Source organism: Ornithodoros turicata, chromosome 7 (assembly GCF_037126465.1).
Source record: "Ornithodoros turicata isolate Travis chromosome 7, ASM3712646v1, whole genome shotgun sequence".
In the NCBI taxonomy this organism is placed as follows: Eukaryota; Metazoa; Arthropoda; class Arachnida; order Ixodida; family Argasidae; genus Ornithodoros; species Ornithodoros turicata.
The window spans coordinates 26,031,050-26,083,312 of record NC_088207.1 but is presented as its reverse complement, the minus strand read 5'-3'; the positions used below and the strand labels follow the sequence as shown (position 1 = coordinate 26,083,312).

Below are 52,263 nucleotides of genomic sequence, written 5' to 3'. Positions count from 1 at the left end.
AGCCCCCACGTATCCGATTATGCGCCACATTATAGAGACCCCACAGTCAATTCACGGACTACATTCTCCACTCGCGGAGATATATGTCTCTTAGTGTCCCCATTTCGAGAGCAAAGGGGATGGCTAAACACAAGGTCCTTCTACAGGTTCCAATTGCCATGACAACGGCGACGTACCCGCAGACCGACGTCATGCGTGACGTTGTTGTTGTTGCTCCTCGAGCGGGATGACGTTGCATGAGAATGAAGCGCAGGTTTCGTCGTCTGCTATACGGCACGCTTCGACAAATTCCTCGAATTGGCTGTCCTGAATGAAACTATGACGGTTGTATGTGTACAGTACTCGTGAAGATAGCTTTGACTAAGTTTCAGAATCGACCCGGCTGGGAGACTAGCTTGAAGCGCCGTGTAGATGCAACTCTGATTGATCAGCTTTGTCTACATGGTACATCTGTGTCGTTGTCATATACGTGTAAAATAAAGGGCACAAATTATAAACAGTAGATCTATTTAGCTTCCATTTGGACGCCCTTCAAAGTTATCTTGTTGTGTCACCGAACAAGCAATATTCGTAGCTAACATGTGTTTAGCTTCAGCCATGTCTGAAACCCATGGCCATCAACTGAAGCGAAAGACCGTGCTCACGCGAGCGCTTGTGCAGGGCCATCGCTATTGTTCCCTCAGCGAAAACAACAATGGAATAGCTCCGTAGCCCGCGGCCGCTTTCGGGTTCGCCGAAGCCTGAATGGTGACTGCAAGACAACCGAAGGGGCCGTCCTGAGCTTCCTCGTTTCAAAACCAGCACAATGCGCGCCGGTCGTTCGGCCCCGGCCCTGCGAGGGTCGCGGGGTCCTTCGCCTCGAGGGATGTCTCCTGGGAGGGGCGGTACGCCCGGCACCCCTGGAGGTCCACCTGGGGGTCCACCTGGTGCTCCGGGTGAACCTCCAGGACCTCCTCCGCCTCCAACGGAAAAAGACATTCAGCGACAAAAGCTAAGGGACCTCATGGATCGCAAGGTAGTTGTGTGGGACCGCATGTTTGATACTGAAAAAGACGAGGATCGGAGGAAAAACTTAGACAGATTCAAGAAGCTTAGTGAAGAAGAAATGGCCCTGGCGACAAGAAACCTGTCCAAGTCTAAGTTGAAGGAATTCATAGACCTTAAGATTCATTACTTCGACCAACTCGCTAATGCCAGAAATGAAGAGAAAAGGGTGGAAGGCCTCAGGCGATTCAAGAAGGTTGGCGATGACGAGTTCTTTCTGGCCAGATCTGTAGGACCTGAGGACACCCTCGACGAAGTAGTCAAAAAACGTAACGAACAGGACAAGGAAGACGCCGCTAAAGCTGAGATCGAAAAGGCCAGGAGAGACCTGGAGGAGCAGAGGACTAAGCACCAGCTTGAGATGGAGAAATTGCAACAAAAACAAAAAGAGGAGATGGAAAAGCACCAATTGCAGCAACAGCTCCAATTGCAACAGCAAGTGCAGCAACTGCAGCAGATGCAGATAATGCAACAGCAGATGATGCCAGATTTCTCCGACCCAACACTGGGCATGGACTTAGCGGGATTTGGAATTGACCCGCAATCTGAGTGGGCAGCTAACCTTGCACTTGGCTTTCCGGCTCCCGTAAACCCCCAGGATATATATGCGCAGTCCGTGGACCCGCTCTTGCAGGCACAACAGATCGCTGCACAAGCTGCTGCACAGGCCACTGCACAAGCACTTGGTGCACAGTCAGCTAGTGCACAGCTACCTGGGACACAAGAACAGCCAAAGGCGGAAAAGCAGTACGCGACGGGTTCACTTCCACCCCTCTTTTACCCTACTCCACGTCTTCATGAGCCTGGTCTACTGCACCCTCGTCCCCGTCCAGCTACACCACGCTTCAAAGGTGCTCCCCAGGCTACGGGCCCCTCATCCGTTGACATCGAGCAAAAGATGCGTTTGCTATCGCAACTCGAAGCAACCAGACAAGCACTGCAGAATCAGCCAATACCATCTAGGTCCAGTGTGGCTAACGAAATCAAGGACCATTTGAGAAAACTGAACAACCTCAAGATGAGATTGATTGATGAAATCATGGGCGAGGGTCAAGTAAGGAGAGCCTCGTTTGAGCTCGTAGCAAAAGACACTAGAGACCGTGGAAGGCGGAGCCCAATAAGGACAGAAAAAAACACAAAGGACAGGAAGATCATTGTTGAGTTTGTTGGCCCTGGCATGGATCCTACAGTGGCAGAAGTTGGAGCTGCAGGTGGCGAGGGTCCAAAGGACGATAAGTATAAACGTCAATCTCCGATCGCAGCTTTCATGGAGGACGGTGGCGGGAGGATGTCTCCTGGCCACTGTAGGGCACATCAGAGATGTATCGCTATGGATATCGTATCTCCGATGGAGTGTCCTGCATCTGCTCCAAAATCTCCTCCAACGTCACAGGAGGTTCCTATGATGCCACCGCCACCATATCCGCCATATGCTTTCCTGCCTCCGGATCCGTATGGTCAATATCCCCCTCCCCCTCCGGCCTTTTCGCCATTTATGCCGGATCCATACAGATTCGCTATGATGGGGGATCCATATGCTCCATTTCTACAAATGCCTCCAATGTCATCCGAAATGTCGAAACCAGAAGTTATCTGGGAAAGGCCAGAACAAAGAGCATACGTGGAAAAGTCTACAATGATCGATCCACCTGAAGCTATGCGGTACCTCGAAGGAGCTGTTGCTAACGACGAACAAGAAGTCGTAAAAGAAGTTTACAAGCGATACGTACTAGAGGAACCGATGCCCAGATCAAGACCACCACCTTCATCTAGGCCTCCCAGGAGTGCTCTGGGCAAAGCAACCTATGCGCCGACGACGGTGGTTAATCAGGGAACGTCTTACGGGGACCCAAGAGTTCAAGCTATGCACGAAATTGGCGTGTCTGCTGTGGTGGAGGATGAAGGATATGTAATGGCGCAACCCAACGTCATCGAAGACAGGAAAGGTCCCATAGTCTCCAAGACAACGATTATTTTCAACCGTGAACAGCCGCCTACACCACCCGCAACCGAAATAGTGATAGCCCCTCCGCCGCCGCCACCACCAGCCCCTCCTCCTCCAGCACAACCAGCACCTCCAGCTCAACCGCCCCCACCACCGCAACCGGCACCACCACCACCACCACCACCGCAGCCGCAACACGTTATTGTCAATATACCTGCTCCATCAAGGCCACCGTCACCTCCGCCGAGCCCTAGGCTACAAGAAGGCGCAACGGTAGCCCTTCGAAGCAGCATGGAGCGACTGGTTAATTCCATCGATGATATGTTCGACTCTCTAAGCAGTCGCAACACACGAACCAGGAGGGCCAAGTCCAGGATGCGCAGACGACGGTCGTTTGACCGTAGTTACAGCGATGAAGACGATGATTTGGACGACTATGATTCACGGCCTCCGCGTCGACGTCGGAGTCCCAGGCGTCGACGAGAGATGGGTGGAGACCTTGACGATGCGTCTTGGGAAGACGATGGCTACGACTACGATACAACTTACTACAGAACTCGGGACCGCGGAGAGAGTCGGCCAAGGAGACGCCGTAGCAAAGACAAAAGCAGAGATCTGCTTCAGAAAGAACTATTGAAGGAATTTCGAGAGAGAAGCAAGGAGCGGGAACGAGAAAGAAGCAAGGAACGCGAGAAAAGCAAGGAGAGAAAGTCGCCAGATGAACTGCCGTCGCTCTGGGGTTGGCTTTGCAGGAGTCTTTGTAACCTTACACAGGGGCCCAAAGACAAAATCACGAGTCGCTCCGATCCTCGTGACGTTAGGGTCCTGCAAATGGGACACCGAATAAGGACACTCATCCAGAACGTTATCAGAGTTTCCCAAGAGGTGATCGAAGCCCGCAGGGCCATTCAGCAGAGTGGACTGAAAGGGGATGGCTACGTGAAGAATATATTCGCAGCAGAAAGCAAACTGTGGGAATTGATCGATCTTGAAGCGCAGCTTGCTAACGAGCTCGCAGCGTACCGTATGTCAGATTTCGCTACTGATGACCAGTATTTTCAGGGTCTTGCACAGGCTGAAGACAAGATTCGTAGACTCATCGGCGTAGAGACTCAACTTGCCCGGGAGATCGGAAACTGGAGAAGGGCCAACGTAAAAGGCGTCCAGCCCTCACGCTCGACAATTTATACGACATTGTCACGACTGCCCTCGGTCACATTCCGGGGTCCACCAAGCACTTCCCGCTACCCTTCGTCACCGCCTTCGTCCTACACCTCTACGTCTTCAAGCTACACAGGATCTACAACGTCAGGAGTGAGCGGAACAACATCAGGGACGACAACGTCGACGTCACCCACTAGTGCATCGCTTGCCTCACCTGGCCAGACCCCGAGTGGGTCGACATCACCCACGTCATCGTCGCCTACGACAACGGGCACGTCTGCGACGGGCACGGCAAGCACGGGGAAGAAGTCGAAAAAGTCCAAAAAATCGAAAGGCTCCAAGAAGAAAAAGAAGAAGAAGAAAAAGAAAAAGAAAAGGAGAAGCAAGAGCAAGTCGAAGAAAAAGAGGAGAAAGAAGAAGAAGAGGAGGAGGAGAAGTAGGTCAAAGAAGAAGAGGAGGAGGAGGAAGAAGAGGCGATCGCGGTCCAAAAAGAAACGGAGGAAGAAGCGTAGGAGAAAGAGGAAGAAGTCGTGATGCTGAGGATCTTTTCCAGAGAGATACCAAGCTTTCGTGGCACAGAAGGTCCAGCATTGTTTTTAGCGGTTACAAGGCTCTGGTCCTGTAGGATATGTTTTCTGTACGTACTAACGTTCCATGTGAGACGGAAGAAATCAGGGTATGTCATACAGAATAAATTCAATCTTGTCGAGCCCAACAATACAAGCTCCGTTTGCATGGCTTGGTCCACCCATGGGCTCAAGACCTAACTGGACTTCGGGGTCGCCATATGGGGGGGTCTACCTGCGGGGTATAGGGAGTGAAGAAATTTTGGGGTCACTGTTCCATCCCCAAAATGTACCTGCAACTACAGTCGCGTTCCTCACTTGGCCACAATGTGGTGCTAATGCGTACCTTGAATTTGGCACGCACTCGTGGAGCCTTTGACAAGAAAGCATGGTTGCTTTCTAAGCGTATTGCCGTACTTCATGCCCGAGGGGGCGAGGGATGGAGTGTAGTGGAACTGTACCGGACCGGTCACACATATCTGAAACCACATGATAAACATCGAAAAAGATCCACGTGGTACAGACAATGCGGGGAATTTGAAACCGATACGCCTCTCAGTTTCGGCACCACTGCAGGTGGAGCAAATCTGCTGTTCCCAAGGCTGGAGGTTAGTCGTCATGGTAATTAGTTTCGCTAGCCGGAAGACAGACAATCAACTGATATATATATATATACTAGTGCATCGCTTGCACTATCTATATATAGTGCAAACAACGTTGCGGCGGAAGCTCCGCCTTCGTCAAGACGGCGGCGGCGTCTGACGAAGGCGGAGCTTCCGCCGCATAAAAAAAAAAAAAATAATAGATGGAGAATCATAAAAGCTCGCAATATGCCTGTGACCACCACAATCAAACAGTTCCCAAAGAAAAACAATTGCATTTCTCGTATTGCCAACTCTAGGATGAGAAAAGCGTAAGCATTTCTTTCCTGAGGAAGAACAGATACTACAGATAGGTTGTCTCGCAAGCTTCCACAAACTCGAGAGTCCTGTTCGTGTGCGAGTCAAAATGAAGGGTGAGTTGCTTAAGTTTAATTCGACGCGTACACAAAGAACACTGAAATGAGGAATTGCTGGTCGTATTAGCTCAGGACGAAGAAAACGTCTCTGTTTCTTACTGCTTTTGGTTCGGGACAATCTCTTGGCCAAACGAAAGTCGAACTTATGCAGTGCTACACCATCCCGTGTATCCCTCTCCCCAAGGGAACATACCGAGATTGGACCAAGCTTGGCAAGAGTTTGGCTGGCAAACCTAGCCGTGCTTGGCAAGTGCTTGGCCAGCGAGCTCGTTCTTGGTACAGGTCTGTCCCCTGGCCGACGTCTTGCCAAACCTCGTTCCGCCTATCACTATGCAACATTGCGCCAACGTTGGCTTGCCGAAAGATTCGTTGGCCAACTGTCATCCGACTTTTTGACAACCGTCAAAGCGTCTTTTTTATTTTTTCTTTTTATTATTTTATTATTTATATTATATTATATTTATTTATTTCGAGTAGAAGCTCCATTGTTTTCGGGTTTGTTTGCAATGCAGGGCCGATATTGGCCCGTCTATACTATGCAAAACTGTCAATAGCACTCTCGCAAGTCGCCGCACAACGTCGTTCGCCGACAACTGTGAGCAACATCACACTGACGTTGGTCAAAGGTGCAGTGGCCGACTAAATCGCATGCCGACCAAAAACTGACCACTGGCCGATGGTTCGCAATAGGAACTTTCCACTTGGGATAGAGAACAGGATGTGGTTTGAATCTCGCGATATGTATTGCTATTACCGAAAAAAGAGCGGCTGTTCGTTCTTTTCGGTGAATCTCTTCACGACGACCACACCAGATGCTGGCCAGACGATGCATGCCAAGGCTTTAACGACACCTCAACAAGGTGTCAGGGCGTGCTGTGGGGCCAGCGTTCGTTGACCAACATGCTCAATTAGTGACATTGTCCCATGCTTGTTCCAATCATTCTTGGCAAATGAAGTCGTCTGCCGACCGACTGCCGATGGCCGGCCGATCATCGGTAGTCGGCAAATTTCCATTGGGCTGTACTATATCACTGTCCGTCGCGTTACGTCGCACATACGTCAGCATGTACATATTCAGCGTTTTCGTCGGTCATAAGTGAAAAGCGTGGATACATCTAACCCTGGACAAGCTCCCTTGGAGGATAAAAGCCAGAAAATGTGAGCAAGAATAAGATTTCGCCAGGACGTCTGCCCGAAATAATAACGACGAATTATTTTCGTCCAGACGAAAAAGAAGAAGAAATCCTAAGGACCATTTCCTTGTTGGCTATGCCCCACTGTGGAAGAAGACGTGTAGCATATAGCTAAATGTATAGCTCGTGCGTGATTTGTTCATGTTCTCGTGGTCGTTTTACGTGTGGAACAGCTTCCATCGTGACTGAGAGGCCTGACTGACTTCGACCTGACAAGGCACGTATTTTTCATGGACGTATCTGTTTGTTGTATACACACGCTACATACGCACGGGGTCACAGCAAGTACGGTAGCATGAATATGATTTCTTCGGATGAAACCTAATATACACTAGCTTAATATCTTAATATCGACCTTATATCAAACCTAATAAAAACTCTGTTGTAGTTTCGTATCAGGACCACTGGCTTTTTTCAAATAATAAAAACAAATCAAACGCCTTTACGTGAAAGAGGAGCTAATTAGTAACGAAATTAAACAAATGACCCTCGTATATTGCGTGAAACGTATAAAAGTTAAATTTTATCGCCGGTCTCTTGAAGGCGATCCCCCATCTTTACTGAGGGCCTTCTGATCTAACCTGAGGCACAGTCTCTGCGCCCGCACCGCCCAGACCCCCCCCCCAGACCCCCCAAATTTGTAGAACCTAACCTAGACTAACCTCACTAAAGTGAGGTGATTTAGCCCAATTTTACAACCCTACCTCTTGCAAGATGGCAAGTTTCGAACCCGTTCGGCTTGTGTGTTATAGGTCCGTGTTTCTCCTGATGCGCTAAAGGTGAATCAGATGGGGTTGTTGAAATGCGTATAAAAAGACTTCTAGTCCACGGAATTTTATAACTTACATTTTTAGATTCCGTATATGACCTTCTTCCACCTCTATGCAATATTTACCTTCCTAACCCTTTCACTAATTTTTAAAAACGAGTGGTCCCGATACGGAACTACATCCGTTTCTTTGCTTTGGTATGTGCGTAGAACGCAACATTATCCCCCTCAAACGAAGCTCACTGCTTACATATCATTGGTACGTCCTCTAAGAAAAAAGGGTGTGAAAAGGTCCTAGATCAACATAGCGTCTGATAAAGGGCGTAAGAGGGTGCTAAAAGCAATTATCATATATCCAAATTGCTACAAAAGGGCGTACACCCCCCTTGCTCACCGAATCAGAAATCGTAACTCTATCATTCGTGGCAAAGAGTGAGGTAGCAGGTTGAACTTTTCAACCTTTTAGGCACAACATATGCGACAAATATTACCTACTGAAAGGTATAACTGCTCCATCCTTTCTTCTGAGAGTGTACGCGGACATCTCATGGAATCCCCACAAACTTCCAGATATAAACCTGCTAGAGAATGTACAGAAAAAAGCTTTAAGATTTATCTCTAACTCGTATGCCAGACTCGTCAGTGACGGCGCTGTACAAAACCTCTGGAATTTATCCCCATTGGCTCTTCGGAGAAAACTCAAGCGACTGAAGTTCTTGCATAACATTGTTTACGATAAGAGAGGGTTAAAGTTCGACGATTATTCGGCGTATACCGGGTGTTTCAGTTAAATCCCCGGGCTAAATAATTCACGAACCGGTGCACCAATCGAATAACTTTCTTTTTTACAAGTATCTGTCCAATACCGCCTACAAGATGCGCACCGCGTGAATGAGCGGGAGGCGCTCATTATTTAAATAAAAACTCAAATGAGTTTCGTGAAAAAAGCTAACTTCTAAAGCAGGGCGCCGTCGGCATTAAAATGGGTACTACCCCTTCTGTGACCTTCAGCAGATACCTTTTAGAGAAAAATCTGCAACCGAAGCGGGTCATTTGTTGCAGTAATTAATTGGTTTCGGTTTACATATTATATTCGCGGCTGGTCGCGGTGAAGCGCAAAAGGACGCTCTTCCACTCCCTTATTCACCAATGAATTACGTCCTTTTACGCTTCGCCGCAACCAGCCACGACAAAAATACGTAAACCGAAACCAATTAATTACTGCAAGAAATGACCCGCTTCGGTGGCAGATTTTTCTCTAAAAGGTGTCCACTGAAGGTCCCAAAAGGGGTAGTACCCATTTTAATGCCGACGGTGCCCTGCTTTAGAAGTTAGCTTTTTTCACGAAACTCATTTGAATTTTTATTTAAATAATGAGCGCCTCCCGCTCATTCACGCGGTGCGCATCTTGTAGGCAGTATTGGAGAGATACTTGTAAAAAAGAAAGTTATTCGATTGGTGCACCGGTTAGCGAATTATTTAGCCCGGGGATTTAACTGAAGCACCCGGTATATGTAACTCCAGTCGCTTGACAAGACAAACACGGCAAGCTCATGTGAACCTCGTTCGAGGAAATCGTTCTTGTATTTCTCATTATTCCCTCGCCCAGTGCGCGAGTGAAATGATTTGAAAGATGTCACAGAAATTTCTTGTGCATCCTCATTGTCATTGGCTATCGAACGTTATCTTAGTATTGCTGTTGAGTGAATTTATATGTCCCGTTTTCGTTCTGCCCCGAATTGTATTCCTGCTGAGTGAACTCATGTGTCGTGTTATCATTCTGCTATTGGTATATTTTTAAGCCCTTTTTCATTACTAGTACTTTTAAGTTGACTAGTACTTATTCTGCTGTTATAGGCAGATTTTATCCCCAAATGCTGTTTAACTAAATAATTCTAAAAAACACTACAGAGAGTATAACTCAGAAGGGTAGGTCCAGTTAACCAGTAAGCAAATGCGAACTAAATTTGTTGTTGTTGTTGAAGTTCCTCAGGACGAGAGCCGTCGATATTTCGAACACAGTCTGTTCTTCAGGGAAGAATAACAGCATGAACAGTTCTTCTGTTGACTGTTCTGGTGACTTCTCTTGTATGAACTTTTCTTCTTCCCAAAAGAACAGTCTCTGTTTTAATATCAGCGGCTTTCGTCCTGAGGCACTTCCCTTCACGCGTAGACAGTAGCTGTACCAAAAGCACGCATTTCTTTGTGTATTGTAGTGTAGGTGGGATCTATTAACGTCTGTCCCGTTAACGAAAAGTGATAGACGTGGAAGCGATTAGGTGAGATTTACGCCCTGAATTGTACAAGTATCACCCCATTTTTTACAACCCGAAAAGTGAAGAACAGTTAGCCATTATATGGTTCATAGTAATTTGTTGCCCTGTTCTACACGAAGTGCTTCGATCTTTTATATCCACACTTAATCATTTGATGGCGTTATTAGTGTTTGTTGAATGTGCTTTAACATCTTGCATCTACAGGGTGGGAAATGAGTAACGCCCCAGCATGTCAAACAGAAGCAAGCTTGTCGCCACCTCAAAAACTGTAAGCTTCCATCGTCATAAGACCCCCATGGTGGTCGCGTTGCTTTTCTCGTTCGTAATTACGTAAGAAGCTTATTTCCTTACAGTTGTAGCGCCGATGAAGTCGTCAGGGAGCCCAACGAAGGCGACTCCTACCCTGATGACCCCGCGGAACCATCTGAGGAAGTTGTAGCAAAAGATGGCACAACTGTCAACGATGCCAGAGAAATGTTAAATGAGCGCCGGCTACCAGAGAACAATGACGAGGTGGATCGCAAGGACTCGGAAATTCAAAAACTTCGAAACGAGGTCGCTGTATTGACGGAACAACTTGAACGGATGAAGCGTCATTACGCGGAGCCGTTGCATCAGAAAACGTTGGAATTAGCGGCGCTACGAAGAGAACAAGGGACTCAAAGCGAGGAAGTATACAGGCTCACTCAAACAGTCTTTATAAAGCACGAAACTATTGAGAACCTCAGGAAAGAATTGCACCAGGCGCACGAGCAGCACTCTGCCGCTGAACGGTCTCTAAAAGCGTCCTACGATGATCTGTCAGACGAATACAACAAGATGAGCATCTTGCTTGCTGACTATGAAGCGAGGGAGCTCGAACTTCATGGCCGTTTGGAGTACGAAATGACGCTACGCATTTCAGCGGAAGAAAACTTTGAAAGGCTGCGTGCAGGAACCAGGAAGGAAGTTAGACCAAAGGAATCGGGGACAGAACTCCAGGTGCGACGTCTAGATGATGCGATAGGCGACGTCGATTCAGATGTGCCGAAAATGTGCGAAAATAATGCGACAGCAAAGAAATGCTCTGCAGGCCACGATGTGGTACAGCGACGCAGAGACTCTGAGGAAACGCTGCAGCGAGCCCGGTGTTTGAGCCCAGAAAATCCTTTACTGCAAGACGATAAGGTAAGGGTACCGCTAAGGTAACTCATGTAGGAAAGGGACATCTTCCGTGCTTTGCTATAGAGTGCTGACAGCAATACAGTATAGCTATGGACCTCTTCGTGCGCACTACAGGAAGGAGGAACAACAGAACATTGTAATGTCTGTGCTTGTGTTTCTTGTCCTCTGTGTCGCCCAAGCTCACTTTTTCTTCGATGGATTTCAATGTCTTTCTCCTACGTGCGTTTTCATGAAGTTTACCGCTCATCATGTGCATGCGCTAATGACATCGCTGATGTTGTTACACTTCGCTAGATGACACGCCAAAGACCAACCATTACGCAGAATACCATCGTCAATCACTATTGGTGTCAAACACAGGCGTACGTCTCCAGTTTTCAACAAATCAGGGGAGAGAAAGTTGTCATTCGTAATCATGGTTGGTTGCAGTGTTTGTATACAGTTGCAGTTGGGTTGTTGTGTTTATGGTTGCGTTGTCGAACAGTTTACCCGCGATAGACGATATGTAAAACCCAGCGCCCTCTTATAGGGCGCACGGAAACCTCCGGAAACCCGCCATGTCTGAGGCTCCCTCCCTGACCCGAGTCATACACACAACTCACATGCAGCTGTTCTATGGTGTGTCTTGCCTCACAAATGTGCTTCACATGAATGTGAATGTTATTCACATTGTGAGACGAGGTGTTCAAAAGGGAATGCAAGCAAGGTAGGTCTCCGGGAGTGCTACGAGATGGCCCTAGGTTTTGCGTACGGTCTATTTCAAGAATATAATGGGTGTCAGGGGCGGAGGGGGTGAACGAGACCCACAGCTAAGCTCCATATATATTTTGCAGGCACGTGCAACCGTGAGCATGGAAGACTATTTTCCGCTGACCATTCAGGATACGGCAAATCGCACGGAGACGTCAGCTGATTCGAACAAAGAAGTTTCAGACGAATATAATGAACTCAACAATTCTATGCTTAGTAGCGGGAGGCGGTACGACGAAAAGGGACTTCCGTTCACGGCGTTCACTCCGGCATGTAGCTCTGGGCACGACCCCACGGAGGAGGCAGGAGCTCCAGAAGTCCAGGAAGGGAACGAAGATATGCAAGACATGCTCTCCAAGAGCAGTGAAGAAAGCGTTTTCGCGGTGGCTCCCGTGGAAGCTAACAATGTTTTTCTGTCTTCGGCAGTGGAGGACCTGAATTACAGGTGCGCAGCCGCTGAACAAAAGCTGCAAGATTTCAAGCTGTATCACATGCAAGTAGTCGGAAATCTCTTGGAAGAGAAGTATACGATTGAAAAGTCTCATAACCAAGCCCTGGCTGAGACTGTAGATCTCCAGCTGACTTTAGAATCAGCAAATGCGCAACATGCTGTAGATCTTGCTGAGAAGCAAGCTAACGTTCAATACGTTGCCGAGGAACTTGCAGAAGCTCGTGATGAGCTGCGAAATCTGTCGAAAAACGCATTACGTCTTAATAGGGAACTGACTGCGAAGCAAGCCGAGCTAGAGGAAGCTCGGAAAGACCTTGCTGCTTGGAACGAGTCTTCTCCTGTGATCCTTCTTCACTACTATCTGATCAAGAGCAAACTGGAGTCCTTGTGTGCACAGCTCAAAGTATGGAAAGCATCCGCAGCTTCACAGTTAGAGGAAGAAGTTGCGCAGACGAAAGCTGTGACGACAAAGCTGGAAGCTGCGCAGGAAGAGATCGACCGAATGACAAAAGAACGAGGCGACGTATCTGCAAAGATTCAGGCGCTCCAGATGCAGGTACACTCATGGAGGGCGAGGCTGACGTCAGTAGCTGTATTAGAGCAAGCATGTATAGCGCACATTATTTGACACATTTCAGGTGGCAGAGCTTACGGGTAGACTTGCTGCCGCTGAAGAGCAGAAAGAATACTTGGAGCATGAGGTCAATAGGGCGATACGTTCCAATCAAAGCAACGAACAGGAACGGGTGCTTCTGGAAAGTGAACTGTCGATTCTCCGAAAGCGTTTACGGGAGCAGGAGCGGAATAGTGCCAATGAGCTCCACACCGACGTAAGGGTACGTTTTGTCGTAAGGGGCAATACACAGGAGTACGCTGAATATTCACGAACCCCGATAACAAGTGATTGACAAAAGCACGTTTAAAAACTCAGTTGCCGATACCCTCTGCAAAAACATTGGCACCAAAAAGCGCTCTTGGTTTCTTGGTGGAGCTATTTGAGAACCGTCTCTCCGGTAATTTCCCAGAAGCTCTCCGAGAAGCTCTCTAAAGCGGGCCCAAATAGCTTGTGCACTCCTGCTCCTCGAGTGTTGAGGGCACGCGAGTAGGTGCATCATGTGGGCTTGCTCCTTGGCTTTCTTCATTCCATGTGAAACTTTTCACTTGCAAGACCGCATACACTAATGCACATCGAATACACACATCGTCCTTCCACCAGGAACTGGAAGCACAGGTAGCAAGTCTGAAGTTAGACTTGGAACAATCCCAGGCAGAAGCGACAGAAGCGTGGACGCACCTCGAGGACTCTTATGAACAACTCCGTCAGTCGAGGGCATTCATCGCTTGGCTACACGCACGCATGCGTCGGTACAAGAACCGACTCGCAGAACCGTAAGTCTGGGGCGCGTTCCTGGAAGCGCGTGAGCACCGTAGCATCGTTCGCAGTCCGTGCTTTTGCAATCAGCGGCATTACGATGCTACGGTGCTCACGCGCTTCCAGGAACGCGCCCCTGGTGTCCATGTTTAAATATATTGAAAAGTCGCAGCCACATAGGGACACCAGTGGATGGAGTGTCATCCGGGGGTTGTATATTGCATTTCCCTATCCTGCGAGAAGACTTATACTGGTCAGACGGGAAGGTGTGCCAACATCAAGTTAAGAGACAGATGTGCGAGATGTAGAGCGTGCTGAAAACACAAATGACACTGACGTTTATTCTGGACTGCCAAATCCTTCGCCACAAAGGTACTTCCGATGGAACAGGTTGACGGATTTCATGCCCACATTGCTGTCCGCGTGTTCAATGATCTGACAAAGAAATCTGCCAGGATATGTGCAAGTGTGCATGAAAACTCAAGTTCGTAGTCCCGTCTGTTCTGTATGTGGTTTTTGGCGAATTCGCGTAGTCATCTTCTGGCAGCTTTCTTTGCCACATTCTGGGCAATTGCGTTCCGTTGGTCAAAACTTGGCAAACGCGCGTGTTCTCGTGGCGCTTTCCTAGCTTCTGTTTCGAGGAGAGAAAGCGAATACGCCACCCTCTCTCCTCGAATCAGAAGCGATAACCCTATCATTCGTGGCAATGGTTGGTGCAGAGCGTGCCATGAGGTGAAGTTCAGTTTTTAGAGTCTAACGGCACCTCCCCACCTCCATGGATCGAGTGTACAGCGAAAAAGCTGCGAACATCGCTCGGCGTTGAACGCCCCGCGCGAGGCGTCACAAAGGTGAGCGTCCGACGCCGATCTGCCCATGCCAGATATTTTTGCCCAGTGTCTGCGGATTCCGGAGGCGTCAACTGCGGATAAACACGAGGCCTGCCGTTCATAGCACTTTTCTGCAACGAATTTGCGTGACCTATACACTCAAATAAACGAACTTCGCCTCGTAGCATGTGTCCTAGCCAACCGGCGTACGCCTTTTTTGTACCAATTATGTGTGCATACGCGGTACAAAAAAGGCGTACGCCTCCCGTTTTCAGCAAATAAGGGCTCCATGGAGATTGGCCTTAAGATACAAACATCACTTAGTAAGGTGACGAGGTAGACATGATCGCTAATCGGCATGACGTAGTCACGTATAGATTAAGAGCAGTGACGGGCAAGACGATCGACAAGCCTGTGTTTATGCGTCCTTTTTGTATCTGTCTTGTCGTCCCAGCAGTACGTTTTACAGATTTCCAAATTCGTCAGCAACCTGGCGAGACTCTCGTTAAATGCCACTTCACTGTTACTCTACGAATACGCCAATCACAGTCATGCTTTCAATGACCGCCGCCATGGAGATGGGCCACATGGGCAGCCACTGCATGGTGGCCATACACTTGGTGTGTTCGTTCAAATCGTCTGCAGCCATTGACTGAACAACGACGTAGAGATGGAACTGGAGGAGGCCCCGAGTAGAGGGTCTTCCTTAGTCTAGGGGCCATTGGTAACACCCGGAATCCCACCAGATATGCTCTCGGCGTTTCGAACGACACAGTGCATCCCTTACTAGCCTTATTGAACGCAGGGAACAGAGAATGTGCGACGACGACATTGTCGGGGAGCAGCCTACGACGTCTGAAACTGGAGATTCTACCCTAGATGCATTTCGTGGAACCTCTGTGGTGACATGCGCCAAGCTCCAGTGCAGACCCCCACCTGAAAGGCGCTATACCATAACAGCATCTGCTGCGCATTCAGTTGGGACATCCACATCAGTGGAGAACACGCCGACAAGTGAGTTTGAAGCTTTTATACCGTACCGCTACGCAGCTTTCGAGCATTGAGGAGTACCATCTTGGAGATATATTAGTCAGCCCTTCCACGTCCTAAGAATAAGTTTCTGTTCCAAAGATTCGGTATCGAGTTGACTCTCCCAGATGCCGTCACCGTGGTGATCTGGAAGATCTAAAGCCCATTCTTCTTCTTTGCCCACACTACCAACTTTCCCGAACCATACTTCCTGGTCTCTCCACCAACTGAACTGTCGCCCCATCTCTTTGTCAAAACCAACGCTCTGCCCTCAAAGCTCTTCTGACCTTTTTGGACACTGTATAGAACTTCGGTCCTCACTTTGAAGCATAGAAATTGTAGAGGAGGTGGTGTTCTTCTACATCCTGAGTCCTGACCGGCGATGATGGAATGTCCCAGCGGGCAGATAGACGTGGCCTTTGGAACGGTGCCCGTAGAACTGCCGTGCCAGCGCCGTAGCGCGTGGCAGCAGAGGCACCTCTTCGTCTTCCACGGGCCGCCACAAAATCATAAGGAGAGAGGCTAGAAGAAAACCTGGGAGAGACAGTGACTGGGAGAGCCGGGAGAGCAAAGGATTTGTACAGAGGCAACACTCTCTCCCAATCTCCAAGTCCAAGAGGCGGCATGATCGATATTCTGGATTCGGCTACTGCCTTTCCATGTGTGAAGACCAGGTGCGTTCGGCGCAGTGGTATCCAATCCAATGCAAGTCGCTTCCGCTGGGTTCCGTGCGCCATGCCGTGTCGTGCGAAGTGTGTTTGTTCTGTCTGCCATCAGCTGTGCGTTGAGTATAGTACGGTTTAAACGTTGTGCTGCGACATGAAAGAACGGCGCACGGAACTCGTAGGGGACACCGCTTCTAACACGCTAGGCCTATCGTATCGATCATGGTGGCTCTCATGTTGAGATCCGACGGTTTCTACGTAGTTATCATGAGAGTTATATGCTTTGAGGCGACTCTTGCCTTTCCCACATCGCCACCAGCAATGGGATAGGGTATCACCTCTGGCGATGAAATTCCCGAATCATCATCATCATCAAATAAAGTTATTGCTTGTATCAAGGGGGGAAATTGCCTCAACGGGATGGAATGCAGTTCGGTGGCAAGAAATACATGCGCTCCGTCCGTATTATTCGCATAAAGCAGTTGAAGCACGCTCCTTATGAATTGAGGCTAACTGTTCGACAAATATAATAAACTCTCTTCCATTTCTTCTTCGCATTCCTACACAGGAAAAATTACTTTAGGCACGCGAAAAGCCTTTCATCGTCGGCAAGGGTCATATACGTTGAATTGAGCTAGCTCTTTTCTTGTCCAGTAAAGCTTCGTCTCTTTTTCATTACCTTCCAGCGTTAACGAAGCTTTTAACCAGCCCCGAACGGACCAGATCTGCGTTCAATGTAGCGCCAATTCCGAAGAGCCTTCAACCTCAGCGAGTGGCGAGACTCCCAGTTACGTCAAAGGTTGAAGCCAGATCTTCGTCGCTGCTAGCGCGCAGGAGATTGCAGGCACGTGCGGTACAAACTGCTTCATCGCCGATGATGTCTCCGTACGGAACTCCAGAGAGGACACGGTCACACGGTCGAACCCCTTCAGGTAGGTACGAGTTACACCGCTGTTGAACACGTTTATCTGGCTTCTCTTCTTCTTGCGCCGGTGTCGTTCCCTTGTCGTGAATCACCTCCATATTGATCTGCTTCGGCGTTCATTTACTTACCTCCGAAGAACTTTCGTGTTCGGATTCTGCTTCTGCAAGACCTCGACTCTATAGTATCTGTGCGACCAACTACTAATATGATATGGAGTGATTGCTGAAATTCTGTTTTGGGGGAGTCTCATATTCCATGTATGCTTTCCAGTACTGATTTGAGTCAGCTGCTTTGAGCTAGGGAGCCTTACCAACATCTGAGGAGAACCTAGAGGAAACATCCAGACAGCGCAGTCGGGTCACCTCCCAATTTCGATGTGGAAGGCGATGGTCTTAGCCACTAAGTCACTTTGGTAAGGTAAACTCGGCAAATTGGGAAGGGACATGTCGGTCATTCGACCAGTCGAACCAGCATATTTGGAGGTCAAGGGATTACGGCTGTTTCCCGGCCTTCAATGCATTTTTCGAGTTGGGATTCGGCAGATTGGGATGACACGGTTATGGTCGCGCTTGTCTGCTATTCATCAGCAGAACTCCCAATGACTTTTCGTGAGCCACTCTTCCTCCGATTCATGTTTACTCTTATCACATCCTCATTTCTCTCCAGCCTGCCATACGGATCTTGTTCCTTTTATCCGCATGGAAATTGACAACATTTAACTTGGAATCACTATGAGGTTATCTTCAACTTTCCTGTCACTCTTATGACAGATTCCACTGGTTTTTCCGGAGCAGCTTTTCTTACGTGTGAATGTGTTTCATTGCCGGATTCACGTGTTTCATCGCTTGTCGTTTGAGGCCGATTCTTTCTTGCCTCGAGAATCCTTGGATTTGGCTGAAACACAACCCCAGCACTTTCGCATCGTGGTCCTGTTCAGTTCACGTCCCAATTTGAGCGAGATCTATCAATTTGGCTCCTCTGCTGTTCCTTTGGCCTCATCCGGTTAAATTACTAATTTAGGTAGTAATTTTAGGTTAGTAATTTTTTCTGTCGCGTCAGTGTCTGCTGCGTCACACTTTGGTGCAAATATTGGCTGGCAGGTCTGAAGGCTGTTCGTGATGTGTGTCTGTAACCATCTTGGATAAATAACCTCAGTCTGTAAAATAAAGCGCTCGTGAACGAATACTGTTTTTACTTCCAGGGACAAGGGAAGAAACTTGCGTGCGACAGGTAAGCACATAAGCGCGTACTCCATGGCTGCCATCATAAGCCAAATATCTTCCTTTCTCTAGGTACCTTCCACGCACCCCAAGAATCAGGACGACCGTGATGTATAGTAGAAATATATTTCAACTACATATTAGATATTTTAAGCTTTGAGTCGGCGACGTGGCTGTATTTATTTATTGTTTGTATTTACAGAACACTCGCCTATGCATTATTCGAATCCAATTATTCTGTAGATTACATTTTCCGTCGAATGGAATCTGATTTGACACTTCACTAGTGCTGCTACAGAATAAAAATAACTCACATAGGATGTGTTACAGAATAACGTGAGAATACGTGTACAACACAGGCCATGCCCGTGTGGTTGTCTGTCCTTCGGTTTTCAAGGTGAAGAACACTAATGGCGAATTTGGTTGGCCGATTTGGTCGTGGCGGAGAAAGAATCTTTCACTGGTCGTTTCAGGTCAACTCTGACCGCTATTGAGTGCTTGTTCTTACACCGTCGTGAAACCTCGGATACGGCGGGAACTCCAGCCGACCATCTTCACAACAACAACAATCCTTCACATTTCGCTTTCGCTGACCTTGACACGTCGTGGACAATGGACCGGTAGGGAGGAAATCGGAACAGTTTGGAGGCCGTCCGTTTTCTTTCGTATTAGTAAACTCCCACAGTTCAAAGCAACGCTAAGCAGTCTGGGATTTTCTGAACTCGTCTATTGTTTTTTGATGGTGGATCTGGTCCCTTCGTAACCGTAGCCCATTTGGATGCTTGCTGCAGTTCGACCAGTCGAATTTGCCAGAAATATCGGCAGTACAGGAAGAGACATTTGCATTCCTATTAGTTATTTATTGATTTAGAGAGATGCCTTACCCATAGGTGCCGACTGCAGGGGGAGGGCTTGGAGACTTGAGCTCCCCCCCCCCCCCCGAAACTTTCCCAGGGGGTGGGTTTGAAGGCACGCTCCGGGAACTCCACCCAGCTGCCACTGAAGATGACGTTTCGAGGAATATTCTAAGAATCGCGTGTTTCATGCGAGTGATCATGAAAATCCTGTAAAAATCCGGGTCACAGCGCGGAATAGACATTTTTTTACAAAAGCAAGCGCCACCTGTGGCACGCAAGGGCTCATGGAAACTCGGAGCGCCTTAAAGGGACCATGAAACGATATTTCACTGGCCTACAGATCATTTTCAATTTGTTCCTCTGTACTAAAGCATTCACCCTGTGAAATACGAAGTTCAAAATCGTTCAAATAGCGAAAATATTCTATATTAACCACGGCCGCGAACGGCGACTGCTACTACGGCCCGCCTGCGAGGCGAACTGGCCGTGACATCATACACAGAGGATGTTGCCAATTCACGGACGGGCTATTGCGAACAAATTGCAAACTTCGCCATGAAAGAAGCTTGAAGATTGTATCTAATCGTTGACACAAAATCCTACCGGATGTGTAATGTCCCCAACAACACCACATATCCTCTGGATGTAAACGAATAATGTCCTAACGGATTCGTACGTCCGATGGATATCACCGAGATGTCCATCGGACGTCCGAATCCGCTAGGACATCATTCGTACATCCAGAGGATATTCGGTCTTGTCGGGGGTTGCCGTTGACTGTTAGCATTGTTATCGGAGCTCGTTTTCCTCTCAACTACTACTTCGTCAGAAAATGTCTGTCAGTGGCCTTTTGGGAGCTGCTGCGTACGGAACGATTCCTAGACACTGTGTGTGTCGCATAATCTCTTCTTGCATCGCTGGCAATTTGCGTTTCGTCATGGTTCTACTGATTTCGACGGCAGATATAAAACGTCGTTGTTGTCCAAACCGAAACCATGCACCCACGTGGTCCCGCATGGTATGTCCTCCTCCACAGTTGACTGAGAGGACTGGATGGCGATGACGTAAGCCCGCTTCGAAGAGATGTATCCGGCGGTCACGCCCCGCTATTTTTGCGTGGTAACTGCACTGAGAGGTCGCGTTTGACAAAACCGTCTCCGAGACATGTCCTCTGGTCAGTGGCGCTCCTCCCCCCCCCCTACACACATTACATTACACATTAGTTTTCCTCTTCCCTCCTCCCCAATTACGCGCTTCGACAATGAAACAACGCCCCCCCCCCCTTCCCCTGACTCTGATGGGTCACATGGACAATTTTATCAAGTTGTACAGTTTAATATCAAAATGATATAAAATGGAAGACTATCATTTTTATATAAAGCATTCTATGTTGCAAAGTTGTCTACTCTGTGAGCCCTTTGGTGACAGACGCGATGTAGTACACAAAGACGAGCCAGACGATGTCGCCCTTTGGAGATCCAGAAAGAATGCGCCTTCGCCTTTCGAACTCTTTCGTACCGGCCGTAGAGTCTTAGCGCATGCGTATTACGACAATACTGGGACTAAGTCCATGGAGCTCCAAAGAGGGGAGTCGTGTCTCGGTCGCATCTTTGAAGGTCCTGGGTACATCAGGGATAAGTCGTTCTGCGTATGGCATGTGGCCTGGAGGACGTACTCACTGACATTTCAAGAACTTTCTTTGTCGAAAAATTATAGTCATGGGCCCATGCAAAAACCGACGAAATCCTCATAGGTGTGTGGGTCGTCAATCGGGGGCGTGAAAGAAAGAGGTCCGGAGCCGCCAGCTGATCGGAACAAGTGAATGTTTTATTTCGCGCGCCCCGCGCACCTAAACTATAGCCGGCACGAGAACAATGTCGTCGGTGGCGCCACAGGAGCTCCCCCCTCGGAGACCGGAGGTCACAGAGAGCGGTCCGAGCGCGTGGACGGTGTGAGTGTGACGGCCCACGTCACGGACTTGCCGGGAGGCTTAGAGGCTCTGTCTGGCGTCGATGAGCGGACGGGGGTGACGATGCGTGAAGGTGGATCAACTCTGAACGCGGGTTTGAGGCGATCAATGGAGACCGACTGGGGTGTGCCGCGAACGTCGATGGTGAAGGTCTTGGGACCACGCCGGAGCACGTTGTAGGGCCCAGAATAGGGAAGCTCCAGGGAGCGGCGGATGCGATCCGTTCGCAGAAAAACGTGTGCCAATGACTGCACGGTGGGAGGTACGAAAGGGGCCGGGAGGTTGAGGCACGGGTCGGGGTGAAGCGGATGGACGCAAAAGCTTGGCGAAGGCGGGCGATAAAAGAAGGGTCTTCCGCAGAGGCGACTGGCATGGCAAAAACTTTGGCAGGGAGTCGGAGAGGACAGCCATACACCAACTCAGCCGAAGAGCAGGCGGGGTCGGGCTTCACGGCGGAACGTATGCCGAGGAGAACGAGGGGGAGCAGATCGGGCCATCGGGTACGGTTGTCGTGAGCCATGAGGGCCTGCTTGAAGTGCCGATGGAACCGCTCGACTCAGCTGTTGCATGCGGGGTGGTACGCCGAAGTTCGAAGCCGCGTGCTGCCGAAAAGATTACTAAAAGCTTGGAAGAGGCGACTTTCAAATTGCTGGCCTCTCTTGAGGGAGGCCAAAGCGGGCAATCCATGTGTCGAGGAACGTGCTCGCGACAGTCTGTGCGGTGACGTCGGGCATAGGAGCCGCTTCAGGCCATCGCGTGAACCGATCCACGCACGTCAGCAGGTAGCGGAAACCTTGAGACGGAGGTAGCGGGCCCACAATGTCCAGATGGACCTTTGAGAAACGGTCCGTGGGCGGTAGAAAAGTGTCAAGAGGAGTGACGGTATGGCGATGGCATTGTGACAGCTTACACGGTGTACAGGCGCGCACCCAGAGACGAATGTCTTTTCGTGCACCCGGCCATACGAAACGGCGGAGGATCACGCTGGTTGAGGCATGCACACCAGGGTGGGCTAAGCCATGGATGCTGTCGAAGACAGCGCGACGGAGGGCACAGGGCACAACTGGGCGCGGCTCGGGGCCCGAGATGTCGCAGAGGACAGATATCCCGCAGCCAGGAAAAGTGACGTCGCTCAGCTTGAGGCTGGTCTGCTGCGAGACACGGAGGTGCTGCATCTCAGGATCATTCGCTTGCTCTTGCGCGAGAAGAGTAGGTGTAAGAACCGTAGGCCGTGTGACCGCCTCAACACGGCTGTGTGCGTCGGCGACGATATTGGCGGTGCCCTTAATGTGCCAAATGTCAGTCGAAAACTCGGCGATGTACGCTAAATGACGAGTTTCGCACGGACTGTACCACAAGCCAGCTGAGGTGAAGGCGCCAACAAGGGGTTTATGGTCAGTCCAGATCACAAACTGCCGACATTCCAGGAAGTGCCTGAAGTGCCGGACAGTAGAGTAAGCGGCGAGAAGCTCCCTACCGAAGGCGCTGTAGCGGGATTCTGTAACTGAAAGCTTTCGGGAAAAGGCGAGTGGGGCTACAACGCCGTCCAACACCTGCTGGAGGGCCGCCCCGATGGCGTTGTCGGGGGCGTCCACGAGGAGGAATGTGGGACCGGTCGGGTGGGGGAAACTTAGCATGGTGGCCGAGGCCAAGGCTTGCTTTGTGGTATCGAAGGTGGTCTGGAGAGCAGGCGACCACGGCACGGGTGTTGAGGGAGAGCCGCGTTGAGGCCTTGAGTAGGTCTTCAAAAGGTCTGAGAAGAACCGCAGTAGCAGGGACGAAGCGTCGGTACAGCGACTTCTATAATTTGGTCAGCATGAGCAGAAAGTCCGGCAATCGACAGGTTGGTAGCGGTGGCGAGCAGCATCTGAACTGTTGGAGGAAGGCGCTGAAGGAGGAGTTACTTGAGGAGTGGTTCGTCGACGGACGCACCCCGGGCTCCCAAAGGGTTCTGCATGTGCCGAAGGAACTGCGACGGCCTCCTGTCGCCGAGGTCTTCAGCGGAAAGTAGCTGCTGGAGGCGCTTACGTTCTGAAGCCATTGTGCGTTCAATAATGGTCGCTTTGAGCTGGTCGTATGGCGCTGAACGAGGCGGAGCACAGACGATGTCGGCGAGCTCAGCGGCAAGCTCGGGTGGTAAAACGGACACGACATGGTAGTAGCGTGTGAGCTGCGACGTAATTCTGGCGAAGTGGAATTGGCACTCCACCTGAGAGAACCACACGTTCGGATTGGCGTGCCAGAACGGCGGAAGCTTCACGGATACGTGGCCAACGTGAAGACGCGACTCGGCGTTGCTTCCTTCCGTCGCGCTGGCGTCATCCATTGTTCGGGTCACCAGATGTAGGGTCCTCAATCGGGGGCGTGAAAGAAAGAGGTCCGGAGCCGCCAGCTGATCGGAACAAGTGAATGTTTTATTTCGCGCGCCCCGCGCACCTAAACTACAGCCGGCACGAGAGCGATGTCGTCGGTGGCGCCACAGGTGCAATGCATTAAAATTCATTTGGTCAGGGTGCAGTAGATGTATACCATGTGAGCTCCTTTCATGTTTCCAGGGGTTCTTTACATGGTGTTCTTCTGTGTCAGACGATGACATCACAAAATTACTATTCCCTTTCGCTGTTAATTGGCATAAGCTCAATTTCCCACCACAAGGCCGCTTTCCCGCCAAACAGCTGAGCACAGCAGCGGAGCGCGCCGACGTGACGGGTGACCGCGAATGCAGCGAACGCTTCATCCGTAAGAACACCGCTCAGAGATAGTTCCATGGACAACCTGCGTCCCATTGCCCTCTCTCTTAGCTAAACTCTTACTCGTACGTTCCAAGTACACATCGACTTCAGGCCTGGCTTCTCCATTTGGATGACTCATGTTTTTTTTTCTATTTTTTTTCTATTTTTTTTTTTTACGTTCTCCTTTGCAAGGCGAAAATGCAATCGGTGTAGGTTGCTTTGATCACTCTTGATGTTTCCAAGGCATTTGACTCTGTTGAGCATTCTCTACTTCTTAGCTCTATGTGGGCAGTGTCCTTGCCGTCGTACATTGTTCGCATGGTTGCAACACTTTCTCCTTACCGTACCACATTCTTGGTCGTCCCCATCCGTACGGAAGGCATTCCCCTCACGCTTTTTGCCATCCTTTCGTTTGGTCGTCCTTATGGGCGCTCTGCTTATCTCACACCATCTTTTGTCATCTCCTACATATAATCTATTCAGCGTTTTTCATGGTGCGCTAAATTCTCGTAATTGAATCAGTGGTCAGTGAGCTATGCGCCACTTTTGACGAAGAAGAAATCCGTATAACATATATAGCTCGTGCGTGATCTGTTCATTTTCTCGTGCTCGTTTTACGTGTGGAACAGCTTCGACCGTGACTGGGAGGCCTGACTGACTTCGACCTGACAAGGCACGTATTTATCATGGACGTATTTGTTTGTTGTATATACGACACGTTCACACGCATAGGGGCATAGTACGTACGGAGCATGAACCTTATCTTTTTTAGCATGAAACTTAATATCTGCCCACCGAGGCCCGGTTTCACCAACGCTGGTTAACTTTGAACTGAGATCAAGGGTCCCTTCACTTGAATTTAACTGTGCTGCACAAAAGGGAGTTATTCATACTGCAATATTCATCACGCCACCAAGTAACGTTGACAAAAAGAATTGAGCGTTGAAGTTTTAACAAAGCTTGATCTCGATTCAAAGTTAACCAGCGTTGGTGTTAACCATGCAGTGTTACCAGTGTTAGCGTTAATCGGCGTTGTTGCAACTGTGCCTTAAGCGTTAAATTCAAGTTAAGGGGCTTTGATCTCGGTTAAAATATTAATCGGCGTTGGTGAAACCGGCCCACCTCCGGTTCAAATTGAATCAGATCTCTCCCTAAACGCTCTCTTACGAAATAACCCTAGCCCACAAAAACGCTGTAGACAGTAGCTTAAAGAGTAGAAAATCTAGTGCACCGGTAAGGAAACATGAAGGGAAGTGGTTCAGGACGATACGAAATAACCCTAGTCCACAAAAACACTGTAGACAGTAGCTTAGAATGGTAGAAAATCTAGTGCACCGGTAAGGAATTGTTAAGGGAAGTGCCTCAAGACGATACGAAATAATCCTAGCCCACAAAAACACTGTAGACAGTTGCTTACAAGGGTAGAAAATCTAGTGCACCGGTAAGGAAACGTGAAGGGAAGTGCCTCAGGACGATACGAAATAATCCTAGCCCACAAAAACACTGGTACCGGTAAGGAAACGTGAAGGGAAGTGCTTCAGGACGACACAAAATAACCCTAGTCCACAAAAACACTGTAGACAGTAGCTTAGAATGATAGAAAATCTAGTGCACCGGTAAGGAATTGTGAAGGGAAGTGCATCAGGACGATAGAAATAATCCTAGCCCACAAAAACACTGTAGACAGTGGCTTAGTAGGGTAGAACATCTAGTGAACCGGTAGGGAAATGGAAGGGAAGTGCCTCAGGACGATACGAAATAATCATAGCCCGCAAAAGCACTGTAGACAGTAGCTTACAAGGGTAGAAAATCTAGTGCACCGGTAAGGAAACGTGAAAGGAAGTGCCTCAGGACGATACGAAATAACCCTAGTTCACAAAAACACTGTAGACAGTAGCTTAGAATGGTAGAAAATCTAGTGCACCGGTGAGGAAATGTGAAGGGAAGTGCCTCAGGACGATACGAAATAATCCTGGCCCACAAAGACACTGTAGACAGTGGCTTAGAAGGGTAGAACATCTAGTGAACCGGTAGGGAAATGGAAGGGAAGTGCCTCAGGACGATAAGAAATAATCCTAGCCCACAAAAACACTGGTACCGGTAAGGAAACGTGAAGGGAAGTGCTTCAGGACGACACGAAATAACCCTAGTCTACAAAAACACTGTAGACAGTAGCTTAGAATGGTAGAAAATCTAGTGCACCAGTAAGGAACTGTGAAGGGAAGTGCCTCAGGACGATACGAAATAATCCTAGCCCACAAAAACACTGTAGACAGTTGCTTACAAGCGTAGAAAATCTAGTGCACCGGTAAGGAAACCCTTCACATGCAGACGGTAGTTGTACCAAAGGCATGCATTTCTTTGTGTACATTGTAGGTGGGGTCTGTTGAACGTCTGTCCCACTAACTGAAGGAGCGCGTCACGCGTTCCGTCTTTACGAGTGCCGCGCCCCTCGTTAACTCATTAGGCGTGTAAGCGATTAAGCCCGCTACCGCGATGCCGGCATCTTCCCTAAACCTGGTGACAGTCAAATGTATGTGCTAAGTTTACGCCCTCAATTGTGCATCTCAAAGTATCACCACATCCCTTTCAACCCAAGCTCAACGGTCCCTTAAATTTAACGCTTAACTGTGCTTCCTTCACAAAAGGCAGTTATTGTCATTGAAACGTTCACCACGTGACCAACTAACGTTTACAAAAAGAATTGAGCGTTAACAACGCTTGATATCGGTTCAAAGTTAACCAGCGTTTTTGAAACCGTACCTAAATCAAACAACATTGACTGGACGCTTACGTGTTTGTGTCGTAGATGTTTGTAGCCTGCCTCGCCTAATTCTCGTTATTTAAACAGTTAATAATGAATAACAGCTAGCAGTTAATAATAACAGTTAATAACGTCTGGTTCATAATAATCGGTTGCCCTGCTGTAGACGAGGTGTTTCGATCTTTTATTGTGTTGGTTGAAGGTGCTTTAACATCTTGCATTTATAGGGTGGGAAATGAGTAACGCCCCAGCATGTCAAACCGAAGCAAGCTTGTCGCCACCTCAAAAGCTGTAAGCTTCCATCGTCAAAGACCCCCATGGCGGTCTCGTTGCTTTCCTCGCACGTACAAATACGTAAGAAACTTATTTCCTCGCAGTTGTAGCAGCGCCGATGAAGCCGTCAGGGAGTCCAAAGACGGCTACTCCTACCCTGATGACCGTGCGGAACCATCTGAAGCAGTTGTAGCACAAGATGGCACAACTGTCAACGATGCCGGAGAAATGTTAAATGAGCGCCACCTGCTAGAGGACAATGACGAGGTGGATCGCAAGGACTCGGAAATTCAAAAACTTCGAAAGGAGGTCGCTTTATTGACGGACCAACTTGAACAGGTGAAGCGTCATGACGCGGAGCCGTTGCACCAGAAAACGTTGGAATTAGCGGCGCTACGAAGAGAACAAGCGACTCAAAGCGAGGAAGTGTACAGGCTCACTCAAGCTGTTTTTATAAAGCACGAAATCATTGAGAACCTGAGGAAACAATTGCACCAGGCGCGCGAGCAGCACTCTGCCGCTGAACGGTCACTAAAAGCGTCCTACGATGAACTGTCAGACGAATACAACGAGATGAGCATCTTGCTGGCAAAATATGAAGCGAGGGATCTCGAACTTCACGGGCGTTTAGAGAAGGAAATGACGCTACGCATTTCAGCAGAAGAAAACTTGGAAAGGCTGCGTGCAGGAACAGTGAGACCAAAGGAATCGGGAACAGAGCTCCTGGTGCAAAGTTTAGATGATGCGGTAGGCAACGTCGATGCAGATGTGCCGGAAATGTGTGAAAATAATGCGTCAGAAAAGAAATGTGGAGACTGCGAGGTCGTACAGCGACACGACGACGATGAGGAAACGCTGCAGCAAGCCCAGTGTTCCCAGCCGAGCCCAGAAAATCCCTTCTTGGAAGACAAGGAGGTAAGGGTAGCGATAAGGTAGCAGGAAAGGGACATTTTAGTGCTGACAGCAATACTGTTATAGTATAGTATAGAGTATAGCTATGGACCTCTTCGTGTGATCTATAGGAAGGAGGAACAACAGAACATCGTGGTGTCCGTGTTTGTATTTCTAGTCCTTCGTGTCGCCTAAGTTCACTTTTTATTAGATGGATTGTAATGTCTTTCTTCATGCGTCTTTCACGTCTTTTACGTGCGTTCATGTTTACTGCTCACTATGTTTTAAGCATGCGTTAATGGCATCGACGCTGATGTTATACTCACGATCTACTAGATGACAGCGACCATGTCATAGTCGGCAAGCCCAATCAGGAGCACGTCCGCATGATCCGCTAGGGGCGCTACTCATCGGCCCGCGCGATCTACATCATGATTGGACGATGGAAATTTTGAATTTTGAACGCGCAGGAGCGAACACACTAATTAGCCTAGCAGACGACAGCAACAGTTCCTATATGAAAACGCGTAGAATGATTATGATAATCAACTTTAGAAGGAAGCTTCTCTCGTGGGACATCCACCGCTTGTACAAAAATACTAAGGTAGGCTAAAGTATAGAGTACTGTAGAAATTGAGGAAGCAATAACCGAGCCGATAAGTAGCGCCACTGCTAGCCTCCAAATGCGGCGCTGGGAAGGGGTTCGTATGACATGGTCGCTATAATCTAGCAGGTCGTGGGTATACTCTAAAAAACAGAACTTCGCCAGATGACACGCCAAAGGCCAGCCATTGCGCATTGCGCAGAAGAACACCATTGTCAGCCCTGATTTGTGGAAAGCACGGGGCGTACGCCTTTCCCGACATTTAACATACTGTATAAGTGTCACACCAGAGGCGTACGTCTCCCGTTTTCAACAACCCAGGGGAGAAAGCGTTGTCATTCGGAATCATAGTCTGTTGCAATGTTTGTAAGAACGAAACGTGCGTTGTCAAGCAGCTTTCCCGGGATATCAAGAACGGAATGGGTGTCTGAGGAAGAGGGGGAGGGGGTGAACATGTCCCACCGCAGGCATGCAGAAAAGTCGATATAAACATCTACCGAGTCCCCCGATACATCCCTCTCGTCCCACAGCTGAGCCCTATACGTATTTCGCAGGCACGTGCAACCGTGAGCATGGAAAGCCATTCCCCGCTGGCCATTCAGGAAACGACTGGTCACACTGAGACGTCAGCTGACTCGAACAAAGATGTTTCAGACGAAGATAATCAACTCAACAATGCTATTAACAAGAGGCGGCACGACGAAAAGGGACTTCAGTTCACGGCGTTCATTCCGTCATGTAGTTCTGGGCACGACGCCGCGGAGGAGGCAGGAGCTCATGAAGTCCAGGAAGGGAACGAAGATCTGCAAGACGTGCTCACCAAGAGCAGCGAAGAAAGCGTTTTCGCGGTGGTTCCCGTGGAGGCTAACAATGTCTTTCTCTCTGCGGGAGTGCAGGACCTGAACAACAGGTGCGCAGCAGCTGAACAAAAACTGCAAGACGTTAAGCTGTATCACATGCAAGTAGTCGAAAATCTATTGGAAGACAAGTATACCATTGAAAAGTCCCATAGTCAAGCTCTGGCTGAAGCTGTAGAGCTCAAACTGAATTTAGAATCAGCAAATGCACAGCATGCTGTAGATCTCGCTGAGAAGCAAGCTAAAATTCAATACGTTTCCGAGGAACTCGCGGAAGCTCGTAATGAGCTGCGAAATCTGTCGGAAAATGCGTTACGTCTTAATAGGGAACTGACTGCGAAGCAAGCCGAACTAGAGGAAGTTCGGAAATACCTCGCTATTTGGAACGAGTTTTCTCCTGTAATCTCTCTTCACTACTGCCTGATAAAGAGCAAGCTGGAGTCCCTGTGTGCACAGCTCAAAGTATGGAAAGAATCCTCAGCTTCACAATTGGAGGAACAAGTTGCGCAGACGAAAGCTGTGACGTCAAAGCTGGAATCTGCGCAGGAAGAGATCGACCGAATGACGAAAGAACGAGGCGACGCATCTGCAAAGATTCAGGCGCTCCAGATGCAGGTACACTCAAGCAGGGCGAGCCTGACGTCAGTAGCTGTATTGGAGCAAGGATGTATTGCGTACGTCATATGAAACATTTCAGGTGGCAGAGCTTACGGGTAGACTTGCTGCCGCTGAAGAGCAGAAAGAATACTTGGAGCATGAGTTGAACAGGGCGACACGTTCCAGTCAAAGCAACGCACACGAACGGGTGCTTCTGGAGAGTGAACTGGCGATCCTGCGAAGGCGGTTACGGGAGGAGGAACGGAGCAGTGCCAAAGAACTCCGCACAGAGGTATGGTTACGTTTGGTCTTAAGAAACTCTCTGAGAAAGAAAGCGGGCCCAAATAGTTTGTTGTGCACTGCTGTTCGGTTACAGATTATCGTATCCTATACTGTAGTTATGTTGGCCGAGCAGCTTGTCACAGCGGCCACAATCAATTTGCCTGCCATCACTCAACAGAACTGTGATTCACAGTTGTGATTCACTGTGATTCACAGGTGATTTCACAGTCTGTGAAATCACCACGCGCATATGCATATAGAGCACGACTCCTCCTCCCACCTCCCACAAGGTTTCTGTAATGGCAGAGAAGAAAGGTAGCAACCGTACTGGAAGCTCATCTGCTACAAAGCAGCGTGACATGCTGGCGTTTGGCATGTTTCTTCAGTTGTGGATGATATGAAATGAGATGCAAGTTATGCTCGGTTGTCAGTTTGCAGTCTTTTAGGCGCTAGAGCAAGTGCGCTGTTAATGGTGTATATGTAGAATATAGTGCTTGATCGCTTGATCCCTTCCTTATTCCTACAATGTGGTATTCTGTTTGTAATTTTAGACTGGACACAGAGTGATATACAGGCGGGCTAGTGGAACAACACGGACGACCAGAGGTCGAAAAAAAAGGGGGGGGGTTGATATCAACATGGTATAATATATCCAAAAGGAAGTGTAAGAAGAAAAGAGTTGCTGGTCGTACGGGCTCATGTCGGGAGGGGGGGGGGAGCTTCTCGAGTGCTGAGGGCATGCGAATAGATGCATCATGCTAGCCAGCATCGTGCCGGCTTGCACTTTTGGCTCCCATGATATGTGAAACTTTTCACGACCGCATGCACTAATTCACGTCGAATACACACATCGTCACTCCACCAGGAACTGGAAGCACAGCTAGCAGGTCTGAAGTTGGACTTAGAACAATCCCAGACAGAAGCAACAGAAGCATGGACGCACCTCGAGAACTCTTACGAACAACTCCGTCAGTCGAGGGCATTCATCGCTTGGCTACACGCACGTATGCGTCGGTACAAGAACCGACTTGCAGAACCGTAAGTCTGGTGTCCATGTTTCAATATATTGAAAAGTCGCAGCCACAGTGGCCACGGGGACACCAGTAGATGGAGTGTCATCCCGGGGTTGTGTATTTCATTCTGCTATACTGCGGGAGGGCTTATACTTGTGAGAGGGGAGGTGTGTTAATCGAGGCAGAAGTGCAGTGCGAGAAGATGCAGAGCGAAAATCGTCGTATTATATATATATATAAGGAAAAAAATAGCCAGAGCTCTTTGGCTGCACGTATAGCATATGTTTGTAACTCAAACGTCGCCATGCCAGTACTGGACAGCTGTTTCGGCCTTGTTGGGCCTCATCAACAGTACGCAGGCAGGCAACGTTTGAGTGGATGGCGTCAGGAGGTCACGTAACACGTGATTCCTCCCGTCAGGGTGAGATCTCACCCTCGCACCAGAGCGCCCTAGGATGTGAATGTGAGCTCAAGACCGTCAACCTTGATGAGCTGCTTGCAAGAGAAAGGAACATTTCACCCGCGCACGACAGATGACATCGTGCCCAAAAGTGAAGTGCGCGTGCGCGTGGCTATACCGTGGCGCGGAAACAAGATGACGCATGCTCGCTCTTGGAACTGTGTCGATACTCCTAGCCACTGCGATCCAGAGACTCCTATAAGCAAAGTTAACGTGACTGCATGGCACGGGGAGGGTCCTCGCTCAAGGCTGCTCGCTAAGCTTCTAAGACTTCACACATTGCTCATGACGTCACGGCAGCAGATCGGGTCGCGCTCACGACCACGGCGCTCCGCGAAAGGCTGATGACGGTGCTACGTAGTAAGAAGAACGTCCAGTGGGACTAGCGTCCTTCAAGTATATGCTCCGTGATCGCTCCTGCAGGGCTTCGAACAACCTCATGGCGAATTCGGGTGGTCATTTCGTGGCTGCTTTTCTTTTTGCAGATCCCGAGTAGTCATGTTCAAAGCGCAGCAATCCGCGTGTTTTGTGAGATCAATTCCTGGCGCCAGAAATTTATCAACTAGCACTTCGCCCGGCCTCTATACAACCGGGCAGCGGGTTGCCTAACTATATCCGGTGTCGTCACATCCGCACAGCGAGGGTTCCGAGGGACCTGCATTGGCCCGCAGGTCAAAGTTCACGTGAGTTAGCAGACGACCGGAGACGAGCGACCGCGTGATCCAAGCGACGAAAACCGCTAGATCCATGGCACGTTGGGGTGGCAGCCGGTATACGTGACCCAGTGCGGGTTTCCATTCCAGCAATTTCCGAGCGCCAGGCCGTGTTGCCACGAAATGACTACCCGAATTCGCCATTAAATTTCATCAAGGTGGGTAAAAGCCCTAGCGCTGAGGCGAGACTGTCGACAAGCTTGTGTCTATGCATCTCTCTGGTACTCCAAGGAAAATGAATCACCAGCCTGGTAAGCCTGTTATATGTCACTTCACTGTTACTCTACGGATCCGTTCGTCAACCACCATGAGCCACCTTGGCAATTAATGGTGGCCACAAGCCTGCTGTGTTTCAAGTCGTCTGCAGTCATTGACTGGACCGCGACGAAGAGATGGAACGGGAGGAGGCCCCGTGGAGGGGCCTCCCTTAGTCTAGGGGGCATTGCTAAAACCCGGGAATCTCGCTAGGTATACTGTCGTTGCTTAGAGCTACATAATGCATCCTTTACTGGCCTTATCGAACGCAGGCACGACGACATTTTCGTGGAGCAGCCTACCACGTATGAAACTGGAGATTCTACCCCAGATGCGTTTCGTGGAACCTCTGTGGCGGCATGCGCCAAACTCCAATCCAGACGCCCGTCTGGAAGGCGTTATACCGTAACAGCATCTGCTGCGCATTCAGCTGGGGCATACACATCTGTGGAGAACACGCCGACTAGTAAGTTTGCAGTTTTTATATACCGTATCGCTACGCAGATTTCGAGAATTGAGGGCTACCACCTTGAAGATTTATTAGTCAGCCCTTCCACGCCCTAAAAATAATTTTCTGTTACAATGACTCGGTATCAAGTTGGCTCTCCCAGATGCCACCAATGCGATGACCTGGAATATCTAGAGCACATTCTTCTCCATTGCCCACACGACCAACCTTCCCAAACCACACTTTCCGAGCCTCTCGATCAAGCTGGTCTCTCGCCCTCTCTTTTGTCAAAATTGCTTGGTCCATGGCCAAATCCAGTCCACCACATCACCACCAACAATGGGGTAGGGTATCGCCCCTGGCGATGAAATTCACCGACCATCACCATCAAATAAAGTTATTGTTTGTATCGAGTGAGAAAATTGTCTTAGCGGGATGGAATGCGCTTCAGTGGCAAGAAACACATGCGTTGTATCCATATTATCCGCATGAAGCGGTTCAAGTACCCATTACGAATAATTAGGTTGTTGCGGCTAACTGTACGACAAGTATAATGAATTCGTACGCAATTCTCTTCCATTCCATTTCTTCTTCGCATTCCTAGGCTACCTTTACGCGCGCGAGAAGTATACATTGTATTCAGCTAGCTCTTTTCTTACCCAGTAAAGCTTCGTCTCTTTTTCATTGAATTGCAGCATCAACGAAGCTTTTAACCAGCCCCGAACGGACCAGATCCGCGTTGAATGTAGCGCCAATTCCGAAGAGCCTTCAGCCTCAGCGAGTGACGAGATTCCCAGTTACGTCAAAGGTTGAAGCCAGATCTCCATCGCTATTAGCGCGTAGGAGAAGGCTGGCACGTGTAATGCAAGCTACCTCGACGACGATGTCGTCTCTGTACGGATCTACAGACAGGACACGGTCGCACGGTCGAACTCCTTCAGGTAGGTACGAGTTACATCGCTGTTCAACAAGGCACCGCACTTGATCAGGTGATATGGCTTCGCTTCTCCTTACACCGGTGTCGTTCCCTTGTCGTGAATCACCTCGACCAGCGTATACGGCCGAGAGAGTTATGGTGTCCCGCTCGTTGTTGCTAGATTTACTGAAACACCCTGTATATACTGAAGGGATGTTTTTCCTTGTTGGTCTTGACTGTGAAGGAGAGGCATAAAAAGGAACCCAGTGCTGCCTTGATCTTGTTGGCAACTTGGTGCAGGTCATGAGAAGCCAGAATGTCACAAATCTCCTGGCGATCGGAAGGGAATACTTTCTTGCGCTATTTATTTTTATTATTTTTTTATGGCTGTTATTGCCCTATCTTGAAAGGTGTCGTTAGAGCTGTTCTGGAACGAAGCGCTCCTTGTCGAAGAAGAGCCAAAGAAAGAGACTCCAAAAGAAGAGCAGATTTTTCACGCAGTTCCTTCGTTAGAAACATAAGATTCTGTCGCCGCGGGACACGAAGCCTTCTTTGCACACAGTCTTCGCACAGGAACCAACAAAGGTATGGCGGTATGCCTCCGGGATGAATACGGCAGCAAAGTCAGCCTCAGAAATGATGTCTTCCGTCGAGACGGTTGTCTTAGGGCACAACTTCGGCCCTCCGTTTAAAACATTGATACAACTCTGAGAACAGAGATAACAGATTGGCAAAACTGGAGCTGGGAGGATTCTTGTTGTGGCAACGAGGAAACTGGCTCATATAGAGGATCTCCACAACGGCAGAGTGCCTCCACGACACATTAGCTCAGCATAATCGCCTCCTGCCGCCACCTGCCTGCTTTGCTGCCTCTAAAGGATTATTTTCTTTCCTGCACCACTTGCACTCCCTCTTTCGACAAGACGAAAGTTGTAGAGATGTTCTTCATTCATAAGGCGATGGACAACGTCAGCAATAAGTCGCTCCACCTATCCGCATATGAGGTCACCTTCCTCAAATGGGATTAAGCTGCCCTTCTGGCGCGAGATTTTGTTTTTGAACGTCAGTTGTAGTCGGACGCTTGTCCCTCCGTTCATCATGGCCTGGGCGTTTGTCTGCTACTCATCAGCAGAACTCCCAATGACTTTTCATGGGTCACTCTTCCTCCGCCTTCTTCCGGCATTGAGGCCAATTCTTTCTTGCCTTGAGAATCATTGGATTTGGCCAGAACTCCACAGAGTGCTTTCACACTTCCCCATCTTAGTCCTGTTCTGTTTACATCCCAATTTGAACGTGATCTATCGATTTAGCTCCTCTGCTGTTCCTTTAGCTTCATCTCGTTAAAAAAATCTTTTATTAATTTTTGGTTAGTATTTTTTGTCTTTGTGTTGCGTCAGACACTTTGGTGCAAATATTGGCTGGTAGGTTTGAAGGCTGCTCGTGATGTGTGCTTGGATAAATACAACCTCCGTCTGTGAAATAAAGCGCTTGTGAACAAGTAGTTTTGCTTTCAGGGACAAGGGAAGAAACTTGCGTACGACAGGTAAGCACGTAAGCATTAACTTCTTGGCTGCTTATCATAAGCCAAATATTTCCTTTTCTCTAGGCATCTTTCATGCGTCCCAAGAACCAGGATGACTGTGATGTGCAGTAGGAAGATGTTGGTCCAACAACATATTAGTAATTTTAAAATTTATGTGGTCGGCGCAGTGGCTGTGTTTTTTACAGAAAACACTGCATGCACTTATGCATACTTCCACACAAATTATCCGAATCCAATTTTTCTGTAGATTACATTTTCTGTCGAATGGAATCTATCACTTCACGAGTGCTGCTCCAGAATAAAAATGAAATTTCTAGCACATAAGATGTGTTACAAAATAAAGTGAGAGTTCATGTACAACACAGGCCATGCCCGTATGGTTGTGGAATGGAGAATTTGACCGGTCAAGTGGCTTTTTCTGCTTCGTGGCATAGAAGGCATGTTTCACTGTTCGTTTCAGATAACTCTCACTGCCATGGAGTGCTCGTTCTTGTCCCGCCGAGACTCACACGAACGAAGGAATGGAGCAATGTCGTGACTTCCGCAGAGTTTGCTGGACGTTGGCGACGACTGGGGCTCTTGGCTGGTGCGCGGTCCAGATTTTGAAACTCTGTAGCCTATTTGGATGCTTGCTGCAGTTCGAACAGTCGAATTTGCCATAAATATCGACAGTACAGGAATATTGAGAGGTCATTGACAGAATGACGTAAATGCAGGCTAGCTGGTGGATAAATTCCATGATAGGCAAGCCTGAGCGATGGGCAAGACACTTCGTGTTTGTGTTTGTTTACATGTCTTGCCCAACGCTCAGGCCTTCCTGTCGTGGTACATTGAGACACCTGTGCATTCTTATTAAAGAGTGATTTAGAGAGATTCTTTTGAGCGCAGTTTTCAGGAAGATTAATTTGAGTGGTGCGATGGAATATGTAGTGCTTGTTGAGGTAGTACGAGGGGTGTTCAAGTCAAACAAGGACTTTGTCTGAGTACAAATGGCTCGCGCTACTTTTTCGTCATTTTCACACGCGACACGCCACCACGTGGTGGTGCAAAGTTGGGTGGTGGTGCAAAGTTGGGTGGTGCGACAACGAAGTGAGCGCACACACATCTCGTGAATGGAGGCGTGTAAAGTCATCTAAAACTCGCATAAGACTTCAGGCTCAGTATGGCCACGATACACTTAGCCGCAGCAAAGCGTTGGAGAGGTGCAAACTGTTCCGAGACGGCCGTACATCAGTGCAGGACGATCCCGGCCGGGGCGGCTCACAGCCCAGTGTCAGTTCCTGAGGACATCCAACTCAAGGACCGACGGGTAACATGTCTCGAACTAGCCTGAACGACGGACCTTTCTGTGGGAACGTTGAACTCGGAAAATTTGTGCCTGTTGGGTCCCGAGGCAGCTCTCCATGTCTGACCGGCAGAGAAGACTGGAAATCTCCCAAGAGCTAAGGTACCGTTTTGATACTGAAGGACAGCCGTTCCTTAATCGGATCATCACGTTCGATGAAACGTGGGTGCACCGTTTCACTCCTGGGTCTAAACGCGCATCAAAACAGTGGAAGCATTCGCTCCAAGAACACAGCTCCCAAGAAGTTCCGAAGCACCCAATCTGTGGGTAAGGTCATGGCCACGGTTTTCTGGGACAAGGCTGACGTTCATGTTGACTTTCTCCCCACTGGTACCACCATCAATAGTGCATATTACTGCCAGGTTCTCAGGAATGTGCATAAGGCGCTGAAGCAAAAGCGGCCGGGCCTCATCACAAAAGGAGTCGTCTTCCTACAGTACAATGCACGCTCGCAAACCGCGCATGTCACGACACGCACCTTACCGGAACTTGGCTGGGAGGGCTGCCACATCCCCCTTACAGTCCACACCTCGGCCCCAGCGATTTCAATCTCTTCGGGCCACTTCAGCTGCGACGACGAGGTCATAAATGCGGTCCGATCATGGCTGCTACGCGCCGGTAAGGATTTCTACGCTGCCGGCATCCAAGCCCTCGTGAAACGCTGGGACAAACGCATTAGTGCAGCTGGAGATTACGTTTCTCGCCTGTAAGTTCATTTTACTTTTGCGAAAAATGAAAAGTCCCGGTTTGACTTGAATACCCCTCGTACATTAAAAATTTCAAAATAGGCGCGGTCTCGACGCCTTTCTTCGTCGACGCCAATAATGGCTTCGAGGCCACAGCGACGTCCCCGCCATGAGTGAAAGATTGCAACTCATCACCTTTCTATACTACTTGCCGTCCGACTCCACGCTTTGAAGCCCAGTTCCTCCTTGCACCTCCCAGCACCTCCCAACTAGTCATCACCACGTGGTGGTGGTGGTGGTGATGTTGAAAGGGCTTGCCGTTGTCGGCCTCACGTATGTGGGCAACGTCACGACTAACGCCCTGGGGAAATGTCATCACCACGTACTGTCTCTTCCCCTACCGCCTGAGAGCGCCAATGGCCCATGTATGTCGCGATTCACACACACACACATAAATTCCGCGCACGAGCCCGACGACCGCTTGAAGATCGCTATCCTGCAACGCAGTATGCTGAGGCGCTTGGCGGTGCCGCCGCCTTACGAGTTAGAACGGGCCATGAAGGCGCGGATCTATTTGGGGGGGGGGGGGGGGTCCGGATTCCTCCTCAGTTCCAGACGCACGTGGCACTTGTCCATAGCGGACCCTCCCCCTCCCCCTCGGGAAAATCATGGATCCTCCCTTGGGGCCATGCAAGCCCTCCTGACGAACAGAACTGCCTATTTCCATGACTTCACCTACCATAACTGTCCCCGCCACGGCTGCAGGCATGACTCCCCCGACCAGCATGCCGACAAGGTCATGGAAGTCGCTCTTCCAACTGTCGCTGGTCGCTGCAATCCCTGAAGTCTCGCGGCCTTCCGCAGGCACAGTCAACACGAAAACGGGCTACTGGCGCGGTCAGCCAACCCATTCGTGGAGCAGACTTCGCATTTTGATCTTTTTGTCAACGTTGCTCATCGCCTTCTCGTCCACGCGTAAACTGGTCTGTGGAAATTGCGAGGATATCCTCGTAATTTCCACTGATTCTACGCCGCGTTGTCACGTCATTGACGGTAGAACTCGAGCATAATACTCGCTGTTACGCACGAAAACATTTGAATTAGCAGCATGACAAAGAAGACCAGCGACTTACAGCTCGAGAAAGTATATGGATGCAATTTTTATAAAGCTCAACTATAGAGAACTTCGGGAAAGAATTGCACCAGACGCGTGAAGAGCATTCTGCCGCAGAACGATTTTTCAACTTGTCCTACGATGAACTATCAGACCTTGTCCCATAACGAGCTAGGAAGGCCAATCTCCTCACACTTGGATGATGAAATGAAGCTACGCATTTTGGCACTAGAAACCTTTGAATGATTACCCCCCCCCCCCCCCATGTATGGCTTGGAATGACAGAAAAATCCAGTCAAGAGCATTGCGGCCTGTCATGGGACAGAACTATACTGTCCCTGCGGCATTTAGGAAATACGAGAGGTGCCGATACGAATGTGCTGAAAATGTGCGAAAATAATACGCCAGAGAAGAAATGTTCCGAAGACCACGAGGTGGTGGTAACGCAAAGATGCCGAGTATGCCCTGTACTAGCCGGTCTTCGATCCCAGGAAACCATTTCTTCGAAGACTATAGGGTACGAAAAGGACGAAATCTGAGACAGGGAAGAAAGACAGAACACACACACACAAAATTTCGACAGGATAATATAGGGCATTTTCGCTAGAGTGCTGGCAGCAGTCCACCACTTGTGGACGTTTTCGTGCACCATAATGAGATAAACGATACGAAGGGAGGAAAACACAAAATTACGATGTCTTACGTGCTTCTTCATGTAGAGCTCTATTACAGCTCACTATGTTTGAGGCATGCAAAAACTGTATGAAAAAGTCCTAGCAGCACAGCATATATACGTACACACATATAGACGCGACACAGGTGCTGTTCGGCTACAGCTGCGCTGCTGCTGAGGACAAAAATCAACTCTCAATGCTTGTAATACAATAAAGAAAACCGTGTACCAGCGCTGTTGAACATTTTGAAAGAATGGAATACGCGTCTGCAAAACGGGACCAGGGGCAAAACGGGGCAGGGGGGTAACTGCCCGCCCCCAAGCTATCTTGAATGGGTGCCAAGGTGAAAGTCGTCGCATTAGCAAGACTTTTTTTTTTATCAGACTTCGGAAGCATATTGATCGCCCATTTTGCTTTTTAAGCAGATCTGGGATAAGCACATACACTTGCAACTTCAGAACATCTAAACTTTGAAGCTATTGCCTCACTTTTCATGGGCGTACAACCCCCACATAACGCTTCCGCTTAGTTTCGTACAGCTGGAAGCACTGCATGCCAGCGATCAGGGGCGTAGCCACGTGGGGGGGGGGGGGTTCAAACCCCCCGAAATCGTACCTGTGGCAGTGCATTTGGGAGAGGGAAACGAGGGCGAAATCCTCCTTCCCCATGTAAAATCCCTATAGACCGGGGGGGTCTAAATACTTCCTGGCTACCATACTGCCAGTGATGCGTGCCGCCGCCTGATAATCAGTTATCGGTGTGGCGACGTCTATAGGTTAGTGATGGAACGATATCGATATTCTTATCGACATGTTATCGATACTGTATGCCTGCGATGATATTACATCGATATAGATATCGATATACGTGCTGATAGAAATATCAGTAATTCGGCGACTTCTGCGCGTGGACAGTATGAAAAAAGGAGCGCGTCAACGAGTGGACCCTTTCCCATTCTCGCTATGAAAATTGCTGCGTCCCTGGCCGAATCCAGTCCACCAACGCTGTGCGCTCAAAGCTCTTTTGACTTTTTTGGACATAATAGGACTTCGATCCTTATTCTGAACGGGTTCATTATTTCATTCCCCATATCACCACCAGCAACGGGGTAGACGATGAAACTCCCCATTCATCATCTTAAAATAAAAGTTGTTGTTGTGTCATTGTTGGGTTGTGTTGTCGTTGTGTAAAGTGTCATCATGTTAAAGTTGTTGTTGTATTAACCAAACTTGACGGCATTTTTCCCTCTCTCCCTCTTGATTTGGTTTTGCAACACGATGGCCGATGTTTCCTGTAAAGATGTAATGCACGTTAGGGGAAAACTCTGGGGTTATGGTTTAGTTTCTAAATGTTAGTGGATCGTCCGGGGCTACATTTTGTGCCGAAACCGAAGATTTGCTGGCATGGCTCCGTATTCGTATAAATGCACTCCTCGAGGACCAAAGAAGGAGGCAGGCATGCTGGTGCGGATCCAAAGAGGGCGACATCATCTGCACCAACCTAAATGCTTGCACTAATTATTCCCCAGTCTTCCTGGCACGATAATAGGACTTCGATCCTTATTGTGGGGCTCATTATTTCATTCCCCACATCACCACCAGCAAGTTTGAGGACGTATCCTCACTGGTCTTCGTAATGCACGTTGTCCGTCGGCGCCTTCATCATGTACCTCAGCGGTAATACGCGTGAGAGATAATAAAACTATAGGGCAACTTTTTTTCATTTCTTCAAGTCATGGCGTGACGGCTTTTCAAACATCGAAATAACGATATTTCTCTTAAAAATACTGATATATCGATAAAATATCGATATATACTATATATATCGATATTTTAGTGGATTTTATCGATTTTTTTACGATGATGATATTTGTCGATATTGAAAACTTCGATATTTTTGCGTCACCACTATAGATATGTAAACGAAATCTCCACCGCTGGAAACACACACTAAGTGTTGAAAAAATAATAAAAGTCAAGTGAGACTTGGTGTTGGTGCATTGTTTTCTGTCCATTATCCTTCATAGGCACTTGATAAGTGCATTGAAAACTACACAAGGCATATACACCTTCCTATATCCTCCAATGCCGAAGTACCTATACGACTAGAGATTTCATGAACATGAACGTTATTTTCAAAGGCGGGAGGAAAAAGGAGACTCGAGCATTTTTTGCATGGGATATCGTTTTGGGTGCACAGCGCGTGCTGAGATAACTTGATGCTCAGCAAGTTTGACCCAGACTCTCCAGTGCAGCGTTGAGAACAGATTGCCTCATGAGATGAGAACAGATTACCTCAGAAGTATACGTGAATGTTGAATGAATGTTCACGTCGTGCGGGAAATGCCGCTAATAAATGAAGATGACTCGTGGCTTTACATAATGAGGACGTTCATCCTGGGCGATGCCACGGTAGCGCCCACTACAGGAAAGGTAGGGCCCCCTCGTCGCATCTCTATACTCACCTCAAATCTCGGCAACGGCACCTCATATGTGTTGTCTCCCTCACAGAACGACGTATCTAAGCAAACTCTTCAATACCACCTATGGGCTAGCTGCCTCTAATTGGCAACTCCCTCTAGACATATTGTCCTGCGCCACTGATTGTTGCGTCAGACCCAATGCAATAACGTAACAAGGAAGACTCACACGAAATTTGATAACTGTTTACTCCTTTGAAACGGTAATCCCGTCTCCAATATATTAAGACGGCATTCCACATGCCCCCTTGTGGTTAAGGAGGGCAGTACCATACCACTCCAGCTCCGTGAGTAGCTGGCCGAGGGATGATTTCACGCTATGGTTCTCGGTGACTCCGCTCTCAGAGATGGTTTCGTGCACTTTGGGCCACATACATACGGTAGGCACAGTCACCGCTCCCAATTCTCCTAAGAAGCTTCTTAGTTGCGCTGCCGCTGACTGACCACCTCCTGTGCCTGCGTACGTAAAAGAAATGGACAAACGTAATGCTACCGCGATTCATACAGGTCAGGAGACGTGAGACTTTTCAGACATCAGGCGCCCCTCACATCAGCGTTGAGGACGCGTACTGAAGGTCTTTCAACCAAAGGCTCTACCGCTCCCCTAGAGGTTTGCTACAGAACTATGACATTTGTGCCGCATGAGTACGACGAGCATGACGACATCAGAGACCAGCAAGTAAAACGGAGACCCCCATAAAGGTACCCCGGCGAGTACCCTTCAGGTGCCGTCGCAGATGGTCAAGGAGCGGGCATGACGACGTGCCGTGTTGTACGAGCTCGAAGGAACCGCTGCCAAATACTAAAACTGTTTAACTACAGCTTTTCTATAGTGTCATTGTAGAAAGATAGCTGACTTTGCCTGAGTATGTACGTCGGAACAGAAAAAAGACAGAAGCCATGACTAACATGTTGTACTTTTTTAAGTTCTCGCTTGAAATGCAGCAACTGAGAAGGCTCTGTCGATCGCTCATGCTAGTGACAGTCTTCGGTGTAAGCGAGATCTGCAAATAATCATCAGTGTTTCATTCTATCTAATAAACTCCGTCAACTGTTCTACCGTTTGCTCCTGCGTCAGAGTACAACACTATAATTATACCGTAGTATCTTTGATAGCACTGCAATCACCGATGGTTCGACGGCGGTTTGATTCCTGGTCCGGTCGCTCGCTTCTTCCGACGACTGCCATAATTCAATGGAGACTCGTATTCAATGGAGATTCGATTCCAGCACATATTATGACGTATGCGTGACGTCATACGGCTGTACCCTTTCTCTTCTTTTTTTCATTCTTTCTGATGAATCTTTGTAGAGGCGATGGTATCCCTCCGTCTCTACGCGTACCCCTAGAGTGTCTTATGACTAGGGTTCCGCGTTTTCTGCATTTGTCGAAAATGCCGAAAAATATCCGTCGAATATCTTTCTGGAAATTCGGTATATTCCGGAAAGTTCCGAATATGCCCTGGCATATGGTGCTACATGCCGGAAATGAGGGTACCCGACCGGATACTTTCCCTGCGGGGCATCACATTCTCATTTTTCCTTCACCTCGTTTCCAGGCAGAATGCTGAGAATGCCGCTCTGCGGAGCTGCTACTCTTTTGCTTAGGGAAGGATCTCCCCCCCCCCAAAAAAAATAGAAACACAATGGGAGTAGATTCACATGTGGACCTTCCCCTGTAACGCTTCCCCCGTAATACTTTATCAGTGGGTTCAAGTACAAGTGGAACATTCCAACAGAAGGAAGGAAATTCATCGCTTTCTCAGTGTCCTAATGCACATCCTCCTCGCACCTAATGTGATGAATTTCCCCATTCATTATCATTAACTTATCTGTTGTTGTTGCATTCCTTGCATGAGCCGTTATGGTTGCCGATTTCTTGGCGTTATTTTTGGCGCAAACGTTTTAAATGCCGAAAATATCAGAATTTTACAAAAGAATATATACCTAAATGCCGGGAAAAAAATCCCGAATCTCCCCAGGAATGAATGCCGGCAACGCAGAACCCTCCTTATGACGAGTATATCAGTTGGTGGGCGCCCTAAGAAAGAAATAAATAAATATGAGCTAATATGAGCATACCAATGCTGTAGCAGACGACAGCGCACGGCTTGTGTCTGTATGAGGACGGTGGGAAGTGGTTCATGGCGCTAGTAAGAGCGGGTCCAATGCAACGATTGTATTCCGGGCTGAGTACGAGGAAAGCTTCTGCCTGAAGAACCTTCTGGTGCACCGCATCCAACCACGGGGCCACCTTCTCATCAGGTCCATGGAAATGCACCGGCTGTCGCACTGCCAGCAGATTCGATTCTTCGAGGGGATCTGTGTGGGTATGACACGGTTGCCGTGAGACAGGCTACTTGCAATTATGACGTCCCTTTCAGAAAGGCTACAGAGTTATGAACATGCAATTGTAAGTTTTATAACTGTCCGCTGGACTCCTGATAGTAGTAACGCGAAATTTAATAACCTAAGCAACCTAAGCGCAGTACATCATGAAAGATATCGGGGCCTTATGTGTAAATGGCCTCACCATCAGCCTCGTGAGGACAAGGCCCTATGAGTGTCCTCCCTACGGTTTTCAGCTATGGGTCTCGAGAGCGGTTAGCCTTCATGAGCAGAGGTTTTCTCAGCATCTCCCACACCCTAGCACCCCGCAAATATGTTACACCACCAACTTACAAATATCTGCCAGAAATGCAAACAGGGAGCACTTCCACCGGGTTGTTCCATCATGTTGTTGGTGCCGCCAACAACAACACTCAGTCTTTCACGGGATCTCGGAAGGAGAGTGAAGTGCTCTATGGAGTATTCTACAGGCTAGCAACGATCATTATAGTTTTGCAAGAACGCATTGTGTTTGTTGTACAAACTGTCGAAGCTAAAACCAAACAATGAACAAAAAATATGTAGTGGTCTCTTACTGTTGCCCCACTCGTCATCATTCAAATAAATTGTTGTTGCTGTTTTGAGGGGGGAGGGGGTGATGTTGGGGGAAGGTATGATCAGCCCTCTCGGGGATGGCGGCTCGGTATTACCGAGGGAGGGAAATGAGGGAACAGTGAAAGAGGGAGAGGAGAGATGATGGTAGCACAGAAGAGGGAGGTGTGCTGTGCGTCTTGCTCTGTGATTTGGGTATGATCCAAGACAACTACCCATCACAGACAACATGCGAGCAGGTCACTAAAAACAGTTTTTCAGTACAGTACAAACAGCGGCTCTACCCTCACACCAGTTTTATAATAGCCCTTTTGGTCGGCAAAGAACTTACCAATGAGCAGCACCTGATGACCTCGTTCTTCAAGTTGTGAGCGCACGAGTTTCAAGACTCTGTCAGCCATCCTGCCTACCCTGCAGCTTCCCACGAAGAGGGCAACTGTGAGCGGCATCTTCACTGTAACGTCGACTCGGTTCCTGCAGCAGCAACAAGGCAGCAGAGGGCGAGGAGCCACTTTCGACACGCTGCGTACATCGTGAGAAAGAAAGAGGAACACTTGTAGAGGAAGTGTTGTCCCATACATGAATCCTGATTGGCGGTGATGGAAAGTCCCCGCGGCCCAGATGTTATTGGGAGCTTCCCCGTGACCTCAATCGAGGACTGCGACCGCGAAGACCAGATGGGAGGGTATATGAGGAGTGCTGGTTCTTGGACCGCTGGCGCAAGGAGATTCGGGTGGTGTCTTGCGGTCGACAGCAGCGTACCGCGACCGGTACAAGGCAGTGTAGCTCGGGAAGGTGCCGCTGGTAGATGCCCGAGAAGGACCGTCGCGAAGCGTGGGGCACTGAAGATACCATGACGTGCCACAACTGGTACTAAGTGGGGGTCGAGTGATGTAGCGGGTCGTGGGCTACGACGACGCGCCATCACACCGGCTACTTACTTCTATCGTCACAGTCCTGGAGTGAGGCCATGGTATGACATGTTCCACAGCACATCAAGCCCACCGGGGCATCCCATATCCACTGTCGACCGGGACTCATTTACAGGAACACCATCTCCTCTACTCACTCATCGCCATCGTGAAAATACGTCGATCTCTCTCGCGCGATATGTGATCCCGCCTCGCCACACCCTATGTTCTCAACGGACAATAAAGTCTCCATCTTTTCCTGTGTTACGACGTCACGACACCTTGTCGTTTCCGATGTTGTTTGTCCAAGCGAATTTCATCTTTGCCTTATTTGCGAACGCTCTCAAGGCCGAGATCTTGTATAGTATACAATGTTGCATTGAGTCTTCTGCGCGTTGCGACCAGATGTCTATACGACGGCACGATCCACTCAAGAGATGCTCCGAAGAGAACGCCGACTTCGAGAGCATTCACATATGCGAACAATGCGCTTTTCGATCGTTCCATATCAGAAAACGTCAGTGAACTGCGCATGTAAACGTGGGGCTTCTCTTTAACCTGCATGTTCGCTGTTGTTTTTTCTCTCTCTTTCGGCTCGTTTTTCTCTTTTGGGTAGGACATTTCGTTGGGGGAGGCCTGACATCAGTCTGCTGGATTGCGGCTCTTGTGCCGACCTATACCGCTCATCTGAAAGTCTTTCGCAAAAGTCCTGAAAGTCCTGCGCATCTGATGTCCCTCGCAAAAGGCAGCGCACATGACCGATTCGTGTCGTGTCACCGCATTGCTACGGCACTCGGCCAGGAATCGAACCCACTACCTTCAAATGTCGAGGCCGAGAATGTACTCAAGCTATATAGTGACCTTCACGCCTTCAATGAGCGCTGTTTCGACCACGGCCTACTAGGCTATAACCAGTGATCTCCCCAGAAATTTACTGCTGGGGAGCACCGAGCTTTCAAGGTTGGGGGGGGGGGGGGTATGCTTGGTGAAGGTTCCACTTAAGGAATTTTTCTTAGACACGGAAAGAATCGGGGCACAATGGTGACATCTCTGCACAGCTTTCCAGTTCTATTTATATATGTTATTACGTTAGAACACAGTACGTACATTAGAATACAGATTCATTATGAATGACATTTCAACATTAAGATACCTAATCACACGACCGACAAACAAAAAAGACTAGCACCTTGTCTCACGAAGCTCAAGGAATACCTAGCACACAGATTGGACAAATGCATGGTACGATCATCTGCATGACTGTGGCCCTACAGCCCAAGTTTGATAGTACAGGACGTAATTCGCTGCGCCGGACTCTCTACCAGAACGTGTTGGTGGCCGAGCTGGGTGGGGTCATCTGAGAAATTTCAGGGGGGGGGTGCAAAAATGCGGGGGGATGTAGGGAAATCCCTGGTTATAATGACAATGTCATAGTCGGCAACCCCTATGAGGAGCCCGTCCGCGCGATCCGCTAGGGGCTCTGCTCATCGGCCCGCGAGATCTACATCATGATTGGACGATGGAAATTTGAATTTTGAACGTGCAGAAGAGGACGTACGACTACCGTAGCAGGCGACAGCAACAGCTCCTATGAAAACGTGTATGATGATGATAATCAACTTTACAAAGAAGTATCTCTCGTGGGACATCCACTGCTTGTACAAAAATACTAAGGCAGGCTGAAGTACAAAGTATTGCAGAAATTGAGGAAGCAATAACCGGGGCGATGAGCAGCGCCACCGCTATAGCTTCTAAATTCGGCGCTGGGCAGGGGTGCCTAGCTGTCGTGGTTTCGACATACGACACATTTGCTGAATGCTCGGCTGCACGTGATAGTTCCACCGCAGCTACAGGTGTACCGCTAGAGTCTAAGTACTGAAACCTGCTTTCACGAAACGATAGAGCAAGTCGATTACTATTACCGGCCACCGGAAACGATTCACTGGGTAATAAGGTGCAAATACTCTGCAAGAAAAGTATTACCGAAATACCGATACACCACAAAGATATACGTACAACTCTGCTTGAACCGCAGTGCTTCGAAGTACGAGACCCACAGCCCAAGTGTCTTGCACCCCTGACAGACTCGGCAGTTTATGGGTCAAGAGTATGCATCCGCCAATCACAGTGAAGGCGGTCGCCCGTGTTTCTCGCACTGGCAACGACTTGTTGTATCTATCGACCAGCGGTTCTTCGATCTGCCGTTAGAAACGCCGTGGTCGTTAGATGTCACTTTACTCTGCACTTGGTTCCTAGAAATTTTCATCAGTTACCGTTAACACGATAGCGGCCTCTATTCAAATACGCCTCCCTCTGTTGCTTGATGCTCGATAGGGCCTCGCGAATGATGCCCCAATTTGTGTGTATCGATCTGAGCGGATACGTAAAGCTGTAATAGTGTATGCGTGTCGTGCCAGGAATAGACTAAAGTACCGGCTGCACGCGTGCATTCGCTGACATTCCTCAGCTGAAATTGTGGCTAACGACCCCAACGGCTCTCTTTTTTCTTTTCACAGTGAGACATATCATGTCACGAAAACTTGTCGATTGGGTCCCCACATCAACGTAGTAGTAAAGGAGCAGCGAAGGACCCCTCCATAAATTGTTCGCTTGTTCCAATTTTTACGAAGAGTACCAAAATGTAAAAAGAAAAAGATGTAATTTTACACACAATTAAGTGACTGCTAGCTCTGTTGCCGGTGTGTTTCGTAAAGTAGTTACTGCAAAGAAAAAAAAACGTTTGGAGTGCACATTGCACTGCTCCCATAAGCTAAAAGAGAGACACTTACATTAAAGGGGTATAAACTGCGAAAATCCGGTCCGGAACTGTGCAGTGTGCACTGCAAACGGACTTTGTGCAGCACATAGGTTACGGCACATATGCGGGCAACAGAGTTAGCAGACCCTTGTGCAGTAAAATTACGAATATGTGCGTGCGTTTCTGCATGAGAACACTGTATACACTCTCAGAAAAAAGGGTGGAGAAGTTATACCTTTCAGGAGGTAATATTACCACTGCTGATTCGGTGAGTGAGGAGGGCGTACGCCTTTTTGTAGCAATTGGATATATGATAATTGGTTTTACCACCCTTTTAAACCTTCAGACGCTATGTTGACCTTTTCACGCCCTTTTTTCTGAGAGTGTACTACTGCAGAGCGCGAGAGAGACATCTTTAATCCGAATGGCGCTATAAACACCCCCCCCCCCCCCACCCCCTGCTCCTTTAGAGAGTCCACAACGTTCCACTACAGACTAAAAAGTCACATTTATTTCAGTTCGTATCGTGCATTAACCTCCCTCAAAGACTCAATAATCAAAATACAAATGCCTTCAGTTAACATTAGGAGCTTCCACGGATTTTCGAAACAAACTCCTCGAAACTCCATACTTTCTCCAAGAGTTGATGACGTCACCGGGAGCTCTGGCGTCCCTCTACTAGCAACAGCGCGCGTCTCCGCTCTCCGCCTCACGTTGGAAGACTGTCTGCACGCAGCTGAAATCGGCCTTCGAGGAGCAACGTTGCCACAGGCGTCGGTAGAGTGGACAGCTCAAGAAGTCACACTGCTCAAAACTAGAAATTAATTTTATGCTCCTCCCGGCGTCGGGGAACATTGCGAGACACGTTGACTACAACGCCATAATTCGCTGACACGTGCGAGTGTTGCACCCGTTCCAGAAGTACACTGCGGCCATCGAGACATTGCGGTAGAAAGGTGCTACGACGATACTCGAGGCTCTTGCATGTCCACTGTAGGACCTGTAGGACCACAGGTATGCGTAAGCACTACTTCAGTTCTGGCGATCTGGTGGTGGTGGTGGTGGTGGTGGTGGTGACGGTGAAAGGGCTCGCCGTTGTCGGCCTCACAGGTGTGGGCAACGTCACCACTGACGCTCTAGGGGAATGTGCGTCCTGAGCAGACTGCTAAGGGAACTCTGTCGTCATATGTATGAAAGCGTCTGAGGAAGACTCGGGAAGAACCCAAGACGGCACAGCCGGCACCGGGATTCGAACCCTGGTACCTATACCAGTCTCGACGTGACATGGCCAGCACTCTGGCGACCCGAAATAAGTTATCTTGAAGGCGGCACACGTGTTGAGGGACCAGCAGATAATGTGGTCACACACCAAGGCGCAAAACATGCGCGGTTGAACAGTTGTCTGAGTACTATTTGACATGTGGTTCCGTGCAGAGGCGGATCCAGGATTTTGCTGAGGCGGGATCCTGCCTTGGACAGCATGCTATTACACCACCAAGGTCAATTGAAACTCTATGTAACGACTGACGTACTCTCGTACGTTACTGTCGTAACGAGTCGTACTGTTGACGACTTCCAAAGATGTGATGGCGACCGCGCGTTAAGACTCACTGAGCCGATGCGATGTACTTAAAGTAAGAATAAATGGGCTCTAAGCCGATGGGCTAAGAAGCACCGCATAGTTTACGCTGGCAGAATACGTTCATCTCTTGGCGTTATGAAGACTGAAATAGATTTCGGAAATATTCGACCTCAAAATGACGTTTTCTATGACGTACGATCAGGACAAGCAAAAGCACCCTCTTCAGGGTATTGTTACCACAATAGCGGGTTTGTGTCACCCGTGTGCAAGTACGAGAGCATGGGAGCTGACCTCAGGGCCTTCATTCGGCAGTTCCCTCGAACGCAGTAAACGGCGGAATAAATAATAAGACATTAGCTTGTCAGAAGGTCACACGCCACGCGATGTCCTCCCGTAAGCGTAAAGTCTTCACCAACTGAGAATTTAACGCAAAACTAATGGTTAAATAACCACGACAATAAAACAACTGAATAGCTGGACTGTGGTATACACGAACTCGAAAATCTCCACACGAGAAGCAGTGCGTTGCCACTCGCAACTTGTTGCTCAAAATTCGGATAGGAATGGAGAGTAACTATTTACAGTGAGGGATTTACTTGGCAAATGCAGAGAGCATGAGGGAGTAACTCACTGACATGGGAGTCAAACTGGAGTAAGAATGGGAAGTTACTTCCTCGTTACTCCCTTTTTTCTCAGAGTGCAGTGGTGGTGGTGGTGCAAGGGCTCGCTCATCCCACTCTGTCACGTTCGCATACAGAGTCTGGACGTCGTCTGTTTCAACCAATCTAGCAGACGATTTCAAAACACAGGCTTTCTGTAGCTACAAGCAGGTAACGGTAAGAGAAACGGAAACGGATATCGCACAGTTAGAATACCTGAAACAGAAACGACAATAATTTACGGTAATATTTCGGGTACCGCAAGACCCGAATTACTGTAATTTTTCACCATATCATGTAGATAAACTTATGAAATGAATTTCAATGAAGCAAACTAAAATTAACTGAAGAACTAAAACTAAAATGAACTATCAAACTGGAGCATATAAGTAAGTAGTATACAGTAAATAGAAAAAGTATAGTTCTTATACGCTTATGGTGACCCGGAAGTTGCAAGCGTGAGTAACATTCCTGGAAACCATGTTCATATTAGCTGTCCACAGAAATCACGTACCTATATATGTGTATTTTGAATAACCGTTGTCTCTTGTATGCGTGTATCCCTGGAGTCCTCAAAATAGATTTCAGAACGTAGAGAGATTAAGTTTTGTCACGGTCTCAATGGCCTTTTTTTTAATAAAAAGGAAAGAAAAGAAAGAAGGAAAACAAAAAGCTGGAGGTGGGGGGGGGGGGGGGGCGGTACCGAAAACCGAAACGGAAACGTAACGTAAACGAAAGCAACAATGGTGGTAACCGAAACTGAAACAGAAACACATACGGGTCAGTAACGGAGGTGGTAACGGAAACGAAAAAGATTCAGTTACGTTTCCCTGGCTACAACTGGCTGCCCATGCGGCTGTTGGCGCCTCGTCTCCGCAGCAACAGCCGCCGAAGCACGATCGTGATCGGCGGCCGTGTTTTGCGTGTTTGAGACCGTGTTTGTGTTTGTCTGTTATCGTCCCTACCTCGTCTCGGGTTTTCAAGTCATGGATCGTCACCACTTCTCGCTTGCTACCTAACTTTCCTTTCGTGATCGGCGGGCTCGTAATGACAACAACTATGTCATTTAAGCGATCGGGCTTCGTTTATTCTAGGTGGCGTTCGAAGGACAGGCTCTAAACGACATCTTTACTTACGAGTATTGAAGCAAACTGGCACACATTAAATTAGAACTAGATGTACTGCCTCTGCTCATTAGCCACTACTTCCCGTGACACTCCTACCTTTGCTTGATTGTCGTCCTATACGGTGAACATGAAACAACTGACTGACTATACGGTGCTTTTTTTCGTCAACGTAATGCGAAGGACGACTGCTCTGACAGGCTCTTTTATCCTCTTCGCCGGCCGCTAACGATAAAATTATGCGTGCGTGATTGCGAAACGTCCTGTACCTGTACTCCGTATTGTTGCCTCCAAAAGGAAGCGATTTAGTCGGAGGTTGCGTCCGCGAAGATAGCAGCATGAGGATTGTTAGTACCTTATCACAGAACATCTTAAAGGAACTGTGCTTCCTTTAAGATGCTGAATAGAGTAGACTGGTTTTCGGGCCAGTTTCTTATTA

General features: G+C 48.6%; 3 protein-coding genes across 4 annotated transcripts; 2 read left to right on the top strand and 1 right to left on the bottom strand.

The window, feature by feature from the left end:
• Positions 1-7,036: 7,036 nt before the first annotated feature.
• LOC135400708 (centrosomal protein of 135 kDa-like) lies at positions 7,037-18,739 on the top strand. Its single transcript, XM_064632569.1, has 10 exons — positions 7,037-7,147; positions 10,180-10,243; positions 10,329-11,142; positions 11,973-12,896; positions 12,979-13,176; positions 13,557-13,729; positions 15,345-15,553; positions 16,920-17,165; positions 18,360-18,388; positions 18,451-18,739. The coding sequence occupies exons 2-10, from the start codon at positions 10,188-10,190 to the stop codon at positions 18,493-18,495; spliced, it is 2,694 nt and encodes an 897-aa protein (XP_064488639.1). The 5' UTR covers positions 7,037-7,147; positions 10,180-10,187; the 3' UTR covers positions 18,496-18,739.
• Positions 18,740-24,501: 5,762 nt separating this feature from the next.
• On the top strand, positions 24,502-35,914 carry LOC135400709 (myosin-2 heavy chain-like). The gene is made up of 10 exons (XM_064632570.1): positions 24,502-24,609; positions 26,928-26,991; positions 27,078-27,888; positions 29,023-29,940; positions 30,023-30,214; positions 31,070-31,242; positions 32,918-33,111; positions 33,789-34,034; positions 35,524-35,552; positions 35,616-35,914. Exons 2-10 carry the CDS (start codon positions 26,936-26,938, stop codon positions 35,661-35,663), a joined length of 2,667 nt encoding a protein of 888 aa, XP_064488640.1. The 5' UTR covers positions 24,502-24,609; positions 26,928-26,935; the 3' UTR covers positions 35,664-35,914.
• A 6,108-nt stretch (positions 35,915-42,022) lies between these two features.
• Positions 42,023-52,029, bottom strand: LOC135400707 (uncharacterized). 2 transcript variants are annotated; one of them, XM_064632568.1, is made up of 6 exons: positions 51,924-52,029; positions 50,673-50,916; positions 47,718-47,899; positions 45,122-45,312; positions 43,933-44,172; positions 42,023-42,306 (listed from the first exon to the last, which is right to left on the bottom strand). In XM_064632568.1, exons 2-6 carry the CDS (start codon positions 50,676-50,678, stop codon positions 42,074-42,076), a joined length of 852 nt encoding a protein of 283 aa, XP_064488638.1. In that variant the 5' UTR covers positions 50,679-50,916; positions 51,924-52,029; the 3' UTR covers positions 42,023-42,073. The 2 variants fall into 2 exon arrangements, with proteins under 2 accessions (XP_064488638.1, XP_064488636.1); XM_064632566.1 differs by having other exon boundaries at positions 50,673-50,826.
• Positions 52,030-52,263: the final 234 nt, after the last annotated feature.

Coding starts and splice junctions, on each gene's coding strand:
- LOC135400708 (XM_064632569.1), top strand. CDS start 10,188: ATGAGTAACGCCCCAGCATGTCAAACAGAAGCAAGCTTGTCGCCACCT. Junction 10,244..10,328: donor TTGTCGCCACCTCAAAAACT/GTAAGCTTCCAT, acceptor ATTTCCTTACAG/TTGTAGCGCCGATGAAGTCG. Junction 18,389..18,450: donor AAGAAACTTGCGTGCGACAG/GTAAGCACATAA, acceptor TCCTTTCTCTAG/GTACCTTCCACGCACCCCAA.
- LOC135400709 (XM_064632570.1), top strand. CDS start 26,936: ATGAGTAACGCCCCAGCATGTCAAACCGAAGCAAGCTTGTCGCCACCT. Junction 30,215..31,069: donor CCAAAGAACTCCGCACAGAG/GTATGGTTACGT, acceptor TCACTCCACCAG/GAACTGGAAGCACAGCTAGC. Junction 35,553..35,615: donor AAGAAACTTGCGTACGACAG/GTAAGCACGTAA, acceptor CCTTTTCTCTAG/GCATCTTTCATGCGTCCCAA.
- LOC135400707 (XM_064632568.1), bottom strand. Junction 45,313..47,717: donor ACTGCGGTTCAAGCAGAGTT/GTACGTATATCT, acceptor CGATGTACGCAG/CGTGTCGAAAGTGGCTCCTC. Junction 42,307..43,932: donor TGTCGTCTGCTACAGCATTG/GTATGCTCATAT, acceptor TTACGTACGCAG/GCACAGGAGGTGGTCAGTCA.